Genomic DNA, 72,089 nt, shown 5'->3' with positions numbered 1-72,089 from the left:
TATTTCTAACGTTTCATTATCTAAGTTGATTCAGAATCTCTTTTAAAGCAAAATAGCTGTCACCAGTCTTTCCAGAAAATGAACACGTGTTCACCATTTTTGGACAAGCATGCGTGTAGTTGAGGAGACGCCGCCCTAGGTAACTGTGCAAATCATTTCAGTTTGTCACTTTATCTCTCCTAACGTCATATCTCATTAAATGCAAATTGATGTCATGTTTTTCTGTAATCATTTCATTTAAACCATATTGCATTTATTATTTTCTCTTATTCAATCTTTTAAATACCTCTCTTCATCTTCATTTCATCTTTTTCACTCTCTCTCTCTCTCTCTCCATTCGTCCCCCTCTTTTTGCATTCAACGCATAAACCCTAGTCTGTGTCTGCATCTTTGCATTTCACCATGAATCCTTCATCAAACTCTTCAAACCAAGCAGAAATGTCTTCCACTCAACTGGTCTTTAGCAAGCATGGTTATGCTCCATTGAAGACCTGTTCCATTCCTACATCAGAAATGGAAGTTCTTTGTGAGTCTTCGGTGGATTTTGAGAATCTGAAAGCACATGGTTTCAAACCTGATGCAAAGATATTGGCACAAGGGTGGTCAAACTATCTTGATAGATTGGTTGGACCAATTTATCCGGCTCTTGTGAAAGATTTATGGACTCATGCAACGGTTACTCCAACTGCAATCATCTCCTTCGTGTTAGGGCATGAAGTTGTGATAACTGAGAAGTTGATCAGGAAGCTGTACAACTTGGATGATGAAGAAGGATGCACTAGTCCTCTTCATGCCAGAGTTAGTTGGCTACAGGTTGAAAGACAAATATCGTATGCTACTGGTATTGAATCTCATAAAACTGGTACATTGAGGGCGTTCTATCAAGTTTGGGCTGAGATTATTCTGGGTTCTCTCCATACATAAGAAGATCGTTCTCCTCCTCTTACATTAGTCCTGATCACAAATATACTCTGTTCTGCATTGGAAGAAGAATTGAACTCAACATCTCCAACATTCTTTTTCAGAATTTGAAAATGGCTATTGAAGAGTCCAGAGATGAAAAACGTGAGAAGTATCCTCATCTTCCAAGATATGTTATTCCTTTCGCCAAAATGATTTCAGACATTCTGATAGAAAGTGATTTGATGGACTCTATAAGGACTATTGGAACGTCCAAATTCTTTGGAGTCATTCAAGGTCATGTCTTCAATGGTTTTGATCTGCTAAGATTGGAACTTATCAGGGAGTTAACTTTTGTTCCTGTAATCTTCCCAGATATTCTGACCAGAAGAATTCCGGTTGAAGGCTTTGCTACCGTGTTCCAAGCAGAACTTCACAAGGCTGTTAAGCATTACTTGGAAGCTTCTGTAAGAACTCAATCTTCTGTTGATCCTGCGTGGATTCGTGGAAGAGTGCTTCCTTCTCTGGCTGACCTTCAGAAGAAGGATCAGAAGAAGCAAGAAGCAAGGCTAAAAAGAAAGGCTCAAGAAGAAGAAGCCAAGAAAGCCAAGAAGCAAAGGGTCACCTTTGATCCTGTCAAGGTAAACTCCAAAGAATATCAAGATCAGCGCATCAGGGAATCTTTCCATACTAAAAGTACTACAAATTTTCCCAGGCAAGTATACCTGTAGCAACCTGCCCTAAAAAATTCAGCTTTCGAGTCGCCACCTATTCTGAAGGGCGAATAGGAAACCCTACGCAGATAAGAGATTGAGGGTAAGTTATTATAATCAGGCTGAGGGAAGGTGTTAGGCACCCTCAGCCCTTTCCTAAAGGCTAATGTTCAAAGATTAGGGTTGCATGGCAGGGTTTGTAAAGAAATGTGGCAAACAGAATTATAAGGACATGACTGAGATTTTGAAGAGGGGGACTCGCCTTGTTGCCAAGTGCCTACGTACCTCCTTAGGGAGGATCAGAGTCTACGTAGTTCGGGAAGGGTTGTACGCCAATTAGAGTTTGAATTTGATTTGATATGGTTTTTTTAGAGGCTTTTTAGTTAGCCTATCGCAGTTTGTTTTGTCTTGTAATTTGAATGGATTATAGTATGATTTTTAGGGTTTGGGCGTACAACCCTGATTTGGCACAATTAACCGCAATGATCAATAGGTTTGATCATCATAGTTAAAAGATTAAGGATTTGCATTGTTACCAATTCAAATCGATTAATTCGATTATCACTAATAACAACTTATTGTATTTTATTACTTTATAAATTGGCGTTTTATATTGTTACCTCTCATAATCGATTAATACGACTACAAATAATAACAAATTAAATTAAACAATATGGCAAGATTAATCACCACAATCAATAAGATGATTGCAGCCATTTAATCGAATTTAGTTGGATTTTATTTTAATTAAAATGGTACTTTAATTATTTTTATTGTTAACCACAGCGATTAATCGATTTAATCGGCGCAAATAACAAATTAAAAATATTTAATAGAAATGTCATATTCTTATTCTATAAATAAAATAATTTTAATATAATTATCAAAACTAATATTTTAATTTCAAGAAAACAAATTAATTAGATTTTTAATAAGTTTTTTTTTATGAGGTTTTATTCAGTGTGGTAGTTAATAAGGACTATGGTGTGTGGAACCAGCCTGGGGCGTTAGATCTAGGTTGGGGTGAGAATCAAGGGTCAGATTATGAGGGTACATGCTGAGGCTTAAGGCTGTGGACGCATGGGATTACGTGGAAACAAATCCAGAAAAATATATGATGGAGGGAGGGCTCGAACCTGCGACCCTCCACTCCCAGAAGCGCTTACTAACCAACTGAGCTGAACCAGTCACGCGTATAACAAACGCATTCAAAACACAATATATCAAACCAACGCTCATTAAGGGAAACGCGCGCCAAATTTTGAATTGGCGAACCAGGCTGTGACAACTCATCGTCACCTTCCCCAGACCTGCAAAAGACTGCACATATTGCTACGATTTTACTACGAAAACGTTCGTAGCAAACCCCCCCTACGAAAATAGCGAATACCTCCCTCCCCAATATAAATGTGGCGCACCTGTTCCAAAAGTTTCGTATAGACGGTACGAACTCAATCACGCAATCAATTTAGCCTAATTTTAACTCTAGTAAAAAGCCCTAAATTAAACCCTAAAACCTTCAACCGGTCATCAATGACAGAACGCGATTAACACGCGCAAACTTCATAAAACCAGTCCAGAAACAACCAATACATTGAGACAAACACGAATATGCAAATAGATTTCAGTGAGGATGCATATATTGTTCAAATCGAAAGGATTTTCAGAACGACTTACCTGGGCAAATACGAGGTATTTCTGGGGGTGTTGAAGTAGTGCTCCTATCCAAACACGTTCAGAATCAACCAAGGAAGCTTTTAGGACCTTTGAATCTCCTTGATTCCTCTTAATTTGCAAAAATCGACTTTGAGTTTCTTGAAGATTTTTTGCTCTTACCCCTTGCTTCTGATCCGGCTCTTTCCAACCCTTATTCCCTTGGTATATGTTAGGTACTTATAGGCAACGATTTAGGTTAACAAAAACTTCAGAAATCAATCTTGAATCAAATCTTGCAATATTGAGAAAATTGATTTGATTTCTTGATTTTTAAGTTACTAAACTTGGCTTCTTTTGCATCAATTCTTTCCATTTAATTTATGCACGAAAATATGATTATATTTAGTCATAAACTCTGATTGAGAATCACCCAAAATATACCTTCTATCAAATATTTGATTTTTCATTTAATTAAATCATTAAAAATTAATTTTAAATGAAATAAAATTATGTAAAATCAAATAAAATGATATAATTTATGGCATATGTTTTGGATAGCTTGTGGACCAAGTTTGGGTCATAGAATGTAGGCCCATTTGTAAGAATTTCACTTTTGAACCCTCCTTTTTTCACATTTGGTCCCTCAAACTCACCTGACTTTGATCAAGCATATCTCCTTCAATTTTTAAGCTATGAGGGAGATCTAATACTTTTTAGAAACCTCAAGAGGTCCTCTATAAGTCACTTTGGAATATATTTTTCATTTGAAGCTTTTATCTTGACCATATTCTCTTTGGGGAAAAACTATTTCTGAAGGATGCCTGAAAATGACCTATAACTGTTTTGCTTTGTATCTCTTAAATGAAGCACTTTTGGCCTTGGCTTGTGAGACACAAAGTTGTAGAGAATTCAATTTCCTTCAAAATAGGCTTTGAGTGGGGAATTTCTGAGGTTCCATGTGAAAGTTATGCCCAGTCAAAGTTGGGTTGACTTTCTCCTAAGAAAACCCTAATTTGAACCTTTTTGTATTTGTTCATCTCTGAGTTTCTATTAATGGAATCATGATCAATTCTTGATCAAATGATGGTTATGCACCCCATACTTGATGTTTGCCCAATGATTATGGTTTGAATCATGCCTTGGTTGTGATTGACCTTTCAGTTTGAATCAGTTGACTGTGAATTATCTGAGTCATTTGAATGAGCCATGTCTTGAGATTTGAACTTGCCTTTGTTATGAGAGAAGTATGGGAGGTAAATTTTGGGGTATGACAGCTGCCCCTATTTAATTACCTTGGATTGGGTGACAAGAGAGTGTATAGATCTCGCGTCGTTCCGATCAAAGAGTCATTAAATACTGGAAGGCCCCTAAATTTGCCTTGAGCTTGAGTGTGGATGAAGAGAAATGTCCTGCTAAAGCCTGAGTCTTACATAGCGAGGACCTTTGTTGGTTGTGTAATTGGCTTGCTATGGCCAGCAAGCCTCCGCAGTTTGTGAACCCCCACTTACTATAGTTCTAGTAAGTTTCCGTAGTTTGTGGATCCCTCACTTACCATAGTGCTGGTAAGCTACTCGCATTTTGTGAACTTCTCACTTACCATAGTGCTGGCAAGCTACTCGCAGTTTGTGTCTCTCACTTACCATAGTGCTGGCAAGCTACTCGCAGTTTGTATCTCTCACTTACCATAGTTCTGGTAAGCTACTCGCAGTTTGTATCTCTCACTTACCATAGTGCTGGTAAGCTACTCGCGGTTCGTATCTCTCACTTACCATAGTGCTGGTAAGCTACTCGCAGTTCGTACCTCTCACTTACCATAGTGCTGGTAAGCTACTCGCAGTTCGTATCTCTCACTTACCATAGTGCTGGTAAGCTACTCGCAGTTTGTATCTCTCACTTACCATAGTGCTGGTAAGCTACTCGCAGTTTGTATCTCTCACTTACCATAGTGCTGGTAAGCTACTCGCAGTTTATATCTCAATAGGATTACTTGCTATAGTTCTAGCAAGTTCACCTGTACCAACAGGGTTATCCGCAAGTGTTGTTGCAGAATTTACCTGTGTGGAATTTTAGTTCCTGTAAATGTGTATGCATTATGTTTATATGTCGCGCATATGCCCCTGTTGTTTGTATAATGCGTATGTAATGAATGCTTACACATGTGTATGTTGCATGTATATTGATGAATGTATGTATTAATGTATATATGATATCCCTACAATTATCATTCATCTCCTTATCACCCATTGCTTTTGTTTAACCCCTTTTTCTTTTGAATTGTTTGTGACTTTCTGGCTCAGTCTGATTAATCCATTGATACCATCCTTTGAAATGTTATTCGGCTAGGTTTTTTTTTTTTTAAGTGATCGCATCACGGGGCGTTTGTAGCCTTCCGGAGATTTCACAGTTTTATTCTATTGCTTTTGCGTTGAAAGTTTGTAAGTTTCTCATGTTAAATCCATGTTAGGGTTTATAAAAATAAATTATCCTTTGCAAATGGTACTGAAATTAGAAATGAAGCATAGTATGCAAAAAGGAAATTTTATTGATATTGCCTTGAATTGGCGAGTGTACAGAAATGCGAAGAAAGAAAATGACAAATAGAAATGATATTAATACTGCCGTTGCTCTTTTGGTTATCAAGGGCCCCAATAATCCTTCGACTTCAGAAGTAGATGATTGCACGACCCCTTATCCTTCGTAGTTTGCCTTCGGCTTATGTCCGGTAATCCTGCTTTTTGCTAGGCATAGTACTTCTTGACCGCGTCTGAGTTGATTGGGTGCGGTAGCTCATCCCCATCCATTGTGGTGAGGACTAATGCCCCTCCTGAGAACACTGTTTTTACAATGTATGGACCTTCGTAGTTAGGTGTCCATTTTCCACGGGCGTCGAGTCGAGGTAACAGTATCTTCTTGAGGACAATGTCACCTTCTTTGTAGGTTCGAGGTCGGACCTTCTTATCAAACGCTTTTTTCATCCTCTTCTGATAGAGTTGTCCATGACACAAAGCTGTCAGTCGCTTTTCTTCAATGAGATTAAGCTGATCAAAACGAGTTTTTACCCATTCCGATTCTTCTAACTTTGTGTCAGCTATGACTCTTAGTGACGGGATCTCCACTTCGATTGGGAGGACAGCTTCCATACCGTAGACTAGGGAGAAAGGAGTTGCCCCTGTAGATGTACGCACCGAGGTTCTGTAACCGTGTAAGGCGAATGGGAGCATTTCGTGCCAATCCTTGTACGTTTTCACCATCTTTTGTACTATCTTTTTGATATTCTTATTTGCAGCTTCGACAGCGCCGTTCGTCTTAGGCCTGTATGGTGAAGAATTGTGGTGTTCGATCTTGAACTCCTCGCACAGCTCCCTCATCATGTTATTGTTCAGATTCGACCCATTATCGGTGATAATCCTACTTGGAACCCCATACCGACATATGATATTATGCTTGATGAACCGAGTGACTACTTGTCTCGTCACGTTGGTGTATGAGGCAGCTTCGACCCATTTGGTGAAGTAGTCTATGGCAACCAATATAAATCGGTGTCCATTCGAAGCTTTAGGTTCTATCATCCCTATCATGTCGATTCCCCACATTGCAAATGGCCATGGTGAACTCAGAACGTTCAACGGGTTTGGTGGTACGTGTACTTTGTCAGCGTAGATCTGGCACTTGTGACAGGTCCTTGCATATTGGAAACAGTCGGCCTCCATCGTTAACCAGTAATACTCTGCTCGCAGTATCTTTCTAGCCATTGAGTGTCCGTTTGCATGGGTCCCAAAGGTTCCTTCATGTACCTCCCTGATAATCTCCTTGGCCTCGTTTTTATCTACACATCTCAACAACACTGAGTCATAGTTCCTTTTGTATAAGATGCTTCCGCTTAAGAAGAACTTGGATGCAAGTCTTCTCAGTGTCTTTTTATCAATTGTTGAGGCATTCTCCGGGTATTCCTGTTTTTCCAGATACATTTTTATGTCATGGTACCATGGTCTGTTGTCGGAATGTTCCCCAATCGCAAGGCAATAGGCAGGTTCGTCGAAGTGTCTAACAGTTATCCGTGGTTCATGGTTTGGCCAGGTCACCTTGAACATAGAGGAGAGCGTTGCTAGTGCATCGGCTATTTGATTTTCTTCCCTCGGGATATGAGTAAAAGTGATAGTATCAAATTCAGCCGTCAACTCCAGTATAAGGTCTCGGTATGGGATTAGTTTTGCATCTCGAGTGTCCCATTCTTTGTTGACTTGATGGATTACCAATGCTGAGTCTCCATATACATCAAGGAGCTTGATCCTTAGGTCGATTGCAGCTTCTAACCCCAATATGCATGCTTCGTATTCTGCAATGTTGTTGGTGCAGTCGAAACATAGTCTTGCAGTGAAGGGTAAGTGCCGGTCATCGGGGGATGTCAATACCGCCCCTATGCCATGTCCTAGTGCATTTGAGGCACCGTCGAACATGAGTTTCCATACCAAACCTGGTTCGGGTCCCTCGTCGGGTCCTGGTATTTCATAGTCTCTTACTAGCATAATATCCTCATCAGGGAAGTCGAACTTCATAGATTGGTATTCCTCGAGGGGTTGGTGAGCAAGATGTTCTGCCAATACACTCCCTTTTATTGCTTTTTGAGTTACATACTGTATGTCGTATTCGGACAACAACATTTGCCACCTTGCAATTCTACCCGTGAGCGCCTGTTTTTCGAACACGTATTTTAAAGGATCCATTCTCGATATTAGCCATGTGGAATGATTCAGCATATATTGCCTTAGACGTTTGGAGGCCCATGCTAGAGCACAACATGTCTTTTCCAATGGTGAATACCGAGATTCGCAATCCGTGAATTTCTTACTGAGGTAGTAGATAGCGTGTTCTTTCCTGCCTGTTTCATCTTGTTGCCCCAGTACACACCCCATAGACCTTTCGAGTACTGTGAGGTACATGATTAGTGGCCTTCCCGGTACAGGAGGTAAGAGTATAGGTGGTTCTTGCAAGTAGTTCTTTATAGTTTCGAAGGCTACTTGACAATCATCATTCCACTTGATGGGTTGATCCTTCCTGAGTAGTTTGAATATAGGCTCGCATGTGGCTGTTAGGTGTGAAATGAACCTTGAGATGTAATTCAATCGACCCAGGAAACCTCGTACCTCTTTTTCTGTTTTTGGAACGGGCATCGCTTGTATGGCTTTTACCTTATCAGGATCAACCTCTATACCTCGTTGGCTTACAATGAATCCCAACAGCTTTCCCGATCTTACACCAAATGTGCACTTATTCGGGTTCAACCTCAACTTGTACTTCTTCAGGCGTTCAAACAGCTTATGTAGATTTGTAATATGCTCTTCCTCTGTGCCGGATTTGGCAATCATATCATCTACATATACTTCGACCTCTTTGTGAATCATATCATGAAATAGTGTGACCATGGCCCTTTGGTATGTTGCCCCTGCGTTTCTCAACCCGAAAGGCATTACTTTGTAACAAAAAGTGCCCCAAGATGTCATGAAGGTTGTTTTCTCCATATCTTCGGGCGCCATCTTGATCTGATTATACCCGGAGAAACCATCCATGAAAGAGAACACTGAAGCTTGTGCCGTATTATCCACCAAGATATCTATATGTGGTAGTGGGAAATCATCTTTTGGACTCGCTTTATTTAGATCCCTGTAATCTACACACATGCGCACTTTCCCGTCTTTCTTAGGAACTGGCACTATGTTTGCAATCCATGGTGGGTAGTCAACCACAGCAAGAAACCCGGCGTCGAACTGTTTGAGCACCTCTTCCCTGATCTTACTATCCATATCTGGTCGAACCCTTCTGCGCTTTTGCCTGACTGGCGCACATCCTTCTTTGAGAGGTAACCTGTGTACCACGATGTCTGTATCCAACCCCGGCATGTCACGATATGACCAAGCAAAAATCTCTGCATACTCGTGGAGGAGCTTGATTAGTGTTGCCTTTACGTCCTTATCTAGCGTTGCCCCGATCTTAATGTTCTTGGGTTCTTCATCTGTTCCCAAGTTTATGATTTCAATGGCCTCTTGTGGAGGGAGCATGCTCTGGGATTCCTTATCCACTAACCTTGACAACTCTTCCGGAAGTTCATCGTCTTCCTCATCCCCTTCTTCAACCTGATTAGCGAGAGCCTCGAGTTTGTATAGAGTCTCAGCAGTATTATTATCGGTGGTGTCAGAAGGTGATCTGCACATGTTTTATGTTTTGTTTTCTTTTAGTATGCAGATGTGAACGTGCTTTGTTTGTGCAAGAAATTTATTTGTCATTTTCAGAAATGGAAAAGGAATAAATGCAAGAAAAGACAATATTTTCAATACCAAAATGCAAAGACAATTTTATTAATAAACTTCGAACTTGAAAGTAAATGGGGCCCTTACAAACTAGCTCTATGCTTCGGGCGAGGCATGAGCGTTATTGTTTTTCTTTATTTAAAAAGGGAAATAAAACACACAAAAGCAAATTACTTTGAAATGAAAACTATCTCCGGTATCTCCAGGCTTGTCCAATTGTGAAGCTGTTCTCCTGGCCTGATTTCTCGAATGAAATTGGACGTCCCTTCTCGAGAATCCTGGTTGGACACCATAGCCACATGTTCATACCCGCCAGTCACAAAAGTTTGCATTATTGGGGGAAACGGTCGTTCCTCTTTCTTAACGCTTGTGACCTTGGTGGATTGGTATCCTAACCCTGAGCGGTCTTTCTTTTCTGACACCTCTGGTAGCTTGCCCCATCCTTTGGTATCTGTGTCTTGTAGATCCTTCCATGATGTCACCGCCCTTCTTATCTTCTCCACTGGTAGTGTGATAGCGGTTGCAATTTCTAAAGCTTGAAATGCGGTACCCAATGCTTCGTCTCCAGCCTCAATATATCTGTATGAGTTTAGATTGCTGACAAATATATCCTCTTCTCCATTAATAGTCACTATGGAATTCCCATTCACAAACTTTAATTTCTGATGGAGGGTGGAGGTGACTGCCCCAGCTGCGTGGATCCAAGGACGTCCTAGTAGGCAGGTATAAGCTGGCTCAATTTCCATCACTTGGAAATTGATGCAGAAGGTATGAGGACCAATCACAACCGGTAAATCCACTTCTCCTAATACTGGGCTCTGTGATCCATCAAATGCTTTTACCACCAGACGACTTGGTCTAACTACCAATCCTTCTAAGGCTATCTTGTCAAGTGTCGCTTTTGGCATCACATTTAGAGATGATCCCGTGTCAATCAAAACTCTAGCCAGATGGGCCTTCCCACACTGCATGGAGATATGCAAGGCTTTGTTGTGTGACCTTCCTTGTAGGGGCAGCTCATTGTCACTGAAGCCCAGGCATGCCCCAGCAGTTAGATTTGCTACCATTCCGTCAAACTGGTTAACTGTAATGTCCTTGGTAACATGGGCAGCGTTTAAGATCTTCATCAGAGCATCTCGATGTTTCTCAGAATGTATCAACAGTGACAAGAGCGATATCTTAGAGGGTGTCTGCTGCAATTGATCCACCACTCTATAATCACTCTTCTTAATCAGGGCGAGAAACTCCTCAGCATCCTTGTTAGAAGTTTCTTTATCCTTAGGTTCAGACTCGTCACTTGGTCTCATGACTACTTGTTCTTCAGATTGCGTCAAGTTTTCACTAGACTTTGGTTGTACTTGCGCAGTTTTGAATATGCGCCCACTACGGGTCATGCCCCCAGGTCCAACAATGCTTGACACTGCAGTATTGGTATCGGCCTCGTATTCCCATGGTACTGCTTTCATCTTGTCCAAAGGGTATGGTCCTCTGATTGGGATGATCCTAGTGTGCTCTTGTACAGGTATTACCACTGGTGGTCTAGAGCATGGGATGATTAATGGTTTCCTTGCCCCTTGTGTGGGTATCATTAAAGGTTCGTTTCTTTCAACCATTGCCACATATTCCTCTTCAGGGTGTTCTTCCAGCTGGATCAGCCCTTGATCCATGAGTCTTTGCAGAGTGTCTTTAAAAGCCTCGTTGTGTTCTAGGATAAACCCCTTTATAAGAAGATACCTCTTAAGTGCATCTATGGGGGAGTTCCGTTGTTGAACCAACTCTTGCTCATTGACAACTTCTATTGCATTGACTGCGCCTTCATGGTGTGGCATCGGGTTCGTCTTCACATTGGGTTTGTCAAAGGCGATTGCCCCTGATTCAATTAAATTCTGAACAATGTGGCTGAAGGCCCAACATTTCTCCAGGGTGTGTCCGGGAGAATTGGCGTGAAATTCACACCTTTCATTCGGTTTGTAGTTGGGCATGTGCTTGCCTGGAGGAGGAGGTGGCAGTGGCCTAACTTCTACCAAGGATTCATTTACTAAATATTTCAGAATTTCTTTCTTGGAAGTGGGTAGCGGATCGAATCTCCTTGGTCCTTCCTGAAACCGGTTTTGTCGTGGTGGGTATGTCATAGGAGGTCTAGTTTCCTGATGGCCTACAGCATTAGTTTCTCCTTCCTTCTTTTTTGTGAAGTTGGGGGTAGGCCTCTTCGCCTGATAGGATCCAGATGATGCCCCTTGTATCTTCCCATTCTTGATCCCATTCTCAATCCTTTCACCAATGACTACCAAGTCTGAAAATCCTGACGACACGCTTCCAACCATCTTATCATAATATGGCCCTTGTAGTGTAGCCATAAACATATCTACCAGTTCTTTTTCCAACAAGGGAGGTTGGACTCGGGAAGCCATCTCTCTCCACCTCTGAGCATATTCTTTAAATGATTCTTCCTTTTTTTGCGACAGATTTTGGAGTTGCATCCGATTGGGTGCCATATCCAAATTGTACTTGTATTGCTTAAGGAAGGTATTGGCAAGATCGGTCCAGCTTCGGATATTGGTCTTTTCCAGTTGCATGTACCAGTCCACTGATGCTCCACTTAAACTATCCTGGAAGAAGTGTATCATTAATTTCTGATCATGAGCATAAGCAGCCATCTTTCGCACATACATGCGCAAGTGGTTCCTTGGACATGTGAGTCCCTTGTATTTTTCAAAGTTCGGAACTTTGAATTTGTGTGGAATTGTTAGATCTGGGACCAAGCTCATCTCAAAAGTATCCACGTCAAAAGCATCATACCCTTCCACGGCCTTCAGTCTCTCTTCCAGTGCCTTGATTTGTCCACTGTCCTTAGAATCCTCTCCGGAATTAGTGGAGTTCAGCTTTGATTGGGGAACTTGGTTTGTGTCATTGGTGTCCCCATATTGCAGGTCCAGATATTCTTCATCCCTAAGCGGATTGTTGATAGGGATGCGAACTGTGCGAGACGTCCCTTCTTTCTGAGCAGTGGGAATAAACCCTTCTCGAGAAGCCTCTCCCTCTTCATGGGTCGTAGTGACCTTTTTAGATGCGTGAGCATTTGTTTTGTGAGGGTCGTGGCCTCGTACATACCCTAACAATGGGTTGCCATCCTGAGGTATCTCCTCATACTGATCCTGAACCTCCTTAGCCTTGTCTTGCTTATCTTTGAGGTCTTTCATGAAGCTCAGCATTTGGGCCATTCCTCCCTTGAGGTCTTCAACAGTACCTTTCAGCTGGGTCATTTCCTCACGAAGGGCGGCTTGGTTCTGTTCCAATTGTTCCATTGCTTTCTTCTTCTGAGCTCTGGTCTTGATTTGTGGTTGAGTTGCAATGGTGTGACTGGAGATGAAGATAGTTTTTTGCTTTAATGCTTTGAAAAATAAATATGATATGCATGTTATGAATGATATGGTTATGCAATGTTTATGTCTTATCCACACTATTATAATACACATATATATTTATATATTATTTTTATTCTTCTCTTTTTCTTTTATATATACATGTACATTTTTCCTTTTTTTTTTGCGCATATGTATTATGTATATATATATATATTTTTTTTTTTACATATGTATTTATTAATTTTTTTTATATATTTTTTGTACATGTATATACACATATGTTTTTTTTTAGAGAGGTAAACAAGGTTGGTGAATTTTTATAGAAACGATGAGTAACGAAAAAAAGGAAACACACTTTATTGAAAGGAAATACTAAACAACTCCATTGTTGGTTTACAAAAAGGAAAAGGAAACTGAAATTAAAATGCTCAAAATAAATTAAATTAAAAGTACTTGAAATAAAAGCAACAAGGAAATAACATAAAGCTAAGAACGCCTTTGGATGTCTTCTTTGAACTTGTCCACCATGTTCCTACAAAGCTCCATAAACTCTTTGACGACTTTCGGAAGGATGATGGGAGATGATTCTGCTTTTTCCAAACTCTTTGGAATATCTTGAATTAAATCATTACACAGGAAGACTAGCTTATCATAATCATCGCGACATTTCTCATAGTCTTCAAGCATCTTAGGAACCATGCTCACATGCTCGTAAGCTGTAGAAACAATTGTGTATTGTCTTTTCCAATAGTCTCTTTCGTTCAAGGCTGCCTCGTGTATCTCTTTTTCTCTCATGAACACTTCCCGAAGTGATACCATAGCTTGAAATGCTCTTTCGTACTCACCGGTGCGCTGTAAAAGTTCTTCTTCCGTGGTTAATCTTCTTGCGTGCTCTTGTTGTCCAGCATTGAGGGCTTCTTGAAGATCATATTTGAGATTCCTTATTTCATCCTCTTGATCTTTAGTCCTATCAGTTAATTCAAAGATTACAGCTTCCAGATTTTTCTCAGATTCTGCTTTGTCATGGGAAGCCTTCTCATAACGCCTTCTCCACCTTGCAATTTCCGTATTAGCTTGCTCCAACCTCTCATCATGAGCCTCTAAATTAAAGTTAGCACTTAAATACCCTTCAGTTGCACGCTTTCTTTTACTTCTTTGCCTATCATTTTCTTCTTTCATCGCTTGGAGTTCTTGATTTTTCTCTTTAAGGTCAAAGCGTAGTTGGCTCCTTTCATTAGTAAGCTGATGCAAATCAAGCTCTAATTTCTCTTTCTCCTTTCGGGACGCCTCTAGGGCAGCCCTAATTCCTTCTATCTCTTCGATGGATAAAGGAATTGGATCAGGAGAATCAGGCTTGTAGGCGGGATCCACAACAAAAGGAAGCAATACTTTCTTAACTCTTTCTTGAACCCATGTGGTGTAAGGTTCTTTTGCAATCGCATTCTTTGGCCCAAAATCTCTTCTATGAACACTACTCCAAGCTTGAATTACCTTCTTCCATGTCCTTGGCTCACCTTTCCCATTATCATGCAAAATCAATTCTTTTGTACGTTGCTCGGAAGGTTCTTTATCCATGGAATGACCCAATTGACGTAGTGCTAAATTAGGATTATAATTAATACAACCAAGAGTTCCTATCAATGGCACATTGTTGAATTCTCCGCATTTGTAAATGATCTTATCTGAATTTAATTTTCTTGCATACCATAGAATAGAGTCCGCTTTAAGAGCCCTTAATTTTTGAGACCAATCGTTCCTAGTTAATTCTTTGATAAAGCAACTAGCTTTGTAGAGATGGGAAGTCAACCAAGAATAAAGCAAATGAACGCAACAAACTAGCACTCCTCTCTTTCTTTCATACCTCATATGAATAGCATAGTAAATGTTAGCGAGGATAGTCGGAGTTGGATCTTTGTCAAAAAGCCTAAAAGAAGTAAAAGCATGAATAGCGGTAGGATCAACATAGTCAATATTCTTTGGCAATAAAACAACACCAAAAACCAAGAGAGCTAACACATGTCCACAAATGTCCCATTGTTTCTTTTGAGCCAACATTAATGCTTGACTTTCTAAATAAGATCTTTTGAACCCATGCACTTCTCCTTCAGTTTTATAATGAGCTTTTAATTCCGCAGCGGACATTCCCAAGGCTTTCTCTAAATCTGAAAAGTCAACTTCTTTACCCACACCAGTATAGAATTCCTTTTTTATTTTTGAGAAACCCAACATAGCATCCATTTCTTCTATGGTAGGTGCTAACTGAAAGTCTTGGAAGGTAAAGCATCTCAAAGGCGGATCATAGAATTGTACCAAAGCAGTGATAGCTTCTTCTTGCACTTTTACCCTTAGCAAATCCAAGATATTACCATAGCGAATCTCAAACCTATCCAAAGCGCCTGATGGCAATTTTTCTTTGATGATCTTCAATTTCTTGATGTCTGGAGTAGAAACAGTAAAGTGGACAATTGTCTTCTTCGTACTCATCCTTCCTACATATTCACCACCAACATACATTTTACGAAAAAATAAAATATACATATATGTGTATTATTATTTTTTTTTTGTGGATAAGATATGATGAGAATGCAAATGGTTAGATGATGCATGCAAACACACAACGGCAAACAAAACATAATAAAAATAATGCAAACATAGAAAAACAAAACAACAAAAAAAACAAACAATTATCATGAAAATTCAAGAAACCCAGGTTCATAGGTTCGACGTAGGGGGCTCTCGGGAGCCAACCTTTATATGGGGGGTCTAAAAGGTCTCATGGGGTCGTTCGTAGCCTCCGAGACTTTTCGTCTCTTCGGATTTTGGAACAACTCATTTTATCCATGAGGTTCGAATTTTTGGGTAGGTTCCCGGAGAGATCAGCTAAGTATCCAGTCCAGCCCTCCACAAAGTCTAGCTTCGTTTCGGACCTTTCCAAATACCTAACCCACTCCGAGTGGAGTTATCAGTGAGATTCGTAAGGCGATTCATGTCCCCTTTTGGTCTCAAAGTTAACTCCCACATTTAAGGTTTAACCGACATAAAAATAGAGCAAATATATATAAAAAAAAAAAAATAAAAGCAGATATTTTCAGGCAGATAAAAAACATAAAACAAATAAACAAATAATACATTTATTAAAAGATGAACCTCCCCCAAACCCTAATTGTGGCAAATTGCCATCCCTACAGTGCGCCACAAACCAAATCACAAACCTAACCCTAAACCCTCTCAAGCCTTAAGGAGCATAATAATTCACTAAAAGTGTTGTCCCCAGCAGAGTCGCCAGCTGTAGCAACCTGCCTAAAAATTTAACTTAGAGAGTCGCCACCTATTCTGAAGGGCGAATAGGAAACCCTACGCAGTATAGAGATCAGGGTAAGTTATTATAATCAGGCTGAGGGAAGGTGTTAGGCACCCTCAGCCCTTTCCTAAAGGCTAATGTTCAAAGATTGGGGTTGCATGGCGGGGTTTATAAAGAAATATGGCAAACAGAATTATAAGGACCTGATTAAGAATTTTGAAGAGGGGGACTCGCCTTGTTGCCAAGTGCCTACGTACCTCCTTAGGGAGGATCAGAGTCTACGTAGTTCGGGAAGGGTTGTACGCCATTTAGAGTTGGAATTTGATTTGATATGTGTTTTTTAGAGGCTTTTTAGTTAGCCTATCGCAGTTTGTTTTGTCTTGTAATTTGAATGGATTATAGAATGATTTTTAGGGTTTGGGCGTACAACCCTGATTTGGCACAATTAACCGCAATGATCAATAGGTTTGATCATCATAGTTAAAAGATTAAGGATTTGCATTGTTACCAATTCAAATCGATTAATTCGATTATCACTAATAACAACTTATTGTATTTTATTACTTTATAAATTGGCGTTTTATATTGTTACCTCTCATAATCGATTAATACGACTACAAATAATAACAAATTAAATTAAACAATATGGCAAGATTAATCACCACAATCAATAAGATGATTGCAGCCATTTAATCGAATTTAGTTGGATTTTATTTTAATTAAAATGGTACTTTAATTATTTTTATTGTTAACCACAGCGATTAATCGATTTAATCGGCGCAAATAACAAATTAAAAATATTTAATAGAAATGTCATATTCTTATTCTATGAATAAAATAATTTTAATATAATTATCAAAACTAATATTTTAATTTCAAGAAAACAAATTAATTAGATTTTTAATAAGTTTTTTTTTTATGAGGTTTTATTCAGTGTGGTAGTTAATAAGGACTATGGTGTGTGGAACCAGCCTGGGGCGTTAGATCTAGGTTGGGGTGAGAATCAAGGGTCAGATTATGAGGGTACATGCTGAGGCTTAAGGCTGTGGACGCATGGGATTACGTGGAAACAAATCCAGAAAAATATATGATGGAGGGAGGGCTCGAACCTGCGACCCTCCACTCCCAGAAGCGCTTACTAACCAACTGAGCTGAACCAGTCACGCGTATAACAAACGCATTCAAAACACAATATATCAAACCAACGCTCATTAAGGGAAACGCGCGCCAAATTTTGAATTGGCGAACCAGGCTGTGACAACTCATCGTCACCTTCCCCAGACCTGCAAAAGACTGCACATATTGCTACGATTTTACTACGAAAACGTTCGTAGCAAACCCCCCCTACGAAAATAGCGAATAGCTCCCTCCCCAATATAAATGTGGCGCACCTGTTCCAAAAGTTTCGTATAGACGGTACGAACTCAATCACGCAATCAATTTAGCCTAATTTTAACTCTAGTAAAAAGCCCTAAATTAAACCCTAAAACCTTCAACCGGTCATCAATGGCAGAACGCGATTAACACGCGCAAACTTCATAAAACCAGTCCAGAAACAACCAATACATTGAGACAAACACGAATATGCAAATAGATTTCAGTGAGGATGCATATATTGTTCAAATCGAAAGGATTTTCAGAACGACTTACCTGGGCAAATACGAGGTATTTCTGGGGGTGTTGAAGTAGTGCTCCTATCCAAACACGTTCAGAATCAACCAAGGAAGCTTTTAGGACCTTTGAATCTCCTTGATTCCTCTTAATTTGCAAAAATCGACTTTGAGTTTCTTGAAGATTCTTTGCTCTTACCCCTTGCTTCTGATCCGGCTCTCTCCAACCCTTATTCCCTTGGTTTATGTTAGGTACTTATAGGCAACGATTTAGGTTAACAAAAACTTCAGAAATCAATCTTGAATCAAATCTTGCAATATTGAGAAAATTGATTTGATTTCTTGATTTTTAAGTTACTAAACTTGGCTTCTTTTGCATCAATTCTTTCCATTTAATTTATGCACGAAAATATGATTATATTTAGTCATAAACTCTGATTGAGAATCACCCAAAATATACCTTCTATCAAATATTTGATTTTTCATTTAATTAAATCATTAAAAATTAATTTTAAATGAAATAAAATTATGTAAAATCAAATAAAATGATATAATTTATGGCATATGTTTTGGATAGCTTGTGGACCAAGTTTGGGTCATAGAATGTAGGCCCATTTGTAAGAATTTCACTTTTGAACCCTCCTTTTTTCACATTTGGTCCCTCAAACTCACCTGACTTTGATCAAGCATATCTCTTTCAATTTTTAAGCTATGAGGGAGATCTAATACTTTTTAGAAACCTCAAGAGGTCCTCTATAAGTCACTTTGGAATATATTTTTCATTTGAAGCTTTTATCTTGACCATATTCTCTTTGGGGAAACACTGTTTCTGAAGGATGCCTGAAAATGACCTATAACTGTTTTGCTTTGTATCTCTTAAATGAAGCACTTTTGGCCTTGGCTTGTGAGACACAAAGTTGTAGAGAATTCAATTTCCTTCAAAATAGGCTTTGAGTGGGGAATTTCTGAGGTTCCATGTGAAAGTTATGCCCAGTCAAAGTTGGGTTGACTTTCTCCTAAGAAAACCCTAATTTGAACCTTTTTGTATTTGTTCATCTCTGAGTTTCTATTAATGGAATCATGATCAATTCTTGATCAAATGATGGTTATGCACCCCATACTTGATGTTTGCCCAATGATTATGGTTTGAATCATGCCTTGGTTGTGATTGACCTTTCAGTTTGAATCAGTTGACTGTGAATTATCTGAGTCATTTGAATGAGCCATGTCTTGAGATTTGAACTTGCCTTTGTTATGAGAGAAGTATGGGAGGTAAATTTTGGGGTATGACACTTAGATCTGAAGGTAGATCATTAAGGAACCGTCCAAGGTATCGACTTAGATCTGAAGGTTTTGAAGTTGTCTATTCGACTGTGGTATAGCCTGGAAATGTCAGAATGAGTCACCATTAGACCGTATCTACTTTGCTTGTTTAGAGTTGATAAGTTGTTTGGAAAGAGAGATCCCTTTAGAATGAATCTTTGGTTTGATTATATCTGAGAGGAATGCTCGTCCGAACAGAACCCGAGGGAATACTGCATGTGATTGAGAATAACTTACTGAGGATATTCGTCCACCTGAAAAACCAAGTTAGTGACATGCAATGTCATGATGTATGTAATGTATATGTTGAGATTCTCAACCTAAATGAGAACTGTGCATGTTATGTATGCGTTTGTCATGAAACATTATATGCTATGTATGAATATGCGTATGATGTATGATGTATGGACATGACTTATGCAGTTTAGAGCGTATCAAACTTCTGGTTGGGAAAATAAATCCCTGCTTGTTATTTCGGAAACGATGACATTATGACCGTTGATGATCTTTGCTATCTTGTTCGACTATACTCAGCTGGGGAACTTCCTTACGGACCCGGATGCTCTGTTGAGGGATCTTTGACTACCGCTTGGGGATGAAGGTAACTTGAAGGTTCTGATTTTGATGCACCTTGACTGGGAATAAGAGAGATGGGTATTCCTCCGATGCACTATTTGATCAAGCCTTGATGTGGAAGATCACACCTTCTGGGGATAGTGATCTTGAACAGCCCTGCTGGGGAACGAAGAGCAATTGTCCGATGTAATATCTATCCAAGCTTTGAGATAAGGCTTTTTGAGTCATTTTGTTGGAGAGAAAAATCTCATCGAGGATTATGCTGAGAAATGTATTTCTGTTGGGGAACTATTTCTTCTGATGCCCGTACTCGGTGTCGGTGATGAAACACTCAGTCGGGGAATTAATTGGGTCTTGCTTATCCGGAGATAACTCCTTGAAAATTGCTCTGTGGGGGATATTCCCATGTTGCTGGTTTCGGGATGACGTCCAGATGATTGGGACATTACCTGAATGCTATTCCTGTTTTTTTATATAAACATCAATTATATTCAAATGCATATGTTCATTCAAAATTATCATTGGGATGTTTACGTATTCAAAACAGAAAAAATGAAAACATTGATTTTGAGCATGAACTGTATTAATTTGAAAGAGAGCCGTAATAGGCAGATTAGTACAAGGAGACAAAAATCCTAGTAGTAGGAATTTGTCATAAAACTTTGAAAAGTACTTATAAAGGGAAATAGCTATGTGAAAACAATCCAGTCAAGTTTCAACTCTTCTATTGCCAATCTGTCTTTGAGTATCTCATCCCTCACTTGTTGGAAGAAAATGATTGGACTGATTGGTGTCTTTGATGTGTTGAACCTTGAAGGTGAGTAGGTAGCCAAACGGGACATAGTCGTACGCTTTATTCCCTAACTTTTGCCTAGGCTGCCTTTTCAGGTTTTCAGCCTACCGGGATAATTATTATTTTTTTAGTCTCTAATTTTTGCCTGGATCGCCCTTTCAGGTTTTCAATCCACCGAGACGCTCATTTTTACCTAAGTCGCCCTTTCAGGTTTTCAACTTAGCGAGCTTTTCTTTAAGCGGAGTACTTTTTGACTATGTCCGCATTTGCAGGGTGTGGGAAATCCTCGCCATCCATAGTGGTAAGCAACATGGCTCCACCGGAGAATACCTTCTTGATTACAAATGGTCCCTCATAAGTGGGAGTCCACTTGCCCCTGGGGTCACCCCGTGGTAAGACGATGCGTTTTACAACCAAATCACCGATTTGATATGTCTGACTCCTGACTTTCTTGTTGAAGGCTTTGATCATACGTTTCTGGTACAACTGACCATGACAAATAGCCGCAAGCCTCTTCTCATCAATCAAGTTTATCTGGTCCAACCGAGTCTGAATCCAATCGTCTTCGTCTAGGTTGGATTCTTTCATAATCCTTAGGGAAGGAATCTGAATTTCAATTGGAAGAACTGCCTCCATACCATAGACTAAGGAAAATGGAGTTGCCCCTGTTGAAGTACGCGCTGATGTGCGATAACCATGAAGAGCAAAAGGTAACATCTCATGCCAGTCTTTGTAGGTTACTGTCATCTTTTGTATGATCTTCTTGATGTTCTTGTTGGCAGCTTCCACGGCGCCATTCATCTTTGGTCGATATGGGGATGAATTATGATGTTTGATCTGGAACTGCGTGCAGAGTTTGGTAATCATCCTGTTATTTAAATTTGTGCCATTGTCTGTGATGATCCTTTCAGGGATGCCATACCGACAAACGAGATTGTGCTTGATAAACCGGGCAACCACATTCTTGGTGACAGAAGCAAACGAGGCTGCCTCTACGCATTTTGTGAAGTAGTCAATAGCGACCAGGATAAAACGATGTCCGTTGGAGGCAATAGGCTTGATTTCTCCAATCATATCAATACCCCACATTGCAAAAGGCCAAGGAGCTGTCAGAACGTTTAATGGGACTGGAGGTACATGTACTTTGTCGGCATATATCTGGCATTTGTGACAAGTTCTGGAGTGATGATGGCAGTCTGTCTCCATGGTAGACCAGTAGTAACCTGCTCTCAGAATCTTTTTAGCCATTGTATGTCCACTTGAATGAGTACCAAAGGCACCATCGTGTATATCTTCCATAATCTGTTCCGCTTCCTTCTTGTTCACACAACGAAGCAGAGTCGAGTCATGGTTGCGTTTGTATAGGATTCCATTACTTAGAAAGAATTTGGCAGCAAATCTTCTTAGAAACTTTCTATCGTTAATGGATGCCCCTTCAGGGTACTCTTGGGTTTTGAGATATCTTTTTACTTCATGGAACCATGGTTTTTCTTCCACTCCTTCGGTATCAATCTCATTGCAATAGGCTGGTTCATCCTGTCTGTAAATGGTGATCATTGGCGCCTCATTATCCCACCTGACTTTGAACATAGATGACATGGTAGCTAAGGCATCAGCCAGTTGATTTTCTTCTCGCGGGATATGTTCAAAAGTGATTTCTTCAAAGTAAGGAATCAAACTCAGCACATATTCTTTGTAAGGAATTAGATTCGGGTGCTTCGTGTCCCATTCCCCTTTAACTTGATAAATTACAAGGGCCGAGTCTCCGTAGACCTCCAAGAACTTGATTCTCAAATCAATTGCAGCTTTGAGACCCTGAATATATGCTTCATACTCGGCTATATTATTAGTGCAGTTGAAACATAATCTGGAAGTGAATGGTGTATGTCCTCCTGCAGGAGAAATGATCACAACTCCGATGCCATTGCCAAGCGCATTAGAGGCTCCATCAAAAACCATAGTCCATCGGGATCCTGGCTCGGGTCCTTCCTCCGGTCCAGGTTGTTCGTAGTCAGTAACTAGCATAATATCTTCATCTGGGAAATCAAAGTTCAATGCTTGATAATCATCCACTGCTTGATGAGCCAAATGATCGGCTACCACACTTCCTTTGATTGCCTTTTGCAAAGTGTACTGGATGTCATACTCTGTTAGGATCATTTGCCATCTTGCTATTCTTCCAGAGAGAGCAGGTTTTTCGAACACATATTTGATAGGATCCATTTTGGAGATCAGTAAAGTGGTATGGTTTAGCATATACTATCTTAGTTGGCGAGCCGCCCATGCCAAGGCACATCAAGTTTTCTCGAGCAGTGAGTACCTTGTTTCACAATCGGTAAACTTTTTGCTAAGATAGTAGATTGCATGCTCTTTTCGGCCAGACTCGTCATGTTGCCCCAGTACACACCCCATTGAATCTTCTAACACTGTTAGGTACATTATCAGAGGTCTTCCTTCCACTGGCGGTAACAAGATTGGTGGTTTTTGAAGATATTCTTTGATCTTGTCAAAGGCTAATTGGCATTTGTCGTTCCATCTTTCTACTTGATCTTTCTTCAACAACTTGAAGATTGGCACACAAGTAGTAGTCATATGGGTAATAAATCTGGCGATGTAGTTCAGACGTCCCAAGAATCCTCGGACTTGTTTCTCGGTACGGGGTATGGGCATTTCTTGAATGGCTTTGACCTTGGCAGGATCAACTTCAATACCCTTGCTGCTGACTATGAAACCCAAGAGCTTACCGGATCTTACTCCAAAGGTACACTTGTTCGGATTCAGTCGCAACCTGTACTTCCTGAGTCTGTCAAACATCTTGTGCAGATGACCCAGATGTTCTTCTTCGATGTTGGACTTTGCAATCATATCATCCACATAAACCTCTATTTCCTGATGAATCATATCATGGAACAGAGCTACCATTGCACGCTGATACGTTGCTCCTGCATTCTTTAAACCAAAGGGCATTACTTTGTAACAAAAGGTTCCCTAGGGTGTTGTGAAGGTTGTCTTTTCCATGTCTTCGGGCGCCATCTTTATTTGATTGTAACCTGAGAATCCGTCCATAAAGGAAAATACCTTGCATTGCGCAGTATTGTCAACCCGTACATCGATGTGAGGTAAAGGGAAATCATCCTTGGGGCTTGCCCGATTTAGATCTCTGTAGTCTACACACATTCTGACTTTCCCGTCTTTTTTAGGCACAGGCACGATGTTAGCTATCCATGGAGGATAACTCACAACTTTTAGAAAACCGGCGTTGAATTGCTTCTCAACCTCGTCTTTAATCTTTTTGGACATGTCGGGCCTACTTCTTCGCAGCTTCTGCTTAACTGGAGTGCTACCTTCTTTGATTGGCAGGCGATGGACCACAATATCCGTGTCGAGGCCAGGCATATCTTCATAGGACCAAGCGAATATCTCGACGTAGTCTTGTAACATTTGAATCAGTCTTTGCTTGACACTGTCTTCTAAATCAGCCCCTATCTTGACTTATTTCTTTTCTTCGTCACTGCCCAGGTTGATAACCGCAATTGGCTCTTCATGCGGCTGTATAGTCCTTTCTTTTTGTTCTAATAGCCTTGCAAGTTCCCTAGGTACTTCATAATCTTCCTCACTTTCGTCCTCAGTTTGGTAGATCGGATTTTCAAAGTCATGACTGGCAATAGCATAATCGTTATCAACAGGATCCAGAGTGAATGTGAATCTGCATTTATTATGTGGGTGTGTGTAAGAACACATAGCTATTTGAAAATGAATAAAGTAAAGAAAGAAACAAAAAGGATCGCAAAATTTGAATATGCAAACGTCCCATGATTTTATTGAATGAACATATGATCATGGTATGACAAACCCTTATAAAAAGGACCAGTGTGCTTCGGGCAAGGCACCTGGCTTTTAAGTTCATGGTTCGATAGTACAGGAACCATTTTTATTTTTGAACATATAAACAACGAAAACAGGAAATTGCATTTACTCCTGATCAAAGGAGATAACATCTTCAGCTTCCCAGTTGTTCAATCCATTGTTGTGAGTAGGGAATATCCAGTTGCTCCAGTTGCAGTTGTTTTCTTCGTCTTCCACAGCATTGACTTCTTTGGTGATGAGATGAGCTGTTGATCCTTCAGGATGAGCAAGATGCTCTGCTGGATATGAGAGCCCAGGCGGAGGTACCTCTGTTGGCTGTGAGAGATACTCGATAAGATCGTCCCATCCAGTTGGGATGATGTCTTTGATAGAGACTTGTGCACTCTGGGGAGCAGTGTACTTCACCAGAAAATCATTTTCGCCATTTGGTGTTTCCCAGACTTCTTCAGGAGTGACAGGGCTTGTGAGTGTCATATTGTCTTCGAAATGTTCATCCCATCCAGTTGGGGTAATGTCTTCGATAGCGATTTGCGAGCTCAGGGGAGCGGAATACTTCACCATAAAGTCATACTCGCCACTTGGTTCTCCTAGTGTATCCCATACTTCTCTTGGAATAAGTGGACTTTGGTATTGCTTAGCAATGGAACCAATGATACTTATGTCATCTTCGAACTGATCATCCCATCCAGTTGGGACAATGTCTTCAACGGCAATCAAAGAACTCTGAGGAGCAGTGTACTTCACTAGAAAGTCGTACTTACCGCTTGGTTCTCCCAAAGTATCCCAAAATTCCTTGGAAACGGGTGGAACTTCATTTGGATATTGCTTAGTAATATGGTTCGAGATCACTTCGTCGTCTTCAATAGCATTTACTCCTTGGCTGATAAAATGGGACATTAATCCTCCAGAACGAGGACTTTGATCATTCTTCTGAGTTCCATTAGCATAGCCCAGGCCTAGCTTATCGAGCTTGTAAGGTACGTCAAGGAGTTGTCCCCACACTATGCAACCACCCTCTTCGATCATAGCCTTAGCATCTTTGAGAGAAGCCATTGTTGGAGTTATTCTTGTAGTAGGAGTAGCAGAAATATGTTTGGCAGTAGAGATGGCTGGAGGGACTACCTCAAAATATTGGCAGGGAGTTTCGATGAATTCACCATCCATCTCAACAAACTTGGAGTTACTTAGGTGGCTAACCACATATTCTTCTTCACCATGAACCGTGACGACCTTGCCTTTTATAGGATATTTTAACTTCTGATGCAGGGTAGAAGTTACAGCGCTTGCCCCATGTATCCAAGGGCGTCCTAGTAAACAGGAGTATGCTGGATGAATTTCCATCACGTAAAAGGTAGAATCAAAGATCTGAGAGCCCACTGTGATTGGGATCTTAACTTCTCCGTATACTGTTCTTGTTGACCCGTCAAAGGCTCTTACCACAACATCGCTAGGTTGTAACACAACTCCTTCGAAGTCAAGTTTTTCCAGTACTACCTTTGGTAACACATTTAATGAGGAACCATTGTCTACCAGCACATGAGACAAAGTGGTGCCGTTACATTCAATAGAAATGTGCAGGGCTTTATTGTGATTTTTCCCAGCAGGTGTCAAATTAGCATCAGAGAAACCGAGACCGTTATCCACTGTTAGACTGGCAACACAATTTTCAAATTGGTCGACTGAAATCTCCTGTGGTACATGTCCAGCTTTCAAGAATTTCATCAGGGCCTTGGCATGAGCTTCTGAATACTTCAACAGAGATAACATTGAAATCTTTGAGGCAGTGTGCCCCAGTTGTTCAACAATATTGTAATCACTTTTGCAGATGATTTTCAATATCTCCTCCATTTCTTGCCTCGTTGGATCTTCAACAGTGACTTCAACAGGTACTTGAACTGGTTCAATTAGTGGCTCTTTGCCTCGAGCATTGACATCTTGATTAGGAATTGGGACCTGGACTGGAATAGTAGTAACATTTGGAGAAATTTCTGGTGAAAAGATCCTTCCACTTCTTGAAATCTTACTAGTTCCCACAATATTATCAACAGCTGGATTAGTAAAATTCACGGCCTCTTCAGTCAAGGTGTCTTGTTTAACTCATGGACATAAACATTAGCGCCATAACTCCATGGGACAGCTTTTTCTGAGGAATATGGAAATGGAGCCGGATTGGTGATGATTACAGATGCCACTCTGGGTGCAGCAAAAATTTTGAAGGGAGCCTTGGTAGGGATTTTCAATGGTATGTTAGAAACCACTGAGATGTCCTCTATCTTCATCCCATTTGAAAAAACTTCGCACAAATTGTCTATAGAAGGGAGTTTCTCAAACATAATGATACGACGATCCATCCACTTTTGAATTCCTCTTTTCAGATTTTCACAACCATTGGGTAGGTGTGCGCAATAAAAGCAATCAGGGTCACAACCTGGAAATAAACCAGCTTGTATTAGCTTTCTTTTGATTTCAAGGAGCGGAGTTGACAGTTCTCTCACATCATAGATATAAACAGTGTCCATGATAGCATTAATGGTCTTGTCGTGTTTTGGCATAGGCGCTGTGATGACATTTGGAGTCTGTGGAGGATCGAATTCAATTTCCCCAGCATCTATCATGTCTTGGATTTTATTTTTCAGGGCCCAACAGTGATTTGCGTCATGTCCTGGACAGTTGGAATGGTATGCACATGTTGCGTCGGGGCGATAACTAAGAGAGGAAGTGTTAACATTCTTCGGAGGATCCTTCAATGTAATCAGATTTGCCTTTAACAAGTGCTGCAATGCTTGAGAGATTGGCATATTGATTTTGGTGAATTTTCTTCTTGGTGCATCTGGTCGACGCATATACTTCGGCGGTTGCTCTTTTTGAGGTGCAGGTGCAGAGATCAGAACAGCCCCTACAGATTGGTGATGCTCACTTTTGTTGCGACTTTTCTGACTATGCACTGTATTGACTTCATTTCTCCCACTGATGGGCCTCTTCGTAGTACCAGAGGAGGAGCCTACTTGAATTTTTCCACTTTGAATGCCACTTTCGACACGCTCTCCAGTTAATATCAGGTCAGTGAAACCTGACGACGAGCTTCCCAGCAAATGACTGTAAAAAGGGCCAGTTAAAGTGCCCATGAACATGTCGACCAGCTCGCGATCAGATAAGGGAGGTTGAACCCTTCCAGCTAGATCTCTCCACTTTTGTGCATACTCTTTGAAACTTTCTTTTGGTGCCATGGTCATGCCCCATAGTTGAGTACGGGTTGGTGCAAGGTCAGCGTTGTATTGATACTGTTTGTAGAAAGCAGCAGCCAGATCTTCCCAAGTGTGAACTTTTGCACTTTCCAGTTGGTAGTACCACTCGAGTTGTGTACCCGACAGACTTTCCTGGAAGAAATGAATCCACAATTTGTTATCTGCTGTATGAGGTAGTATCTTTCTCACATAGGACCTTAGATGCAGCTTTGGGCAAGAGACTCCATCATACTTTGCAAAGACAGGAACTTTGAACTTTGGAGGAATAACAACATCTGAGACTAGTCCAAGATCGTTGAAGTCTAAACCAGGTATTTTTTGTATCTCCATAGCTTTCATGCGTTCTTCCAACTGCTGGTATTTGCTATCACCCTGTTCGTCATCGGAATGATAATCTTCTTCGTTAGCAGAGAGGGAGAGTTTGGCAGAACCCTGGTGGCTGTGATTGTCTTCCTGATCACCTTCACCTACTACTTCAGGGATTGGCGCCTTTTTGGGCATCCTGGCTGGGACTCTGACTTTCCTCACGAGGTGGCTTAAACCTACAGATCCCTTGGGCTTCTTTTTCTTCTTGGTCATCAGGGCTTTCAGTTTCTGTTACCCCTTTGCTAGCTCCAAAATTGCTATCTGAACTTAGGCGTTTTGTGCCTCGAGATTCTTGATGCTTGTTTCGGAATGCATCCCTTCTAACTGAAATAAACAACGAGGAGATGAGAAACCTGTTATGTGAACCTGTTATGCAATGTTTATGAATGAAATGTATATGCAATGTTTTGAAGGATCTTAGAATTTAAATTTGTTTAAACAAAAGAGAAACAAACATTTATTAGTCAAACATTTTATTTCTTTTTTCTTTTCTTTTTTTTCTTTTTTTTTCTTTGCCTCTTTCGGGCTTACAAGATAAAGCAAAAAATAAAGAAAATAAAGGATTCTTCAAGCCTCCCATGGACGCTTTCTCTTTGCACCCAGGAACGTGTTGATCTGCTGTTCTTCATGGAGTTGTCTGGTGAGCTCCAACACTTTCCTCTCATAGTCTTGACAGTGTGCTTTGAAGGTGTCCCTTTCTCCTTTTAGTTGAACCCAAGATTTTTGCAACTCTTCCAGGTCAGTTGGCATGTCCGGATGTAGAATAACTCGAGGTTCTTCCCTTTCGACTTCTGGCTTAGTAGTCACAAGTAGGATAGCGGGATATGGCATGATGAACTTTTGAGCACGAGCACGCACCCATTTGAGGTAAGGCTCCATGGGAATAGAATTCCATTGTCCTAAAGACTTGCTTTCTACTTTGTAGACACTGCCCCAAGTATGTATAAACCTTCATCGTAATCTTTGGGAATCATTTTCGTAGTCGAACACAATAACGTGGATGATCATGTCGTGAGGACCATTTCTTCATGCATATCCAAATTGGCGCAAAGCTAAAGAGGGATTGTAGGTGATGCCTCCCCTAATGCCAAGGAGTGGCACATTAGGGTACTCCCCACAATGGTCAATAAGAGTGATGTCTTCTTGAAAGAAGTTGTTCCACCGGATATCTGAATGAGACAAAGACATAATCCTGCGAGACCATTGCATCCTTTGCTCGTTTCTCAACATTGATCGGGGAAGGTGTGATGTAAACCATCCAGCCAGTAGTGGTACACAACACATAAGAGTTCCTCGCTTTTTCATGGTACGAGTGTGTAGAGAATGTAGAATGTCTCCCAGCAAAGTAGGTACCGGATTGCGGGTTAAGAAAATGTTGATAGCGTGCACACTTATGAATTGGTCGGGATTAGGGAATAAAACCAACCCATAAATCAAAAGAGCCGCAACTTCTTCAAAAGCTTGGTAACTCCTATCTTTTAATAGTGATCGAGCCTTTCCCATTAAGAACTTAGCAAGCAAACCCTTGACTCCACTCTTTGTTTCCCAATTAGACTCGATTTCTGACTTTCGTAAATGTAAGGCAGCAGCAATGATTTCAGGCTTTGGGATCTTTTCTAAACCAGTGAAAGGTAATTGATCTCGAACAGGTAGCCCAATTAGTTCAGAGAAATCCTCCAAGGTGGGTACTAGCTGGTAATCAGGAAATGTAAAACAATGATGTTCGGGATCAAAGAATTGGAATAGGACCCGTATCATGTCTTCTTCAAATTTTGAGGTAACCAAATGGAGTAGGTGACCGTGCCTTTTGGTGAATTGAGCATTTCTGGGAAATTCTGATATTAATTCCTTAAGTTCAGATGGTACTGTTGAGATGTTGATTCGGATATAATCTCTGGTAGCGGGAGCCATTACCTGCAACAACAGAACAAAGGTAAACTCTTCGATCCTCGAAATGATTAGTGAGAAAATGATATGTTTATGATGTTTATGATGTTATGATGTCAAACATGTGGAAAACACAAACAAATCACACAATAGCCTTAGGTTTAAAGGCTTGCACGAGGTTCATAGGTGATACCCTCCCCACTAAAGTTGAGTTGGTTTAAACCTGTCTTAGAATGGTATTCGGGTTCTATGATCCTTGGAGACAACATTTCAATACAGCACTCGGACGGCCGACCAAAACATTCCTCGAGGATAACCAACTTTGATCAATTTCAAAGCCAATCACTTAATAGGCCATAGGTCAAGTTCAACTAAAGGTTCTAAGGAAAATCAGTGCTTGATGACATTTCGGAAGCCTAACATACTCCTTGATCGTTTTCAAGGGATATCAGTACAGACCAAAGTGTCGCACTAACGGTGACTACCAGATCAACCATATCGGTACATGCCGTATGGTTTCCTTGGTCTATTGTCACATACTTAAGGTATCTCGAGATTCAGGTTAGAATCTTTCACACAAGTAAATACCCAAACAAACCTTTGAAAAAAATAGAGCAAACAAGACAAGCAATTGAAAACATCGAAGTGATCTAAACTCTAAGGTAACCCCCTTTTAAAAACATTTTGTTTTTTTTGGTTTTTTTTTTGAAATCCCCAGCAGAGTCGCCAGTTCTGTCGCCTCGGTTTTTTTGTGGGATGCGAACTGACTCTTCTTTTATTTTTGAGTTGTGAAAATCAGAGAGTCGCCACCGACTTTTATTTTATCCAATTAAGGAAAGGTTTATAAAAGAAACAGAAAAAGACCTTAAAGAGATTTTGGGTTCGGGGGTAAGTTATACAAAGGGAAGGTGTTAGCACCCTTTGTATCCATGGTTATCCATGGGCTCTTAATTGCTTAGCTCACTTGTTTGAATTGCTTGAAATGCTTGTATGTGGTTTTAAATATTTTGTAGGAATTAACTTTGTAATGATCCTTGTGCGGATGTATACAAAGTGTTTATCTTTCGAAAGATATTTTGATGGTTTGAAAAAGATTTTTAACTTCGTAATGATCCTTGTTTGGATATATACAAAGTGTTGTCTTTTTGAAAGTTTGTTTTGAAATAAACAGTGATGTGTAAGAACTTTCGTTGTTTTTTGATTGAGCAAGCAATTAGGAGGTATACCCTAAGTTTATAAGGTTCTTTCCTATTTCTTTAGAAAATTTTCCTTGACTGGATACAGAAGAAAAATTTGAATTGTATTTGAAACAGTAGAATTGATTTTGAAAAGAGTAATAGAGGGATTACCCTAAGAGGTGCAAGTGTGATTGTGTTTTGTTTTCAGATATGTTATCTTTGAGATTAGTGATCTAGCGCTTCAATTTTTATTCTTGTCATACATGCAGTTTTATATGTACAGGAATTAAAGTGCAGGAATGTAAAATGCGGAAAGTAAATCTACGCTATTACATCGATTGTGTGAGAAATGTAAACTACGCTATTTACATGAATTTGACAACCTATACACTTATCTATGAATTTAAATGGCAATAAGATAAAGGGAAAATATTTTTGGATTTTTGGATGGTTGATTTTAATTAAATTTAATGCCTAATTAAGTTAATTAAAAGGTCAAGAATTAGAAATAAAATTTAAACCTAAAAAATTAAATCTAAAATATGTCCAAATTGTTTATTAGTTAATTTTAAAATAAAATTAATTTTTTTTGTGATTTTTGAAATGTTTTTGAAATTATTAAGTTAATTAACATATAATTATACAAATAATTATACACATAAATTAAACTTAAAGATAAAAATATTCTAATTATGTACAAAATTTGTTCATGATATGTAAACTTAATTTAGAAAAAGAAATATATTTTTTTTCTTCTGATTTTTTGATAGGTTAGATATAATTAAAAGATAAATATATAAATATTATCTAATTAATTAAACAAAATATTTTAATTATGAAGAAATATAAAATATTTTCATGTCAAAAATTAATTAAACATTTTATCAATCTAAAAGTGAAATTAAAATTATTTTTGGATTTTTGAAAGTATTTTTAATTAATTATGCAAGAAAAAACAAATTAATTAAGAAAATACTAATATATATGATCCAGCATGGCAGACCCTAAGGGTCTATGGTGAGCCTGCAAGGCAAGGAGCGTTAGATGAGGGGATCAGATTGATCTGATGGACACGGATGCATGGCACATGGCAATAGCTTAGAAAGCGAAGCACCAGATCTGGGGGCAAAACAAAACGCACGTTTTTCAAACTGGCCAATCAGATGGCGCCACGCAGTCACCTTCAACCTCCAGCCCGTCGCCTTAGGTCTGTAACCGTAGGTAAAGGTTTTACCTACAGTTTTTGTCCGTCGCTACAAACCTGCAACCTATCAAAACTCCACACAAGCATTAAAAATTTATTGTGAGACCATGGTTGAGCTCGTATGGGTCTCACGAACTCAATAGAACCATTAATTTCCTGAAATTTTGCCTAAAACGAAGAACCCCAAAATAGAGCTCGAGAACCCTAAAATGGTAAGTGCTTCAAACGTCCATTAAAATCAAATTAAAGTTCCAGAAACGATCAGAGCATCTAACCAAACACAAGTATGCAATTACATCTTGTTAAATATGCATGTATGATTATATTTTTGTAGGTTTTTGTTTGAACAAAGCGTGAGCTATGGAGCTTGATTTAGGAGGTTTTGATTGATGGAAATGATTGGGATAGTTTCAGAATTACTTGAGGAACGTGTTTGGATGATTATTTGCACTTGAATCTAGCTTAAACTCAAAATTCGAATTTTAAATTTCTTTGAAATTTTCAAGTTTGATACAAGTATGTTTCTGGTTCAGAATTCGTGTGTGTGTGTGTTGCTGATGGACTCAAGCTATTATATAGGCAAGATTAAGTGCTTAGAACTTAAGCAACCATGCTTTTCTTCCATACTTGAGTGCCTTTGAAATTTTGAATTTTTTATGAATAAAAGCTTTGAAAGTCTTGGCCATGGCTTCAATTTTCTTCACCCCTCTTGCCATAGGTCTTCTGTACCTCTATGCTTCAGAATTTGGATCAAACTTGGTGACTCAAGCTAAAGACAAAGCATTGGATCATTATCTTGGATCATTTCTTTTTTAATTTAACTTTAAATGAAGTAAAATTAAATCAAAAAAGAAATAAAAATGTTATGGGCCTAATGTTGGTCGTGGGAGGCCTTAAACATTATTAGGAACATGTTTGGATCACAAATGCTTGGGCCCTTTTGGAAAAAAAACAATTTTGATCAATGTTGGTTTCATGCATTTTTCCCAAAACATGACCAACTTCAACAAGGCATAACTCCCTCAATTTTGATCATATGAAGAAGTTCTTGTACTTTTTAGAAACCTCAAGATGTCCTCTACAAGCTACTTTGGAAGCTTTTTTGCATTTGGAGAAGTTATCTTGATGTTATGAGCTTTGACAAAAAACTGTTTTTTGTTGACTTTGAAAATGACCTGTAATGTTTGAGCTCATATTTTCCAAATGGTAAATCCAATGACCATGTGACCAATTTCATTTGAAAGATTAAAAATAAGCTTTGGTTGGAATTTTTAGGATGAACGAGGAGAGAGTTATGGCCGGTCAAAGTTCAGTTGACTTTTTTAGAGAAAACCCTAATTTTGAAACTTAGAGTTTTGTCGATTTCTGAACTTTTCTTGATGAATTATGATCAACCACTGATCAAATGATGAATCTTTTGCCAAAATATGGATGCTGACAAAAAATTTCATTTTTCACTGTCTGTTGACTTTTTGGTCAAACTGGTCGTCTGTTGACTGTTTGAGCTGTTGACTGTGGGTTCGAGCGAATCGAAGTATGAAAATTTGTCTGGTGGTACTTTGAGACATATGGAGATCCATGAAATCTATTTGAGGTCTCAAAAAACTTGTTCTCCTGAAAAAAACAAAAACCCTAGTTAGACTGTTTGTGTAGGAGACAGTTAAGCGTACCTGATTTTTGTGCAGTGTTGAGTCTCTGCTGATCATGTGATTATCAGAAGACTTCTAGAACAAAAATCTTGGAATTTTTAAATGCAAAAGATTTATTTGACTGATGGTACAAACACGGAGAATCGTGCTGTCAGCGGGTTTGACTGTTAATTGGCTGTCCGGACATTAACGTAACAGTTAAAGTGAAAACTTTGAAGTTAATTTTTTTTCTTTTTGTTGTGTTAATGGTGAAAATTATTTACATGAGTTGTTAGAAAAACACAAACATAATAAATAAATAAAATATACCGTACGCGAACGAAATTACTGATAATAATCTTGAGAAGGATTTAATGCACAGAAAAATAAATATTTAACTAGCAATAAACACACATAATATTATCTCGATAATTAAGTGACAGTACAATAGACAATACAATATTTAATACTGACAGTACAAATATTACATAATATAACGAACAGTACGACAAATATAATGAACGGTACGTTATTTGAAAGTGAAAGATACGACAAACTTTAAGTACGATTAAAAACCCATGCTATAAACAACAATATATACATGTACGGGAGTGCAAGCATCCCAGGTCCGCATTTTTCAGGATTATGCAGACAAAAAAAGGACATGATCACCACAAAAACAGTGATGACCATAAGAAAAAACGTATCCGCCCACTTTGCCATTTTTGTCAGGGGAGAAGAGAAAATAATTATGAGATAGTATGATAGAAATTTGGGAGATGAGTGAAATTTGATGTGAGATTTTATGGAAGAAATGAGGGGTATCTATAGAGTGAAAAGAGGGATGGAGACGTTGGGGAATGAAGTGGTACCGTACAAAAAAGGAAAGTTTGAATGATAGTAGGTTTTGAAAAAAATACTGGTAGGGTTTGAAAAGAAAGATGTATAGAATACAGTTAGGATTTGATTTGAAAGAAAGAGATTTGAAAAGAAAGAAAGAGATTTGAAAACAATAATATAGTACAAAAATTAATGGGAAACAAAACTAATAAATAATTTAATTATTACCAGCACAGTTTGAATCCCCGGACTCTGTACCTGCAAAAATTTAATTTTGTACCAATTGCGTTAGTATTATTTATCTGAAAATAAATCTCAAATAAACAGCGTGTGAAGTGATAAACAGTATTTGGCGTTTGTGTAAGAATAAATTCAACAGCGAACCCAAAATACCGTATAAAAAATATCCTAAAAACCGAGTATTCATAAAATCAGGATATTTATGAAATAAAATCCAAGATTATATGAAACTCCCAATTTTTAGACAGAAGTCTGTTGCCTTCTTTTTTTGAAAAAAGATGCGGGCAAATTTTGGGGTATAACATCATCACAATGTGAGAGAGAAAACCCAACAGTCAACAGTTGTCTCAAAACTTCTTAGGAAATGATTATCTTGACAAATCAGGATTGATCATGGCAACAACCTTTATACTTCAAGCTATTGATTTGATCAAGGTAACTTTTGATTTACAACTTGCCCCAGAAAACATGGTCCATGAGAGGAATTTTTCAAGAGGATTCATAGAAATCCTTGACACCATAAGGAATAATTTTCCCCAGATCAACAGATTCTTAGAGAGATTTGTCAAATCTCGACGTAACTGCCCCAGATTGACTGTACTTGTCTCATTTTTTGCTCAACAAAGTCTTCAAGCTTTGCCCCACAAGTTAATAAAACATGTAAAAGCATTATACTGGGAAAACAACATGCCCCTGGCAATGTTTTAATTTACTACTGATGATCAGATGTAAACTTCCTGGATGTCAAACAAATGTTCACAAGCAGAAAAATGTTTATTCTAAGAATGATAATTAAAATGCAACAATTATGTAAGTCTTGAAATTTTATTAAAAAGATGTCGCAAAACCTTGTGAATGAATCACTGGTTAAGGAAAGACATTGATTTTTGTATGCATATGATACCAACACAAGTTTTCAGCATAACCGATAGGAGTCAGGAACGCTTTCTTGTTTAAGTATGCTTTCGAAATAAACCCTGCTTCAATTAGGACTTTTGAGGGTTGTAACATGGCCTGGTTCACGGTTTTTAGAAAAAGATTTTTAGGCTCAAAGTTTATTTAGCCCACCTCATCTTTGTGATATTCTCCAGTCCTAGGTTCAGTATACTCAACATGAGTGTTCATCTCTCAAAAGGATTTTGTGCTATTAAGGATCCAATGAAGCTTTCTTGGAGTAGCAGTCACCCCTTTTGTCATCGTGTTTTGCTGAGGGATTTTGTTTTGTGGTCCTTTATTTTCACTTTTCTTTTATTTTCCCTAACTTTTGCCTGGAGTGATTCTTTTGAATTGATCGCCCAGCGGGATGCTCTAACTTTTGCCTAAGTCACTTGGTTTCAAGTTTTTTACTTAGCAAGCTTTCTTTTCTTTCTCTTTTTTTTAGATTCTTTTGATTTGAACAAATCGTGTGACATTGACGTTGTCTTGACTTGTCGAGATGGATATGATTGCCTCTTTCCTTGGAGGATAAAGGATAAACATTGTGGTTTCACATATTCCAGTCTTTGATGTGGATATGACACGATCCTTGGTTGTCCAATCCTTTTTGAAATTTGAACACTTGGTCAAATTAACTCAAGACTACCCTGCCCCAGGTTAAAAATCAGGGTTTTTTCATTTAGAAAAGAAACTCCTACTTCAAGGCTCAAAGGGGTTAGCAAGGGATTATCTTCCTTATATCTCCGGTGTTTAGGAATTTGAAACAATGCATGTACATCATCAACAGGGTTTTATTCAAAAGCATACAACCAGAAATTTTTGCGTTTTTCATATCATCATCCTTCCTCCAATCTCTGCCTAAGTGAGAGTTTGGGAAAAGCAATTGGTATCATAATGCAAAAAAACAAATATGAGTGAAACAAATGGATTACTTCAAGACAAGCATTATCATTGTGTTATCAATAGCATTCAAAAACAAACAAGTTTCTACATGCAAACAGTGCATTGAAAAACAGGAAATATTACAAATGGAAAAGCAGTAAGAATACTATAAAAGTGAGAAGACAATCTCCATCTGGACTTATGTTGAAGGAAACATCTTTCAAACCTCAGGGCTACCACCAATAGAGCTTCATCAATGCTTCAGAAAAATATTGTTTGAACATTAGGACCCACGTCTTCAAATGACAAGACACTATTTATGACCAACTTCTGAACTTCAACTTTCAAAGCAAAGCAACCTTCCCAATTATGCCCAGGAGTACCCTTTGGCAATCTTTTCTTCCTTCATAGAAGGATTGACTTGGAGAACTAAAGCCTCAACTAGAGTAATCAGACGCTCCATACCAGCCTTCAAAGTAATCATCCCTTTGTGGAGTTCACAGATCTCTTGCTTAATGTTTTCCATCTCCTTCTTAGCATGAGTGTTGTACTGATGAGACCAAGAGAAAGAAAGTAAGACTCTGAAACACTATCAGAAGACAAGACTAAATTAAGAATGATGCATAATATGCAATACAAATGATTTGTTATTTTTTCAAGTCTCAAGAAACTTAAGAAATTATAACAATTTGCAAACATCAATGAAAGGATTACAATAGTTTCAACAATCCTAATCAAAACAAAGAGAAAGCTGATCTCAGGGTCCTATGGAACCACAACTGAAGAAAATCCAAGTTGCAACATCTTTGTGAGCTTCTTAATCTTGACTTCATAAGCTTTCTGCATCTGAGCTTTCCTAATCACCAACTTGTCAACAATACTCTTTTAAGCATCGGAAGTGAGGAAAGTCAGAAAACTCACGAACTCTCTGAGATGTCAAAATGCTAGAGGAATATAAATCCTCTTGCACTCTTCTTCGCATGCTAATGATTCGGGAAAGTAAATCACCGATATCAGGGGTCAGAGAACTAGGATAGAGTATACAGAGATCCCTCTTCAATATTGGTAGACATGATGGATAAAAGCTTTTCATTACGATCTTTGAAATCCAAAGGATTGACCACTAAATATCCAAGCTTTCTCAATTCCTTCAATTAAGGACTCTTGAAACTATTTCTGAATGTTTCTTTTTTTTTTCTTCCAAAATACATAGTCATAAGAAACCGTGATATTTGCAAATAGAATCTCTAAGTTCCTTAAAACTCAAATGAAAAAGGATATCTTTTTTTCTTGAATGCATGAATGCATGGTGTATGCATCAATCACAATCAAGAGCACACCAAGTCACACAAAATCACACGATCAAGGTTCAAAGGTTCAACGAAATGAGCATGGAGCCATGGGATTACCCAACCACAAGGTGTGTACTAAGGTGTTTTTGTACCTGTATAATGGGTTCTGAAAGTGCCCGAGGTCTGCATTCCATCTTTAGAATATTATCGGCTTAAGCAATTTACTCACAAACCAATAATATTCTGAAGAGAAACTCGCCCGAGTGTAGTATTGCGTGACAACCAATTAGGTCTACACCCAACTAGTCTCCACACTACGTCCTAAAAGGCTAAGATGGGTTAAGGGGTTCTAAGGTCCTCAGCTTTACAGACCCGATTAAAAGTAACAATGCTTTCACGACTGACTCGTTCAACACTATCACCTTTAATCAAGCCATTCTCCACTGAGTGGTGGATCTCAAGCCAACTCACGAAGGAATAACTCCACATAAGCCGAAATGACTATACCACCGCCTATCTTAATGTATACTCAAGTCCAGGTATAGGACTTATCTCTCACAGAGGAACCACCAAGCACCAAAATAAAAAGAAAAAACAAAGCAGACAAAGCACACAATAATATATACAGATAATAATATACACAGATAAACAAAAATATGCTTAACACATTTAGAGGAATTCTCCCCAGTGAAGTCGCCATTTTTCTGTAGCGGGGAAAAAATGAGATCAAAGCCATAGGTTGACTTGACTCAATATTTCAGTGAAAGTCGCCACTGCGCTTTATTGTTTCCAAAGGAAATGGGAAAATAGCAAAATAAACCCAAAGTTTATTTTTAAAACAAAAAGAGATTTTAGGTATGGGTATTGAATATACAAGGGAAAGGTTTTAAGCACCCCTCATATCTGTGGTACTTCACAGGAACCTTTTTGAAAATCTATGTTTATTAAAAGATATTGTGTGCGAAAAAAAGGGTTTGTTTGAATTTTAAAATAAGCTCGGTGTCATACCCCAAAATTTATCCATCTCATTTCACCTTTCAAAACTCATACCAAGGTTCAAGACTCAGGGACATACTCTCCTAAACAATGACCTCCTAAACTAGGGTTTTGATTTCTCTGAAGAAAATTAATAAATCAAGGTCCCCAATGGATTTCAGATGACTTATGATGTTTCAAACTATCTCCATGACAAAATTCAGGCTTCAATTCCAAGGATTGCCCAGTCAATTGCTCAAAAAGTCAACAATCGACTAGTTTGACCTAAAAGTCAACTGTGGTCAAAGTACAGTCAAAATTCTTGATTTTTTGTCAACATCCTTATTTTGAAGTATCATTCATCATTTGATCAAGGATTGATCATGATTCATCAAGGAAAGGTCATAAATCAACAAAACCTAAAGTTTCTAAATTAGGGTTTTTTGACCTAAAGTCAACTGAACTTTGACCAGCCATAACTTTCACATGGAACATACAAAATTTTTCTATCCAAAGCTCAATTTGAAGGAAATTGAATTCTCTATAACTTTGTCCCCACATGCCAAGTCTAAAAATGCTTCATTTGAGAGATATGGATCAAAAGATTATAGGTCCTTTTTGAAAGTCAACCAAAAGCAGTTTTTTGTCAAATCCCATATCATCAAGATAAAATCATCAAATAAAAAAAGCTTTTAAAGTTTCTTATAAAGGACATCTTGAGGTTTCCAAAAAGTCCTAGAACTCCTCCATATAATAAAAATTGAGGGAGATATGCCTTGTCAAAGTTGGACCATTTTAAAGGAAAAAAATGTGAAATAAAAGGCTCCAAAATGAATCGTTTTGCAAAGGGACCCAATCTTTTTTGGCCCAATCTTCATCCTCAAGTTATCCAAAGTACCAAATCTAGTTTCCACGATTTATTGAATTTTATTTAATATTATATGGATTTTTATTCATTTATAATGTAATATGATTCATATAAATCAAATAAAAATCAAAGATTTGAATTAAAAGAGATTTGCAATCAGTTTCAATCATCAAAATAGCCCATGATTTGATTCAATTTCGTGGATATGGAGATTGGAAAGAGAATGAGTGAAATTGAACCAAATTTAGAAATTTTCAATCAAGCTCCAAATCAAATATCAATCTCCTTCAAATCAAAGATTCAGTACAAAAATCTTAACCTAATGCCTTCCACTATAAGTAGACAATTGAATCAGACCTAGGGGACACGAATTCTGTGCCTCAAGAACCCTAGTCCGAGCTCCAAAGTTCAAGAAAATTTCAAACTCGAATTCAGAATTGCAGGCCGATTCAGGAGCTTTTGTTGATCCTAACACGTTCCTTGGTGTTCACTTAAGATAGCTGGATATTTGCATGCAATCAACACCTCCAGAACTACCTCCACTAAGCCAAGGTTTGTCTTGAATTTTCTTGATTCGGTTTGCATGATTCATGATACATAAACATGTTTTGATTGCATTATTTGGTTTGTTATGATGTAAGGATCGTTTCTGGATGGTTAATTGTTTGTTTGCTCACCTATAGCGAATTATGCCATTGTAGAAAACTAGGGTTTCGTTTTAGGGTTTCTTGTTACAGGTACTCTTAGGCCAAATTAAGGCCATAATTGAATTCATGAGGCCTAGACGAATTCAATGGTGGCCTCGCGAAAAATTTTCGTTGGTGTTTACATGTATTCGTAAGGACAGGGTTATAGCCATGGAGGGAACCGTCGCTATAGGTCGTTGAAGGACCTAAGACGACGGCCAGTGGTTGAAGACGAAGAGGTGTCACCCTCTTATTAGCCAGAAAACACGCGCGTTTGATTTCAAAATCCAGACGGATCATACGCTTTAAGACGCACGCGCGTATGGTGCACACTCAGCTTGCCAGCCATCAGATCATATCCTCTTCTCATCCAACGCATCCTGAAGCGCAGGCGTACCAAAGACCTTCCAGACCTCACCACACTGGATCAAAAGCTAAGTTTTTTTCAATTTTTTATTTTTAATTACATGAATACCTTTTATTTATTTTCTTTTTTTCTTTTATTATAATTCCTTTTTTGTGTTTTACTTATCTTAACAAATTAGTTTTTATACAATAATTTTATAATTATTTATTTTTTATCGAAAACTCGATTTTTCATAATTCTATCAATAATTGTTTTTTTAATATTAAAATTTAAATTTCCATATATACTGTTAATCAATTAAATAATTAGGATTTAATCCAATAATTGTTTAATTGTTATATTTAATCGATCTTTCAATTTTTTTCACTCTTTAATGGTTATTTAAAATATTAAATTATTAACTTTTGATATTTTATTTAAGCCAATTGTTAATCCTGATTTACCCCGATAAATTAGGGTTGTAGATCTTTAATGCACTAACCCTTCTCTTCTTCATTTTTAATTTTCAGGGTTGATCAAGGATCGATGAAGGCTCAAGCCATTTACCCTGAATTAATTATTTTCTTTTTTCCTTTTGCTTTCCCCTTCCCCGCAGGTGTTTATTGTAATAGCGTAGGACTTTTAAATTCTGCCTTTAATTTCTGTATTTTTTTAAAACTGCGTGGTTAGTAATCCTAGGGAGTGCAAGCCTTAAATTAACCTAGAATAATTAATTACAAGATAAAATAAATGAATTTAACCACGTGATTGTGCCACACACACACCTTTAGGGTAACCCCTCTTGTTGTTTGTTGCCTTATTATTTGCTGCCTTGTTGCCTTATTATTGTTGCCTTTAAAATAGTCAAGTCCCTCGATTCTGAGGATACCTAAAGCAAAATGTTGCCCTCAGTTCATTCATCATCAATTTTGTCCCTCGATGTTGCCTCGGTAAATGATGATTTGTCCCATTGCTAAGGTATCCTGGCCTGTTGCCTAAAGATTAAATGACTATTATATCCTTCCCTTAGACTACCTGCCCTCTTTATGGCAGGGACAATCTTGTGGCGAGCGATAATCTCGATGACCCTTCAAAATCCAATGAAAGGACTTCCTACCCCCCTATGGTATGGATAGCTCTGAAAAGCTAAAAGAACAAATTTTAAAACTTAGGGTAGTTGCTATTAATTGCTTGCTCTAAATTCAAAATCATTTTCCCACTCTTTTCAAAATCAATTTTCAAAAAGGCTACGCTTATTTACAAGCTAAAGTCCTTAAACAAAATTATTTCTCCACACTTCAAACATTTTGAAAATAAAAGTGAGCTAAGCAATTAAGAGTTCATGGATAACCATGGATACAAAGGGTGCTTAAACATTCCCTTTGTATAACCTACCCCCCGAACTCAAAATCTTTTTTTAAAGGTCTTTTTCTGTTCTTTTAGCCTTTCTATAAATTGGATAAAATAAAAGTCGATGGCGACTCTGCTGGGGATGCTTTCGAATAAAAGAAGGGTTTGTTAGAACAAGATTTGTTCTGATCAATATTCTTAGTTTTGATGATAACAAGCATATGAATATTGTATGAGATAATGTAGTACTCTAATACTATGCAATTTCCATTTCAGGAATTATATAAAGAGTATGCACAAAATCAGCGCAAGAAGCACTGACTCAGAAGGTTCAGCATGCAACATCAGAACATGGTCTGGCAAGACATCAGAAGATGGTCAAGCAGAATCAGAACATGGGTCTATGGAAGCATCAGAAGAACTTGAGATCAGAAGCAGAAGCACTGAAGTTCTCATGGTATCACGCTCAGAAGCACTTCAAGGTCAGAAGACAAGAAGATGCTCTGCACCAAGCTGTTTGACTCTGATGAAATTCAAACGTTGTTTACACAAACATCAGATCAGAAGCAATTACTAGACTGGCAGGCTACGCTGACTGACAAAAGGAACGTTAGAAGCTAATAAAGGCAACGTCAGTAGACACAGCTGAAACAAGGCTCGAGGTAGTTGACAAAAGAGTGAAACATTAAATGCAATGCTGTACGGAATACGCAAAGCATTAAATGCTCCCAACGGTCATCTTCTCAAGTGCCTATAAATATGAAGTTCTGATGAGAAGCTAAACACAACACTTGCGCACTATCCAGAATCGCTGTCAAAATCAAAAGCTTTCAAACTTCATCATCAAGCTCACTACATTGTTGTTGTAATATCTTAGTGAGATTTAAGCTTAAACTTAAGAGAAAATCACAGTTGTGATAATAGCTTTATAAGAAGCATTGTAACTCTTAAAAGAATTTATTTACATTAAGTTGTAAGAACTAGAGTGATCAGGTTGTTGATCAGTATACTCTAGCAAGTCTTAGAAGTTGTCTAAGCAGTTTGTTCCTAGAGTGATCAGGATACTCTAGAAGACTTAGCAGTTGTCTAAGTGGAAAACCATTGTAATCAAGTGTGATTAGTGGATTAAATCCTCAGGTGAGGTAAATCACTCCAAGGGGGTGGACTGGAGTAGTTTAGTTAACAACGAACCAGGATAAAAATCATTGTTCAAATTGTTTTTATCTTACAAGTTTTAAAGCTACACTTATTCAACCCCCCCCCCCTTTCTAAGTGTTTTTCTATCCTTCAATTGGTATCAGAGCGCCGGTTCTAAGGTGCAAGCACTTAACCGTGTTTAGAAAAGATTCAGGAAGAGAAAAACGCTTCAGTAAAAGATGGCTGGTGAAATTCCAACAAACACACCTACATCTACATCTGGCTCTGCTGAGCAATACAATGGAAATGGTAACAATGGTTATATTAGACCACCAGTATTTGATGGTGAAAACTTTGAATACTGGAAAGATAAACTGGAAAGTTACTTCCTTGGTCTAGATTGTGACTTATGGGATCTTCTGGTGGATGGTTACAAACATCCAGTGAATGCTACTGGCGTAAGGCTTACAAGACAAGAAATAAATGATGATCAAAAGAAGCTTTTCAAAAATCATCATAAATGTAGGACTGTTTTGCTGAATGCTATCTCTCATGCTGAGTATGAGAAGATATCTAACAGGGAAACTGCCCATGATATATATGAGTCATTGAAAATGACCCATGAAGGAAATGCTCATGTCAAGGAGACCAAAGCTCTTGCTCTAATCTAGAAATATGAAGCCTTCAAGATGGAGGACGATGAAGATATTGAGAAGATGTTCTCAAGATTTCAAACGCTAACTGCTGGATTAAGAGTTATGGACAAAGGTTACACCAAGGCTGATCATGTAAAGAAGATCATCAGAAGCTTACCCAGAAGATGGGGTCCAATGGTGACTGCATTCAAGATTGCAAAGAATCTGAATGAGGTTTCTTTGGAAGAGCTAATCAGAGCCTTGAGAAGCCATGAGATAGAGCTGGATGCAAATGAGCCTCAGAAGAAAGGTAAGTCTATTGCATTAAAATCTAATATTAAAAAATGCACTAACGCTTTTCAGGCTGAAGAAGTAGATTCTGAAGAATCAGAATCAGAAGAAGAAGATGAACTGTCCATGATCTCCAGAAGGGTAAACCAACTCTGGAAGAGCAAACAAAGGAAGTTCAAAAGCTTCAGAAGTTCAAAGAAGTTTGAACGAGGAGAATCTTTTGGTGGCAGAAGATCTGACAAGAAGAAGGTCGTCTTCTATGAGTGCAATGAGCTTGGACACTTCAAGAATGAATGTCCAAAACTTCAGAAGGAGAATCCTAAGAAGAAGTTTCATAAGAAGAAAGGTCTTATGGCAACATGGGATGATTCTGAATCAGAATCAGAATCAGACTCTGAAGGAGAGCAGGCCAACTCTGCACTGATGGCTACAGTGGATGATGGATCAGAATCTACATCAGAATCAGATTCTGAAGAGGTATTTTCTGAACTATCTAGGGAAGAGTTAGTTTCCAGCTTAACTGAACTTCTGGAACTCAAGGCTCATCTTAGTATCAAATACAAAAAGCTGAAAAAACAATTTGAATTTGAAACTAAGAAGCTGGAAGTGGAAAATTCTGAACTGAAGGAAAAAGTTTTAAAATTATCCAAAAATAGTGGATCTCCTTCTGAATCAGAAAAATCCATTCCTAGTCTCAATCATATTCTGAAAGAATATGACTCGAGCTTCAGAAAGTTCCTATCTAGAAGTATTGGCAGAAGTCATCTTGCTTCTATGATATATGGTGTCTCTGGAAACAAAAGGTTTGGTTTTGGCTATGAGGGTGATACCTCACATAAATTTGAACCTGTTGATGATTTGAAAATCACATACAAGCCATTGTATGATCAGTTCAAATATGGCCACTCACATGATATCAAGCTCACATCACATGCACAGAGTTTTAACACAACACACACCAAGAAGCATGTGACACAACCTAAAAGATATCATGCTGACAAACCCAAAGAATATCATGTTGTTCCTCCTATTACTTATCATGCTAAACCCAAGTTCAATCAGAACTTAAGGAAAACTAACAAGAAAGGACCCAAGAAATTGTGGGTACCTAAGGAGAAGATAATTTCTGTTGCAGATATCCTTAGCAGCAAAGAAGGCAAAGCACAAAATGTCATGGTACCTGGACTCTGGGTGCTCGCGACACATGACGGGAAGAAGGTCTATGTTCCAAGACCTGGTGCTTAAGTCTGGTGGAGAAGTCAAGTTTGGAGGAGATCAGAAGGGCAAGATTATTGGCTCTGGAACCATAAGTATTGGTAACTCTCCTTCCATAACTAATGTACTTCTTGTAGAAGGATTAGCGCATAACTTATTGTCCATAAGTCAATTAAGTGACAATGGTTATGACATAATCTTTAATCAAAAGTCTTGCAAGGCTGTAAGTCAGAAGGATGGCTCAATCCTATTTACAGGCAAGAGAAAGAACAACATTTATAAGATTGATCTTTCTGATCTTGAGAAGCAGAAGGTGACTTGCCTTATGTCTGTTTCTGAAGAGCAATGGGTCTGGCACAAAAAATTAGGACATGCTAGTTTGAGAAAGATTTCTCAGATTAACAAACTAAATCTGGTCAGAGGTCTCCCAAATCGGAAATATAAATCAGATGCTCTTTGTGAAGCATGTCAGAAGGGCAAGTTCTCCAAACTTGTATTCAAATCTAAGAATGTTGTCTCTTCCTCAAGGCCGTTAGAACTTCTGCACATTGATCTGTTTGGACCAGTCAAAACAGCATCTGTCAGAGGGAAGAAATATGGATTAGTCATCGTAGATGATTATAGCCGCTGGACATGGTTAAAGTTCTTAAAACACAAGGATGAGTCTCATTCAGTGTTCTTTGAATTTTGCACTCAGATCCAATCTGAGAAGGAGTGCAAAATCATAAAGGTCAGAAGTGATCATGGCGGCGAATTTGAGAACAGATTCTTTGAGGAGTTCTTCAAAGAAAATGGTATTGCCCATGATTTCTCTTGCCCTAGAACTCCACAGCATAATGGAGTTGTAGAGCGAAAGAATAGGACTCTGCAAGAAATGGCCAGAACCATGATCAATGAGACCAATATGGCTAAGCACTTCTGGGCAGAAGCAATAAACACTGCATGTTATATTCAGAATAGAATCTCTATAAGACCTATTCTAAATAAGACTCCTTATGAATTGTGGAAGAACGGAAAGCCCAACATTTCATATTTTCATCCGTTTGGATGTGTGTGTTTTATTCTGAATACTAAAGATCATCTTGGTAAGTTTGATTCTAAGGCACAAAAATGTTTTCTTCTTGGATATTCTGAACGCTCTAAAGGCTACAGAGTATACAATACTGAGACATTGGTTGTAGAAGAATCAATCAATATCAGGTTTGATGATAAGCTTGGTCTTGAAAAGCCAAAGCAGTTTGAGAATTTTGCAGATATAGATATTGACATATCAGAAGTTATAGAACCAAGAAGCAAAGCTCCAGAAGCTGAAAGTCTAAGAAGCAAAGAATCAGAAGATCAAGTTGCTGCATCTTTAGAGAATCTCAGAATTTCTGAAGAGCCAACAGTCAGAAGATCTTCTAGACTCACCTCTGCTCACTCAGAAGATGTGATCCTTGGAAAGAAAGTTGATCCCATCAGAACAAGAGCATTCCTTAAGAACAATGCAGAATGTCAATTAGGTCTTGTTTTTTGATCGAGCCAACTTCTGTTGATCAAGCTCTAGAAGACCCAGACTGGATAATTGCCATGCAAGAAGAACTAAATCAGTTTACAAGGAATGATGTATGGGATTTGGTTCCTAGACCTAAAGGATTCAACATCATTGGTACAAAGTGGGTGTTCAGAAACAAGCTCAGTGAGAAGGGAGATGTGGTAAGAAACAAAGCCAGACTGGTGGCTCAGGGATATAGTCAGCAAGAAGGGATTGACTATACAGAAACCTTTGCACCATTGGCTAGGTTAGAATCTATTCGCTTATTGATTTCTTTTGCCACTCAACATAACATCACTCTGTATCAGATGGATGTTAAGAGTGCTTTCTTAAATGGCTATATAGATGAGGAAGTCTATGTCTACCAACCTCCTGGTTTTGCAGACTCTAAGTCTCCAGAACATGTTTTCAAACTTAAGAAATCATTGTATGGGTTGAAGCAAGCTCCCAGAGCTTGGTATGAAAGATTAAGTTCTTTCCTTCTGGACAATGGTTTCACTAGAGGACAAGTGGACACGACTCTTTTCTGTAAAACATCTAAGAAGGATATTTTAATTTGTCAAATTTATGTAGATGATATTATCTTTGGAACATCTAATGCCTCACTTGGAAAGGAGTTTGCTAAGTCTATGCAGGCTGAATTTGAAATGAGTATGATGGGTGAGCTTAAGTATTTCCTTGGGATTCAAATCAACCAAACTTATGATGGAACTTACGTTCATCAAACGAAGTATGTGAAAGAACTTCTGAAGAAGTTTAATCTCTCTGAAAGCAAAGAAGCCAAAACTCCTATGCATCCAACATGTGTTCTAGGTAAGGATGAGGTAAGTAAGAAGGTAGATCAGAAGTTGTACAGAGGTATGATTGGATTTCTTCTATACTTAACTGCTTCTAGACCTGACATTCTATTCAGTGTTTGTTTGTGTGCTAGATTCCAATCAGATCCTAGAGAATCTCACTTAACTGCTGTTAAGAGAATTCTGAGGTATCTGAAAGGTACTACTAACGTTGGTTTAGTCTACAGAAGATCTAAAGAATACAACTTAGTAGGATTCTGTGACGCTGACTATGCTGGAGATAGAATTAAAAGGAAGAGTACTTTTGGAAGTTGTCAATTTCTTGGAAGTCATCTGATCTCCTGGTACAGCAAGAAGCAAGCTACCATAGCGCTCTCAACAACAGAAGCAGAATATGTTGCTGCTGCTGGGTGTAGCACACAAATGCTCTGGATGAAGAGTCAGCTAGAAGATCATCAGATATATGAGAGTAACATTCCTATTTTCTGTGATAATACTTCTGCTATATGTTTATCTAAGAATCCTATCTTACATTCCAAAGCTAAACATATTAAGATTAAACATCATTTTATGAGGGACTATGTTCAGAAGGGTGTTCTTTCTTTGAACTTTGTGGATACAGACCATCAATGGGCTGATATCTTTACAAAACCCCTTGCTGAAGATAGGTTTAAGTTCATTCTGAAGAATATCAGTATGGACTTATGCCCAGAATGAGAAGATGAGAAGATCTGTGTATGAATAACTTCTGAAATGTGTTAGGACTAGGCAGCTATAAGAAGTTCTGATAATGATCAATTAGAAGTTCTGATTCTGTTATTACTAACGTTTCATTATCTAAGTTGATTCAGAAGCTCTTTTATAGTAAAACAGCTATCACCAGTATTTCCAGAAAATGAACACGTGTTCACTATTTCTGGACAAGCATGCGTGCAGTTGAGGAGACGCCGCCCTAGGTAACTGTGCAAATCACTTCATTTTGTCACTTTATCTCTCCTAACGTCATTTCTCATTAAATGCATATTGATGTCATGTTTTTCTGTAATCATTTCATTTAAACAGTTTTCTTTTTATTTTATTTTTTTTAAACCGTTTAAATAACCCGCTTCATCTTCATTTCATCTTTTTCACTCTCTCTCCATCTGTGCATCTCTTTCTCTGCATTCGTTCTTTCAAACCCTAGTTTGTGATCTGAAACCAAGCAACATCATCATGAATCCTTCATCAAGCACATCAAACCCAGCAGAAGAAATGTGTTCCTCTCAACTGGTATACAACAAGCACAGATACGCTCCTCTGAAGACTTGCTCCATTCCTCAGTCAGAACTGGAAGTTCTCTGTGAGTCCTCAGTGGACTTTGAAAATTTGAAAGCGTATGGTTTCAAACCTGATGCTAAGATCATGGCACAGGGATGGTCAAACTATCTGGCTAGATTGGTTGGACCAAGTTATCCAGCCCTTGTGAAAGATTTCTGGGTTCATGCAACCGTCACTCCAACCGCCGTTATCTCCTTCGTGCTAGGGCATGAAGTTGTGATAACTGAGAAGTTAATCAGGAAGCTGTACAACTTGGACGATGAAGAAGGAGTCACTGGTCCTCTTCCTGGCAGAGTTGATTGGTTCCAGGTTGAGAAGCTGATTTCGTGTGTTACCGGTGTTGATTCAAGTCAAACTGGTACCTTGAAGCCGTTTTATCAAGTTTGGGCTGAGATTATTCTGGGCTCTCTTCATCACAGAAAGAGATCCTTCTCTTTATCTTACATCAGTCCTGACCACAAGTACACTCTCTTCTGCGTCGGAAGAAGAATTGATATCAACATCTCCAACATCATTTTTGAGAATCTGAAGTTGGCTATTGAAGAGTCAAGAGATGACGAACGTGTAAAGTATCCTCATCTCCAAAGAAATGTTGTTCCTTTCGCCAGAATGATCTCAGACATTCTGATTGAAAGTGACCTGATGGACTCCCTAAGGACTATTGGAACACCTAACTTCTTTAGAGTCACTCGGGGTTCTATCTTCAATGGTCTTGACTTGCTGAGAATGGAACTTGTCAAGGAAATAACTGTTGTTCCCTTTGACATTCAACCCAAAAGAATTCCTGTTGCAGGTTTCTCTACTTTGTTCCAAGCAGAACTTTTCCAGGCGGTTAAGTTCTATTTGGAAGCTTCTGTGAGAAATCAATCTTCTATTGATCCTGCATGGATTCGTGGAAGAGTGCTTCCTTCTCAAGCTGACCTCAAGAAGGAGGATAAGAAGAAGCGAGAGAAAAGGCTAAAGAGAAAGGCTGCAGAAGAAGCTGCCAAGAGAGAAACAAGGCAGAAGGTCACTTATGACCCTCTTAAGGTTGATTCCTTCGAGGCAATCAAAACAGGTAACTTCTCCAGGCAAGTGTACCAACCTCCACCTACCCAACCCTCTCCTTCTGAACCTCAAAACACCCTTACCTCTACAAATATCCCTCAATCACCTCTTTCTACACAAACTCCTACCCCCATATCACCTTTACCTAAAAGCTTGCAAACACCATCATCTTCTCAAGATCTCAACCCTACCTACATAACTACCATCCTTCCCACACCCACAGATATACCTTCCTCATCAACCCCCTTCACTGATATTCCATCCTCTTCAAACACTGCACCTCCATCTTCTCTATCCCATCCCCTAACTACCAGAAAATCCAACCCTTACTGCCTTCTCTACCCAGACTACAAATTCACCTTCAACCCTCCTGAACCTGAACCTATCATTTGCCTGGAGTTGTTCAGAAGTGAAGTGATCAGTAGGCTGGACCTCTTGAAGGATGCTTTCCTCAATGGTTTTGATGATGTTTCTACAAGAAACCTCTGGAGAAGCTTTCGCCAGGATTTTCAAGTAGGAGCTATGGGAGTTTAGAAGAGACTAGTGGCTGCTGCCCTTGGTTATGCTGGTTACCTTCTGGAGGGTGATAATGGTATCTACTATCATCCTCTCAGAAACAGGGTTGCTGTAGAAGAGAAGAGATTTGTGGATGAGCTGGAAGAAGCAAGAATTGCTGCTGCAATGGAAGCTAACCCTTGCAGGGAGATTGTGGTCTGGAGACCTCAATATCCTGTTCTGATTGGAGACTTCAGGACTCTCTTTGAATTTCTGAGGGAAAATCCTTCTGAGGAAGATCCTAGCTTGGTCATTCCAGAAGTTGTTGACCCACCAGAAGTTGAAGGTCCTTCTGCTCCACTGAATCTGGCTGCCATTCTTCAGGCTCTTGAGAATGGAGATTCTGAGGTTCCTGCTGCAGAGTATGGAGATGCTTCTATGGAAGAAGCAGATGCTGAAGATCATGTTGCTGAAACCATTCCTGTTGAGGAAAATCCTGCAAATGATCTGACTATGGAAGCTACGGATCAGAATGCCATCCCCCTGGAAAGAAGTTGTGAAGCTTCTTCTGATGAACCTTCTCGTCTCGCAAGGACTCTGGAAGTGATTCAGAAGAACCAGGATGAGCAGAGATCGATCAACGATGAGTTTCGTGTTTTCATGGAGAGGCAGAATGAGAGCAACAATGGGATTCATGATATGCTGGCCAAGATCATGTCAAAACTAGGGTCATCTTAGTCATTGAGTCTTTGATTGTTTTCTCTTGTTTTGCTGCATCTGTTTTTCTATGCATCTTCTCTTGCCCTCTTGTACTTCTGAACCTTTTCTCCGTGCTTAATGAAAATTATCCTTTTTTTCTCAAGTGTTTGTCTTTTTGTTTTTCATCTGAATCTTTTATGTTTTTGATGTTATGACAAAAAGGGGGAGAAAAATGTGATAAATGATCTGATTTATTTTATCAGTTGCTGGGAGAAAGGCTCCACATTTCTAACAGAACTTGCAAAGTTCTATGTCTTTGAGTGTTGTTTTGCAGGAATTGAAGATCCTCTTTAAAGCTCAACATGAGAAGCAAAGACATGGGGAAAAGCAATTCTATAAAGAATCAAGCTCATGGAAATTGAAGCAAGCTGAGTGCTATAAAGCTTCAAGAATCAGAAGCAAGAAGGAAGAATGTTCTGATATTTTGATGATAGAATATGCTTTCGTTCTTATTCCTTATATGTTCTGATGCATGTTTTTAGTTACAAAATATGCTCTGCAACATTATGTTTGTGTGCTCTGATACATAATTATATGTTCTGATACATATTTTATGTTCTGATTCATTCATGCTGACTTTTGTCGTTTAGTTTATTCTGTAACATTTTAGGATGTAAAGATGCTCTGATGATACTCTGGTACATTCAACAATGTTCTGATACAATCTAGCATGCAATGACTCAAGAAGAAATTCAAGCTCTGAAGTTGTCCAATGGAAGCAAGAATCAGAAGCTATGAATATTCTGAAGATCTATGAAATTCAAGTTCTGAAGCTGTCCTATGGAAGCAAGAATCAGAAGATGTGAATGTTCCGAAGATCTAAGCATATGTGAACGTCTCAACTGAAATACTCAGGGAAGTCTTTTATTTATAAAATTCTTCTAGTATTTATCTCAGGGGGAGATTGCTAATCTCAGGGGGAGACATATTCACACACTATGTTTATATGCTTATGCTATAGCTGTGTAATTGTCTTTAGCCGTCTGATATTCTGATCGCAAATTCATATCATTTATGTATGTTTTTGTCATCATCAAAAAGGGGGAGATTGTTAGAACAAGATTTGTTCTGATCAATATTCTTAGTTTTGATGATAACAAGCATATGAATTTTGTATGAGATAATGTGGTACTCTAATACTATGCAATTTCCATTTCAGGAATTATATAAAGAGTATGCACAAAATCAGCGCAAGAAGCACTGACTCAGAAGGTTCAGCATGCAACATCAGAACATGGTCTGGCAAGACATCAGAAGATGGTCAAGCAGAATCAGAACATGGGTCTATGGAAGCATCAGAAGAACTTGAGATCAGAAGCAGAAGCACTGAAGTTCTCATGGTATCACGCTCAGAAGCACTTCAAGGTCAGAAGACAAGAAGATGCTCTGTACCAAGCTGTTTGACTCTGATGACATTCAAACGTTGTTTACACAAACATCAGATCAGAAGCAATTACTAGACTGGCAGGCTACGCTGACTGACAAAAGGAACGTTAGAAGCTATTAAAGGCAACGTCAGTAGACACAGCGGAAACAAGGCTCGAGGTAGTTGACAAAAGAGTGAAACATTAAATGCAATGCTGTACGGAATACGCAAAGCATTAAATGCTCCCAACGGTCATCTTCTCAAGTGCCTATAAATATGAAGTTGTGATGAGAAGCTAAATACAACACTTGCGCACTATCCAGAATCGCTGTCAAATTCAAAAGCTTTCAAACTTCATCATCAAGCTCACTACATTGCTGCTGTAATATCTTAGTGAGCTTTAAGCTTAAACTTAAGAGAAAATCACAGTTGTGATAATAGCTTTATAAGAAGCATTGTAACTCTTAAAAGAATTTATTTATATTAAGTTGTAAGAACTAGAGTGATCAGGTTGTTGATCAGTATACTCTAGCAAGTCTTAGAAGTTGTCTAAGCAGTTTGTTCCTAGAGTGATCAGGTTGTGATCATGATACTCTAGAAGACTTAGCAGTTGTCTAAGTGGAAAACCATTGTAATCAAGTGTGATTAGTGGATTAAATCCTCAGGTGAGGTAAATCACTCCAAGGGGGTGGACTGGAGTAGTTTAGTTAACAACGAACCAGGATAAAAATCATTGTTCAAATTGTTTTTATCTTACAAGTTTTAAAGCTACACTTATTCAACCCCCCCCCCTTTCTAAGTGTTTTTCTATCCTTCAGGGTTACCTTAAAATTTAGGATTCACTTAAATGTTTTCACTTGTTTGATTTGTTTGCTTTATCTTTAAAGGTTGTTTTGGGTTTTTTTTTTTGTGAAAGATCCTACACCCGGATCTAGTGTACCTTAGGTATGTGGCAAGAGACCAAGGAGACTGTACGACATGTATCGTTATGGTTGATCTGGTGACCACCGTTAGTGCGACGCTTTGGTTTGTCATGATGGCCCTTGAATATGATCGAGGAGACGTTTGGCTACCGCGTGGTGTCATTAAGCACTAATTCGACCTTAGAACCTTAGTTGAACTTGACTTTGGCTTATAGGAAGTAGCGAGATGGCTGGCTTTGGATTTCTGACTGAAGCCGGTTGATACTCGATGCTACACTCGTTGAGATTGGACTCTAGGGGTGTTTTTGGCTGGCCGATCGAGTGCCATGTTGAGATAATGCCCGCGAGAAAGATCAGGGATATGAGCACCATAGAACTCGGTTACTCTTTTAGGACAGGTTGAACCAACTAAACTCAAGAAAGGAGGGTATGCACCTATGGACTTCATGCAAGCCCTTAAACCTAAGGACTTTGTGTGACTTATTTGTGTTTGTTATCTACTTGACATCATAACATCATGACATCATGGCATATCATCTCCACTAACGATTTCAAGGACCAAGAAATTTATCTTTGTTCTGTTTTGTATGACATGACTTTCGCTACTAGGGATTACATACGACTTAACTTCATGGGGATACCTTTTGAACTTAAGGAGCTGGTTTCAAAGGTTCTTGGAGATTCTCAATTTTCTGAAAGACATGGTTATCTACTCCGACTGGTCACCTCTAAATTTGAAGAAGATATGATGAGAGTCCTATGCCAGTTCTTTGATCCTGAGCATCATTGCTTCACGTTCCCGGATTACCAATTGGTACCTACCATGGAGGAGTTCTCGGATGTACTTGGTATACCCATCCCTGATCAGTTACCCTTCACCGGTTTGGAGGATACTCCAAAACCCGAGACTATTGCTGCTGCATTACACTTGAAGAGATCAGACATTACTTCCAATTGGGAAACAAAGAATGGGGTTGAAGGTTTGTTGGCCAAGTTCTTATTTGGGAAAGCTCGACAATTCTTGAAAGCTATGAGTTACCATGCCTTTGAAGATATACTAGCTTTATTAATATACAGTTTGGTATCGTTTCCTAATCCTGATCAGTTCATAGATGTGCATGCCATTAAGATATTTCTGACACACAACCCGGTGCCTACTTTACTCGGAGATATTTTGCATTCACTCCACACTCGTACCATGAAGAAGCGAGGAACCCTCATGTGTTGTACGCCTCTACTAGCCAGGTGGTTTATTTCGCACCTTCCTCGTTCAGTGTTAAGAAATGATCAAAAGATGCAATGGTCGCGAAGGATTATGTCACTCTCTCATTCAGATATCCGCTGGCATGTCATATCTCAGGAGTATGTCACTATTATTGACCATTGTGGGAAATTCCCTAATGTGCCACTCCTTGACATTATAGGGGGAATCACCTACAATCCTTCATTAGCCCTACGTCAATTTGGGTATGCTCGCGGGGATGATCCTCATCACATGATTATCAAAGGGGTTGTTTTCAACTATGAAGAATATGTTCAAAACCAACGCCAGGAGTTCATACGCGCTTGGGAAAAAGTGTACAAGGTTGATAGCATGAGTTGGGGTCAAAAGAACTCCATTCCTCCAGAGCCTTATCTCAGATGGGTGCGCACTCGTGCTCAGCGTTTTGTTATTCCATATACCTATGTCAGACTTGTGATTGTGGAACCAGAGTATGAAGAAAAGGTTCCTCTGGTTATTCTTCATCCAGACATGCCTACTGATTTAGAAGAGCTACAAAGGTCATAGGTTCAGTTGAAGGAAGAAAGAGATACTTTTGAGGCCCAATTCCGTGCTAAAGAGAAGCAAGTGTTAGAGCTCACGAAACAACTTCATGCAGAGCAAAGCGTCAAAAATTTCCTTGGGTCAAAGAGAAAGCGTCCATGGGAAACTTGAAGAAGTTTAATTTTATTATTATTATATAGTTGTTTATTTTTCCCTTTCCTTTGTAAGCCTAAAAATGGCAAAAAAAAACAATAATTGCAATTTAATTACTACTAATAAAAGTTGTTTCTTTTCTTTTGTTTAAACAAATTTAAATTTCGAGGTCCTTGAAAGCATTGCATACGCATACACATACCATTCATAAACATTGCATCACAGGGAATGGATCTCGAACAATCCGTCAAGAATCTCTAAGCTCAGAATGCTGAGTTCCAAGCTTTGATCTTGAATTTGTCCAAGGGACAAGATGAGCTGAAATCTCTTCTAACTAAGAAGGAGAAGAAGGCCAAGAAGCAGGTAGGTGTCTTCAGCTTGGGAAGAAGGTTCAGAGGCCCTCTCAAAAGGGCCAAAGAAGTTGTAATCCACGAAGACGACGACCATGAGGATAGTGTTAGTATCAAGACTGATGCGAAGAGTAATGTTGGTTCTGCTAAGCAAGATGATGAAGAAGGAGACTATTACCATGAGGAGGAATACCCAGAAGAGAAATACAAGCAATTGGAGGAACGTATGAAGGCTATGGAAATCCAGAAGGTACCTGGGCTGGATTTTGAGGAACTAGGGCTCATCTCTGGAGTCGTTATCCCTCCAAAGTTCAAGACTCCAACCTTTGCTAAGTATGACGGGGTCTCTTGTCCTAAACTGTACTTGAAATCCTATGTGAGGAAGATTCAGCCTCATACTGCTGACAAGATGCTATGGATCCACTTTTTCCAAGAAAGCTTATCTGGAACCCAACTCGAATGGTACTTGTCATACCCTAAAATTTGCCCACCACATTTTCATACTCAAGCTCATTTAAATATCAAAGTCTCAATACTTGACTGAATATACACTCTCCTAAACAATCAACCCACAACTAGGGTTTTGATTCTTTTAAAGTAATATCAGATTCTGAGGCCTCAAATGGAACCCATGGTATCTCATATGCCTCAAAGGATCCTCATGTCAAGTTGCAAGCTTTGATTCATAAGATTGCTCAGTCAACAGTTCAAATGGTCAACAGTCGACTGGTTTGACTTAAAAGTCAACTGTGGTCAAAGTACAGTCAAAATTCCTGATTTTTGGTCAACATCCTCCTTTTGAAGTAACATTCATCATTTGATCAAGGGTTGATTATGATTCATAAAGGAAAGTTCATAAATCAACAAAACTCAAAGTTTCTAAATTAGGGTTTTTGAACTAAAAGTCAACTGAACTTTGACCAGCCATAACTTTCACATGGAACATCATAAATTTCCCATCGAAAGCTCATTTTGAATGAAATTGAGTTCTCTACAACTTTGTCTCTCACAAGCCAAGGCGAGAAATGCACCATTTGGGAGATATGAGCCAATGCATTACAGGTCCTCCAAAAAGTCAACGAAAACACCTTTTGGATCAAAGCTCATAACTTGAGCATGGAATATTTAATTGAGATGAAACCAAAAGCATCATTTAGAGGACACTATAATCTTTCTAAAAAGCTCAAGAACACTCCCATACAATAAAAAATGAAGGAGTTATGGTTTGCATAAGTTGGGCAAAATTCAAGAAGAACATGAAACCCAAATTAAACAATTTTGAGTTTCTTGACTAATGGGCCTAAGTGCTGGACTTCAAACATGATCTTGACCTAAATGACGACCTATAAACCCATTCCCATATTTTTATAATTTTTACTTATATTTATTTGGATTTTATTTAATTAAAAAGCAAATAAATTAAATAAAAATATAAAATTATGGAATCAATTCATATGGCTTTGTTGTTAATCATTGGAGAGGCCCAAATAATCACCATTAAAGGTCCAAAAACGTGCAGCCCTTGCCATGAGAGATATTATACAATTTTAGAAAGAAATACATGGTTTTTCTTATAAAATTTTCTTTCTCTTCATAACCTAAAGTCCAAGCCCACAAGCTTGACCTAATGCCTCCAATATATATATATACACTAATCCTAATGAGAAGGGACACGAAAATTTGGCCAAAGGAATAGGGTTCAAAAGCTTCCAAATTTACCAAAGAACTAGGGCACGAGAGAATTTCTTGCACAGCCACTTTCAACCCATTCCATGCATACCACTGTATTCCTGATGCAACATAGGAGGAGTACAGACCAAAATCCATGGCCGAAGCACCCTAAAGCTCGTATACCATGAACTCTAAATTCCATAAGCTTATGATTATCGTATTTCTTATTTTATGGTATTTTAATGAAAACTAACGTTACTAATTGTCGCACCCCAATTTTTGACCTAGTCTTTTTTATATAGTCATTCGCATTCGCATTTCATGTGCATCCAATCATCGCATTTTGCATATCTTGAAAAAATTGACTTTTTATTAAAGTCAACAAAAAAAATAACTTTAGGTAGTTTAGATTAATTTTTAGTTTTAATGTTATTTTTATTTTAGATTTAGTTTAGATTAATTTTTATTTTTATTTTTGTTTCATTATTATTATTATTATTATTATTATTATTATCATTATTATTATTATTATTATTATTATTATTATTATTATTGATCTTATGTCCAAGTCCAAACAATACAAGCCAAAAATGCTACACACAAACCAGTCCCAAAATACTGCATAATCTGTCCAAAAAATCCTGCACCATAGCTGCTCTAAAACAGCCAAATATTACACCAAGATGGCAAAACCAAACCCTACACAAAAAAGCCATGAAACAGAGCACCACATTTGTTCAAAATCCTCCAAATTTCCCCCCCAATTTTCATCCAAAACCCTAATCTCAGCTCTATATAATGGAGTATCATACACAGCACAAAGGGGGGCCAAAAAACCGAAAAAACACAAAAGGAAGGCAGCCACACGAAAAAAACGAAAAAATTGAAAGAAAAGAACTCTGCTTCATCCCCTCCCACACTCAATTTCTCTCAACACAGAACACACGACCAACACTTCAATACAAAACTTCTTCATCTACATCTCATAACCACATACATCCCTCACCTCACTCACACTAAATCACCATAACCTCCGTCACTAATATACTGCCATACCTTCAACTCACTGATCTTACCACTCACCTCACCAACAATCTCGACCAAGCTTGGAACCCATTCCAAGCATCCACATATCCAAATAAACAGAAACTTTCAAATTCATAACCAAATTTTTGCGGAAGAAACCAATTTCAAGTCATTCAACTTCTCTTCCTACGCAACTTGCAAAGATTTCGACACGATTTCTTTCGTACCCGATCTGGATCATAGAACGTCGCTGCAATGAGGACGAAGAAGTAGAAGAATAGGAGCACCATAGTTCAAAGTCGGTACTGAGTATTTGAAGAAGGAGTTCGGATTCGGACTGCACAGCGTCGTCATCATAAACCGCAGCTATACACGTCCTCATTTGAGACCTTCACTAGAGGAACATCTCCGAAGGTATATTTCGTTTCCGATTCACTTCAATAGATGTCGTTGCTGTGTAATTATTGTCGTTTGTTTTGATTTTTGAAAGTTATGTTCTTGAAACCAAATTTGAGAGGAATGATATGTTGTTGTTGTTGTTCAAAAACGTGAGAGATTTCGAGAGAGAACTGAACGTGAGAGAATGAGTTTGAGAGTAAGGTTATCGAGAGCAAGAGATTGGAACGAGTGAGTGAGAGGAGAAGAATGTGTTTGTGTTCTGTTTTCTTTTTCTTGTCGTTTTCTCAAAGATGCAGCGGCTGCCTCTTAGTTGTTTTTTAGGGTTTAAATCCTTTGTATCATGAGAATGGGCGGATCCGGGTTCTACCCGGTCCGACCCGAACACTCTTGTTTTTATTTCAGCTTTTTTTACTTTTCGGGCCTAAGCAGTCTCAGCCCAGCATTTTACTTTTTTTTAACACCCCCATTCTTCTTTTTTTTAGCCCATTTAACTTAATTTTATTTTAATTTGTTTATATGTTATTTCACTTTTTGTTTTTTTATTTTCTTATATATATATTAAAAAACCAAAATATGTTTTTAGATTTACACTTTATTTTCTTATCAAAAATCCAAAAATATTTTAATTAGACTTTTATTTTCCCTTTTACTATTAAAAATACCAAAAATATTAGAATACTTCAATTCAAATTCAATAAATCTTGGTCCAACGCCAAGTCGATGCAAATAAACTTCTCGATCCAACGTCGAGTTTCTTTTCAAAAATCTTTTCTTTTAATTAAATCAAAGTGATTAAGTGACAAGGGGTGAACACCTCTTGAATACCTTCGATCCTTTGAATCAAACAATAAAATGCTTTCTTAAGTAAATCGAGAAATCAAGTGACAAGAAGTGTACACCTCTTGAATACCTTGATTTTCTTGAACCAAAACTCTTTAATTAATCAAAGTGATCCTGTGACAAGAAGTGCACACCTCTTGAATACCTTGATCCTTTGAATCAAAATACATCAATCAAACCAAGAGATTGAGTGACAAGGGGTGCACACCTCTTGAATACCTTGATCTTTTGAATCTAAAACACTTAATCAAACCGAAAGATCCTGTGACAAGGGGTGAACACCTCTTGAATACCTTGATCTTTTGAATAAAAATACATTAATCAAACCGAAAGATCTTGTGACAAGAAGTGCACACCTCTTGAATACCTTGATCTTTTGAGTAAAAATACATTAATCAAACCGAAAGATCTTGTGACAAGAAGTGCACACCTCTTGAATACCCTGATCTTTCGAACCAAAATTAATTAACAAGGACAACAAGTGACAATGGGGCCTGCTCCTGTTCAATACCTTGGGTAAAGACGCGCTAGGTGCACACCTATGCTCAATCCTTTGCTAAACGTCCGCAAAAACATCCTTTAAAACACAACTTCAATCTCATTCAACCTTTTTTGCCTTATGGCTTTTAAAAATCTTTTCATAAACGAGACTCTTAATCAATTTTCAATACGAACATACTTCCACATGTGAAGATCGAACATCTTCCACTCGAATGCGATGATGGCCAAAATCATGTCTTATCTTGATTTAGTCATCCATTCTTGTAGTGATATCATATCCATGTGCGCGTAGTATTTCCATTTGAAAGCGATCGAGTACCTCTCGCTAAAATCAATCAACAAACCTTTCGTGGTTCTTCGCCCGAACTACGATTGCTCTGACTTTCCCATTGCACTAGGGAATACGTAGGCACAAGATACAAACGTCTTGGCGAGCATAATAATAAAAAATCTTTTCTTTTTCTTCAATAATAATAAAAAAAAACTAAAAACCTTTTCTTTTATCTTTTCTCGATTAATAAGTTAAAGAACACAAACATTACGCTAACACTCAAACACTAAACTAACTAAATGGGTCCCATCGAGTACGATGGAAGTGAGGGGTGCTAATACCTTCCCCTTGCTTAACCGACTCCCGAACCTAAAATTTGGTTGCGATGACCATCTTATCCGTTTTCTTTTTATCCGTGGGTTTTATCGATATTTTCCCTTTCCTTTTGGAATAAATAAAGTTCGGTGGCGACTCTGTTGTACTTCGAGCGCGCGATAAACGCGTCGAGTCACATTTTTACCGCTACAGAAAGTGGCGACTCTGCTGGGGAAATCCTAAGAGAGTCAACCCTAGTTTAGTTTGTTTTGTATTTGAGTGTTTATTTTTGTTTGTTTATTCTTGTGTTCTCTATGCTTATTCTTATGTTCTTTATGTTTGCTCTTGTGCTATTTATGTTTCTTTACTCTTATCGCTTTTGTTTTATTTTTGTATATATTCAATTGTGGGTATGGGAATGATATTTGAGTGAAGCTCTCAACCCGAGCTTTGAAAAACAAGAGAAAAACATAAGCTAGGAGGCGGTTGTGTAGTGCTAGTCCCCAAGGTGAACACCTTGAATGGCTAATACGAGAACCCCACTTGGAGGAGACTTAGTCATGAAATTTGTCATAAGATGGTTCGCCCATCGCATGGCAGAAATCTGATTTCGTCGTTAACTCCAAGGACCTTTAGAACCCGTTCCATCTGTAGAGGTTATGTTATATCCAAAAACTATAGAGCTAACCTTGTGAGGGGATTCTTGGGTAAAAGAACATAGAACTGTCTTATTATAAGAAGCTTTCCTCAGTAGGTTCTGTTATCCATTTACATTTATCATTCATTCTTTGTATAACATTGTGTTGCATTCCATATCATATGACATTGCATCATTCCTGCATGTAAAAATAAAAATTTTCATGCATCTGCATTCATGCATTCAAGCTGTCAATAAAAGACTCATTTTGTCTGTCTTCATCCTCGAGTGGTCTGTCTACCGTCAAATTGATTACTCAACACATTGAACTGGAGGCATGAATCTGAAGACTATGGAAGAACTTCAACGAGGCCAAGATTTGCTAAGAGTGGAATTTATCCAATTGAAGAGCCAGTATATCAGTCATGATGGATCATCCTCGTCACTGATTATTTCACTAGGCCATGTTTCCTTACTGTTTGCAATTCCCTTGTTGGTACTGTGTGCTGCATTGAATGTTGTTTGTTTCAAAATGTTAATTTTAATGAAATGAGCATTGCATATTTGAATCAATCCATTTACATCCATTGTGTGTTTCTTTATGCTTTATCTTTCAAAAACAAAAATATATCTCTTGTTCTTTTTTCTTTTATGCAAAGATTGGAGGGAGGATGATGACAACGAAATACCAAAGTTGTTGAATTGTATGCTTTCAAATAAAACTTTGCTGATGATGTACAGGCATTGTTTCAATCCCCAAACACTGGAGAAATAAGGAAGTTAATCCCTTGTCAACCCCTCTGAGCCTTCGAAGTTGGAGTTTCTTTTTTTAAACGAAAAAACCCGCAATTTTCACCTGGGGCAGGGTAGTTCTCAGTTAACTTACCTGTGCATTCAAATTCAAGATAATCATTAAGTACACCTTTCAATAAGGGTTTCAACCAAAAGTGACCAAGATGGTTATCATTAATCATTATCAAGGCAGTCACTATCTTTTCAGTATAAAAAAAAATTCATAGAAAAAAGCCCGCTAAGTCAAAACCTACGAAGGAGACTTAGGAAAAATTAGGGCATCCCGCTGACTGTAATCTCAAAAAGAAACAGTTCAGGCAAATGTTAGGGATATAAAGCAAAAAAGAGAAGTCAATAAAGTCCTTGAACAACAATAAAACATTGTGACTATTAAAAGGAAGAAGTGACTGCCATCTCAAAGATTCCATTGGTCTTTAAACCATCATCGTTATCATAGGTGCAAGTCCAAAAGCCTTTTGGAACCTGAATGCATAATTTGATTTAACTGAGCGTAGGATTGGAAGATCATCACGAAGACATGGGTGGGTACAAATATACTTTTGAGCCTATATCCTTTGTTTCATAAACCGTGAACCAAACCACGTTACAACCTTCAAAAGACCTAATTGAAGCAAGGTTTATTTTGAAAGCATACTATAACAAGGTTGCGTTAACCTGACTCCTAAAGATCTTTGCAAATCGTTTGTTTTACCATACCTTTTGCTTTATCCATCATTTTGAATGTCTAAACCATTGTGTTCAGACTTTTGATTCATTTTCTTTACATCAATAATATCATTCATACAATGATTTTGATTTCAAAATATGTTTTGAGCATTGCATTAAAATTACCATTTTTGAATGAACATTTTATTTGTAAGTACTCATCTTCAAGGAAGTTCAAACAGTCAAGAGACTTGATTAGTGATCCTATTAGGGGCACGTTACTTCAAGATCATGTTATTCAAGACTTGTACTGGGGCATGTGTTCCTGACATTCATTTCAAGTACTGAAGCAACGATCAGATAACAATCAGTCAATTAGGGGCAGTTTTCTTCAGCGATCCCCAAGCAGTTTAGCAGCCCTTCCCAAGAGGATCATCAGTGTGACATAACAGAGTTGGAAATGTGCTTGTGTTGAGGAATCAGAATTCCAATCTACCCTCACAAAAAGAGTCTACCTCAGCTTTCATAACCAATTGCATCACATTGATCATTCATCACGCATAGAAAATCCAATATCATGCATAGAAACAAAATTCATACTCATTTGCATTCTTTCAAGGTTTCGTTGTTATCAAACATCTTACCTTGAGATCTAAGTCCAACTCACTTGGCATTTACCAAAGCGATTTCGTCTTACATTCATCAATACATTAGCTGATAATGTCAACTCTTTGTCATATTCATCAGTACATTAGCTGATGTCATTCACCACTTGTTGTTATCATTAGTACATTAACTGATAATATGCACTTTCGTTTCCCGTCATTAGTACATTAGCTGATGCAGGACTTTCATCAGTACATTAGCTGATATCAGATGTCTCCTATTTTCTCTCGTCAGTACATTAGCCGATGATTGATCATGGTTGTTTCCTCCTTATCAGTACACTAGCTGGTATAGGACTTCTCTTCGTCAGTACATTAACTGACGTGAGCCTCTTTCTTCTTTCCTTATGAGTACATTAACTGGTATAGGATTTCCTTTCGTCAATACATTAGCTGATAACAATTCCCTCTTGTTTCCCTTATCAGTACATTAACTGATGCAGGTCGATTTGTCTCACATCTTCAGTACATTAACTGATGATATAACTGTTTTTCCTTCTTTAGTACATTAACTAAAGTCGTGTATCCTTTTCATCTTTTATCAGTACATTAGTTGATAAGAGGTCTCATTTCCATCTTTAGTACATTAGCTAAAGTCGATGGTCTTCTTTGCCTTTACCAGTACATTAGCTGATATGGGTCGTTGTTTTCTTCCAAAGCCAATAATTGGATGTCACAATCCACAATAAGGTGTTTTTCTCCGTCTAATGTCACTCTTAGACACTTCTACTATCTTTTTACCCATAGTTTTATCCCTCTTTTCCAAGTTTCTCCATCAACAAGTTTGTCTCATGTGGCACTAGTTCCCCACAGAGTTCAACATGTGTCTCATATCACATTGCATTCAAAAAAAGTGTCCATTGCATTCATGTCATAAGCATTGTTGCGGTGATCTTAAAGACAAAAATTGTGTACTTTGTATTTAAGTCTCTTCACATCTTCGATATAAGAAACTTAAATAGGGGCATCTGTCGCACCCCAATTTTTGACCTAGTCTTTTTTATATAGTCATTCGCATTCGCATTTCATGTGCATCCAATCATCGCATTTTGCATATCTTGAAAAAATTGACTTTTTATTAAAGTCAACAAAAAAAATAACTTTAGGTAGTTTAGATTAATTTTTAGTTTTAATGTTATTTTTATTTTATATTTAGTTTAGATTAATTTTTATTTTTATTTTTGTTTCATTATTATTATTATTATTATTATTATTATCATTATTATTATTATTATTATTATTATTATTATTATTGATCTTATGTCCAAGTCCAAACAATACAAGCCAAAAATGCTACACACAAACCAGTCCCAAAATACTGCATAATCTGTCCAAAAAATCCTGCACCATAGCTGCTCTAAAACAGCCAAATATTACACCAAGATGGCAAAACCAAACCCTACACAAAAAAGCCATGAAACAGAGCACCACATTTGTTCAAAATCCTCCAAATTTCCCCCCCAATTTTCATCCAAAACCCTAATCTCAGCTCTATATAATGGAGTATCATACACAGCACAAAGGGGGGCCAAAAAACCGAAAAAACACAAAAGGAAGGCAGCCACACGAAAAAAACGAAAAAATTGAAAGAAAAGAACTCTGCTTCATCCCCTCCCACACTCAATTTCTCTCAACACAGAACACACGACCAACACTTCAATACAAAACTTCTTCATCTACATCTCATAACCACATACATCCCTCACCTCACTCACACTAAATCACCATAACCTCCGTCACTAATATACTGCCATACCTTCAACTCACTGATCTTACCACTCACCTCACCAACAATCTCGACCAAGCTTGGAACCCATTCCAAGCATCCACATATCCAAATAAACAGAAACTTTCAAATTCATAACCAAATTTTTGCGGAAGAAACCAATTTCAAGTCATTCAACTTCTCTTCCTACGCAACTTGCAAAGATTTCGACACGATTTCTTTCGTACCCGATCTGGATCATAGAACGTCGCTGCAATGAGGACGAAGAAGTAGAAGAATAGGAGCACCATAGTTCAAAGTCGGTACTGAGTATTTGAAGAAGGAGTTCGGATTCGGACTGCACAACGTCGTCATCATAAACCGCAGCTATACACGTCCTCATTTGAGACCTTCACTAGAGGAACATCTCCGAAGGTATATTTCGTTTCCGATTCACTTCAATAGATGTCGTTGCTGTGTAATTATTGTCGTTTGTTTTGATTTTTGAAAGTTATGTTCTTGAAACCAAATTTGAGAGGAATGATATGTTGTTGTTGTTGTTCAAAAACGTGAGAGATTTCGAGAGAGAACTGAACGTGAGAGAATGAGTTTGAGAGTAAGGTTATCGAGAGCAAGAGATTGGAACGAGTGAGTGAGAGGAGAAGAATGTGTTTGTGTTCTGTTTTCTTTTTCTTGTCGTTTTCTCAAAGATGCAGCGGCTGCCTCTTAGTTGTTTTTTAGGGTTTAAATCCTTTGTATCATGAGAATGGGCGGATCCGGGTTCTACCCGGTCCGACCCGAACACTCTTGTTTTTATTTCAGCTTTTTTTACTTTTCGGGCCTAAGCAGTCTCAGCCCAGCATTTTACATTTTTTTAACACCCCCATTCTTCTTTTTTTTAGCCCATTTAACTTAATTTTATTTTAATTTGTTTATATGTTATTTCACTTTTTGTTTTTTTATTTTCTTATATATATATTAAAAAACCAAAATATGTTTTTAGATTTACACTTTATTTTCTTATCAAAAATCCAAAAATATTTTAATTAGACTTTTATTTTCCCTTTTACTATTAAAAATACCAAAAATATTAGAATACTTCAATTCAAATTCAATAAATCTTGGTCCAACGCCAAGTCGATGCAAATAAACTTCTCGATCCAACGTCGAGTTTCTTTTCAAAAATCTTTTCTTTTAATTAAATCAAAGTGATTAAGTGACAAGGGGTGAACACCTCTTGAATACCTTCGATCCTTTGAATCAAACAATAAAATGCTTTCTTAAGTAAATCGAGAAATCAAGTGACAAGAAGTGTACACCTCTTGAATACCTTGATTTTCTTGAACCAAAACTCTTTAATTAATCAAAGTGATCCTGTGACAAGAAGTGCACACCTCTTGAATACCTTGATCCTTTGAATCAAAATACATCAATCAAACCAAGAGATTGAGTGACAAGGGGTGCACACCTCTTGAATACCTTGATCTTTTGAATCTAAAACACTTAATCAAACCGAAAGATCCTGTGACAAGGGGTGAACACCTCTTGAATACCTTGATCTTTTGAATAAAAATACATTAATCAAACCGAAAGATCTTGTGACAAGAAGTGCACACCTCTTGAATACCTTGATCTTTTGAATAAAAATACATTAATCAAACCGAAAGATCTTGTGACAAGAAGTGCACACCTCTTGAATACCCTGATCTTTCGAACCAAAATTAATTAACAAGGACAACAAGTGACAATGGGGCTCGCTCCTGTTCAATACCTTGGGTAAAGACGCGCTAGGTGCACACCTATGCTCAATCCTTTGCTAAACGTCCGCAAAAACATCCTTTAAAACACAACTTCAATCTCATTCAACCTTTTTTGCCTTATGGCTTTTAAAAATCTTTTCATAAACGAGACTCTTAATCAATTTTCAATACGAACATACTTCCACATGTGAAGATCGAACATCTTCCACTCGAATGCGATGATGGCCAAAATCATGTCTTATCTTGATTTAGTCATCCATTCTTGTAGTGATATCATATCCATGTGCGCGTAGTATTTCCATTTGAAAGCGATCGAGTACCTCTCGCTAAAATCAATCAACAAACCTTTCGTGGTTCTTCGCCCGAACTACGATTGCTCTGACTTTCCCATTGCACTAGGGAATACGTAGGCACAAGATACAAACGTCTTGGCGAGCATAATAATAAAAAATCTTTTCTTTTTCTTCAATAATAATAAAAAAAAAACTAAAAACCTTTTCTTTTATCTTTTCTCGATTAATAAGTTAAAGAACACAAACATTACGCTAACACTCAAACACTAAACTAACTAAATGGGTCCCATCGAGTACGATGGAAGTGAGGGGTGCTAATACCTTCCCCTTGCTTAACCGACTCCCGAACCTAAAATTTGGTTGCGATGACCATCTTATCCGTTTTCTTTTTATCCGTGGGTTTTATCGATATTTTCCCTTTCCTTTTGGAATAAATAAAGTTCGGTGGCGACTCTGTTGTACTTCGAGCGCGCGATAAACGCGTCGAGTCACATTTTTACCGCTACACTAATCATCTTATTTGGTCTATTAGAGCAGTTTAGATTGATCATTAGCAAGCTTTGGTGGCTTAATCGTCATCTGCCATTGCTAGGGCAAAAGAGAGCTTGCACTTTGTATTCTGTGTTCCGTGTGTTTTCAGGCAAAACTAATTGCGCCAATGAATTCAGGACACCCTAAATAGGTGGTCTGGGTGTCTTCTTTTTTTTTGCTCATGTTGTTTTCGCAGGTGGTGAAACGTTGCCATGGAAGAAGAAGAATTGGAAGGGAAATTCGCAGGTAAAGTGGCGGTTGAATCCGCAGGTAAATCTGCAGGGGCCAAGGTTGAAGATGATGATGTGGAACGTGGAAACTTTGACTCGCTGCGTGGCAATTCTGGGCGTTTTTATTGGTTGGTCAAACGAAGCTTCCCTTCTCTCCAATGGCAATTGGTTGGTCAAACGGCTGGCTTTCTCTCTCCCCTTTGGATTCGTTCACGCTACAAGACCTAGGACCCACTTTGATCTTTGCATAAAAGAATTCAGGTTTTATATTTATTTAATTATTGTTACTCAAATTATGAATTAAATGCTTGGTTCAATTGGCAAAGAAGGGAGAGGCATACTAGCAGGACCTATGTTCGAATCCTGCATAGGGCAAATATATGTTTTTTGGCAAAACGTTTTGCTTTCAATTGCTCATGGATACAGTGCAGCGTCTTCACGCAAGACTACAATGCTCCCTCATGTCAGCACCACTGGATCTCTGCCAATCCACACCTGACGTTCCTGAAAGCATAGGTCCACCATACACCCTCACCAAGCAACCACACCTGATCCAGAGCTAAGTCTTATTTTATTTTTAGTTTTAATTACCTAATTTCTTTTTTAGTTATTTATTTCTTTTCTTTTTTTTTTAATTTAATTTTTCTCTAATTAATGTTTTTCAACAAAATTTATATTAACTAAGTAATATTTTATTTTAATCATTAATATTTAATCGAAAGTCCGATTTTGCTTATAACATTAAAAATAATTGTTTTTTTAGTTTTTTTTAAATTAATATTTATTTTAGGTTAACAATTTAATTTTGGCTAAATTAAATTTATTTTTATGCCTTAAACCCTGATTTTATCATGATCACTGTTGTTGGTAGGTGTTGTCCATTAACCTTAGTCTAGGTTTTTTTACATATTTTTTCTATTAAACCATATTTAACTTCTGTCCCCTTCCAGGGTTTGTTTTTGCCTTACCCTTTTTTGTTTGCCTCAATTATTACTGTTTTAGCTTTTGATCTGTCACATTATAATTGTTGAGATCTTTAATGCACTAACATTTTTCTTCTTTGTGCCCAATTTTCAGGGTTAATCGAAATCTTTCAGCCAACGCGCCTCCAGATCAAAAAAGCTAAGTTCCCTTAATTTTTCTTATTATTACATAAATCTTTTCTTTATTACTTTTGCTTAGTTTTTTTTACTAATTCTTTTGAATTTCAACCTCCTATTTTTATAAATGTAATTTTAAGTTGATAATTTTAAATTAATTATGATTAGTTTTATTATTAAATTAATTAGGTTAAATAATTAGTTAAGATTTTTAAGCTAGTAGTTATTTTAGGGTAATAATTAAATTTTTGGATAATTAATTATTTTAATATTTGTAAACCCTGATTTTATTCTGATCAACTGTTTTCATCATGATTACTAATCACTGTTCTCCCTTATTTATTTTCCTTTCAGGGTTGATCAAGGGTTCTAGGAAGATCAAGGCATTTGAATATGTTTATACTGATTATTGATCTCTCTTATTTTCTGCCTTTACTTTCCGCCTTTTAATTTCTGCATTCCCCTACAGGTTTTTATTGTAATTCCCCTTCCCCGCAGGTGTTTATTGTAATAGCGTAGGAATTTATTTTCTGCCTTTAAATTTCGTAATATTAATTGCCATGGTTAGTAATCCTAGGGAGTGCAAGCCTGCTAAATAACTTAGATCAGTAATTATAAGATAAATATCATCGAAGTTAACCACATGATTGTGCCACACACACACCTTTAGGGTAATCCTTCTTGTTGCCTTAATTGTTGCCTGTTGCCTCTAAGTGTACTAAATAGTCAAGTCCCTCGATTTCGAGGATACCTAAAGCAAGGTTGCCTTAAAGAATAAAAATCATCTAGTCCCTCGATGCTGCCTTGGTAAAAGATGATGGTCCCGATTGCTAAGGTATCCTCGCATGATGCCTAAAAACATTAATGACTATTATATCCTTCCCTTAGACTACCTGCCCTCTTCATGGCAGGGGCAGTCTTATAGCGAACGATAAACTCCGATGACCCTTTAAATCCAATAAAAAGGCTTCCTACCCTCCTATGGTATGGATAGCCCTGAAAAGCTAAAAGAACATTTTTTTCAAAACTTAGGGTAGTTGCTATTAATTGCTTGCTCTGGTTTAAATTCAACTTTCCTCTTTCAAAAACCTTCGGAAAGGCTACGCTTATTTTACAAGCTAAAGTCCTTATTCAAAAAAAAAAATTTTCTAAGCACTTTCAAACAATTCAAAAGTGAGCTAAGCAATTAAGAGCCCATGGATAACTATGGGTACAAAGGGTGCTTTAAACCTTCCCTTTGTATAACTTACCCCCCGAACTCAAAATCTTTTTAAAAGGTATTTTCCTGTTCTTTTAGCCTTTCTTTATATTGGATAAAATAAAAGTCGGTGGCGACTCTTGCTATCCGCAACATTTCTTTAAAGTCAGTTCTCCCACCGTATTACAGTACTATCAACTGGATGGCGTCAATATTCATACATGGGAAGACTTGGCTGTTGCTTTCTATAAGCAATACCAATACAATGCTGATCTTGGGCCTACTCGCACTCAATTGCAAAACATGACTATGGGCCCGAAAGAGAGTTTCAATGAGTATGCCCAGAATTGGAGAGACTTGGCTGGAAGAGTTCAACCCCCTTTGGCTGACAGAGAGTTGGTTGACATGTTCATGGGTACGCTGACCGGTCCGTTCTATAGTCACCTACTGGGTAGTTCATCCTTTGGTTTTACGGAGCTCATATTGACTGGAGAACGTGTTGAGAGTGGTATTTGAAATGGGAAGATTCAGGTAGGTGCTACCTCTAGTACTACAAAGAAGCCATATCATGGAAAGAATGAGTCCAATGCTGTGCACAGTCAGAAGGGTCGTAGTAAAAATGATCAGAACCAATTTGTTAGGGCCATCCTAATCTCTGCCCCAACACCTCAACAGGCTCCCAGACAAGGGTATCAGCGCAAAATAGACAGACCTAGAAGATAGTTTATCCCGATCAACATGCCTTTGTCTCAAGTCCTGCAACATCTATTGAAGGCTAGCTTGATCACCACGAAGGATCCTCCAAAGATTGTCAACACTGCAAATCCAACTTATGATCCTAAGGCTACATGTGCTTATCACTACAATGCTCCTGGACACCATGCGGATAATTGTTGGGCACTAAGAAACAAAGTCCAGGATATGATAGAAGCTGGTGAAATTGAGTTCGACGCTTCAGAGACTCCTAATGTCATCACTGCTCCTATTCCAAAACACGATAAGACTATTAATGCTATCATGGATGTGGCCTATGTCCATGATGTGAGAGATCTGTCAACTCTTCTTCCGGTCATCAAGAGAAAGTTGCTACTAGCCGGCTTATTTCCAGGTTGCGCTGTAGGTTATTATTATTGTGCGTCCCAATCCAATGGTTGTGAGAATCTAAAAAGAGGAATTCAAGGTTGGATGGATCGTTTCACTATCATGTTTGAAAAGATCCCTTCTGTAGAGAATTTGTGCGAAGGTTTCTCCCGTGGCTTGAAGATTGAAGACGTATCAGTAATTTCCAAAACTCCATTAATGATCCCTACTAAGGCTCCATTTAAGATTTCTGCTGAACCCCGTGTGGCTCCTGTGATCATCACTAAGTCTGG

The sequence above is a fragment of the Vicia villosa genome, unplaced genomic scaffold (genome assembly GCF_029867415.1).
Source record: "Vicia villosa cultivar HV-30 ecotype Madison, WI unplaced genomic scaffold, Vvil1.0 ctg.001176F_1_1, whole genome shotgun sequence".
NCBI classification, from domain to species: Eukaryota; Viridiplantae; Streptophyta; class Magnoliopsida; order Fabales; family Fabaceae; genus Vicia; species Vicia villosa.
This window is presented reverse-complemented; position numbering follows the sequence as displayed.